The sequence below is a fragment of the Mytilus galloprovincialis genome, chromosome 11 (genome assembly GCF_965363235.1).
Source record: "Mytilus galloprovincialis chromosome 11, xbMytGall1.hap1.1, whole genome shotgun sequence".
In the NCBI taxonomy this organism is placed as follows: domain Eukaryota; kingdom Metazoa; phylum Mollusca; class Bivalvia; order Mytilida; family Mytilidae; genus Mytilus; species Mytilus galloprovincialis.
The window spans coordinates 50,935,829-51,007,917 of NC_134848.1; the positions used below are offsets into that span (position 1 = coordinate 50,935,829).

Consider the following 72,089-nt stretch of genomic DNA (forward strand, 5'->3'; position numbering starts at 1 on the left):
GCCTGATAAAAAGACACTGGAATTGAATACAACTACTCTTTATGATAACATTTGTATATTTTGTTGATCGTAGTCAGTTTTAAACCTTTTTATGTAAAACATATAAATGATATCAAAAACTAAAAATATAATATTTTAGGATTTTTATTTTACCAAATCATGATTGATCCTTAAACAACTACTATTCAAGCTTTTTTTTTTTCTTTTTTTTTTTTTTTTTAAATAAATCATGTTTTATTGATTGTTTTTCACATTTGTTAGTGGATACATCAAATACCAGTACCTTATCCCGGGCTCGTTAACCGTTAGTAGCAATAATACATTTTGTTAGTACTTTGTTAGTTTAATTTGTCTGTAATACATACATATTATGAATTATAATTTATCTAACTAATTGTTAGTTAATTACAAATAGAAATATATTACAATAGAAGCATATATAATTGCAAATCATTCACATTTACAATTACGTAAATTCCGTATTTGACTTTTACATCCTCATTATAGGATACAATCTACCTGACACATACTACTCGTTTAGAAAAATCGTGCGTGTGTCATGTGTGATCAAATAATCGTAACCTATGGAACGCCATGACTGCCTTATGTTAATGATCAGCATTATATGCAGTGCTCACACCATTATATTAAGTGCTCACAACATTATATTAAGTGCTCACAACATTATATGCAGTGCTCACACCATTATATTAAGTGCTCACAACATTATATTAAGGGCTCACAACATTATATTAAGTGCTCACAACATTATATGCAGTGCTCACACCATTATATTAAGTGCTCACAACATTATATTAAGGGCTCACAACATTATATTAAGTGCTCACACCATTATATGAAGTGCTCACAACATTATACGTTTTTTGTTGTATGATGAGATTGTTGTATGATGAGATTGATGTATGATGAGATCATTCGGTAAACATCGTTTTTTAGCGGAAATTACCGAATCCATAATTTGTAAATTACGGTAATGCCCAGCAAACAAATTTAAACAGTTATTAATGTTTGGTGCAAAAAAACTAGTTTGTGAATTTAAATTCTTTTAAGAATATAATTCGGACTACGCCGCATTTTTGCGCCTGTCCCAAGTCAGGAGCCTCTGGTCTTTGTTTTTCTTATATTATTTTAATTTTAGTTTCTTGTGTACAATTTGGAAATTAGTATGGCGTTCATTATCACTGAACTAATATATATTCGTTTATGGGCCAGCTGAAGGACGCCTCCGGGTTCGGGAATTTCTCGTTACATTGAAGAACTGTTGGTGACCTTCTGCCGTTGTTTTTTCTATGGAGTCGGGTTGTTGTCTCTTTGATACATTCCCCATTTCCATTCTCGATTTTATGCTAGTATACATAAAAGTCAAATTAGTTTCGACAATTTTCCATTTTTTTCCCCGTGAGTGATCCCTATCCATGAGAAAGAAGCCCCACAGAAACAATCAAGATCCGCCGTCAAAAGTAACTTTCCAGATAACGAAAAAAATATTCAGATATGAAATTTTCAACCTTTTAGATTGATCCTAACATGGGATATGGAAAAAAATTGGTAGCAAAAATAACAGAAATCCTCAGACTATAGACAAGCTTGTATGTGAGAAGAATTAGAACGCCAATCACAACAACGAGAAGAATTCACAGTAAAACAATACTAGAAGTTCTCCATTAATATAATTATATTACAATTATATATTGACATAATAATGAGTATCTTTTTTTTTGTGCTTCCGTTACAAAATAAATTGTGTGGACTTTAAATAAAATCAAAGAAGTGCTCAGCAACAAATAGCATTCCTCTTTTTTGTGTTGTTGCTATCATCTGGACCTAAACACAAATTTGAATCTTTTTTCGAGGTCCATTGTTATCAAAGAAGTGCGATCTAAAAGATATTATTCTTCTATGACTTATAGTTGATTATATTTTGTATCTTAATGTACCTTAACCAGAATTAATTTAGGTCAAGTAGTTATCAAAGGTACCAGGATTATAATTTAGTACGCCAAATACTTGTTTCGTCTACATAAGACTCATCAGTGACGCTCATATCAAAATATTTATACATCCAAACAAGTACAAAGTTGAAGAGCATTGAAAATGACTCCTTTTTCATGGACAATCGTTACTATCCAATAATAGTAAATCATTCTATTTTACTCACAGTTTGTTTCAATCTTTACCTAAATGCAAAACTTAGATGCATGTTTTTTTTATTAGTTGTTAGTGGCTTTGAACTAGCTGTCAGTAATTGCGAGTAATCTCAGATCAGTACTTATAGTGTCTTTTTGTTGTTGGGATATAGAAGTAGCCGCCCACGTCTACTCTATTTTCTGGTAGATTGATTTATATTTGTACCCATCTGATGAGTTAAGCCTTTTACAACTGATTTTCATAGTTCGTTCTTATGTTGTTCTGTTACGCCACTGTCCCAGGTTAGAGGGTTGGTATCCCGCTAACATGTTAAAACCCGCCGCACATTCTGTATAATTATGTGGCTGTCCCAAGTCAGGAGGTGCCTTTATTTCAGTGGTTGTCGTTTGTTAATGTGTTATATACATGTTAGTTTTTCGATCGTTTGTTTGTACATAAATTAGGAATGTTTTACGTTTATCATTTCGGGGCCTTCTATAGCTGCATGACTATGCAGTATGGGCTTTGCTCATTGTTGAAGGCCGTACTGTGGCCGTTTAGTTGTTAACTTCTGTGATGTCATTTTGTCTCTTGTGGAAAGTTGTTTCATTATCAAGCATACCACTTTTTTTATATATATTAACCGTGCAAAATGACGAACAAACGTAGTAAACGTTTTTCATCCCCACAAACTCAGTTTTCATAAGAGATGATAACTTTAAATGAAAATAATGTTAAACAGGGTTTTGAAAGGGTAAAATTTATGGATTTTTTTGAAAAAAATAATTTGTTTTTTGATTCTGAGAAAAAAAAAATTGGTTGATTCACCCCTAGCTGCCAATATATGTAATGCTAAAATTGAATTAAAAAAAATATTTTAGACTTGTCGAGAAAAAAATAAAAATCAATAGCCGAACCCTCCCCCCAAAAAAAATCAAATGGTTGCTGCCTAAAGTTATTTTAAACACCTACAATGAAATGCTTTAAACTGCATTTTCCATATCTGTTAGATACTTATTCATGTGAAATGACAAATTCTGAAAATGGATGCCAAAAATGACTCAATCATGACATATATAAGCTAGCGTAATATGACGCTTATGTGTTATAGAAAGCTGACTGTTTTATTTAAAAGGTAATTAAGCTTTTTTAAAACTGAGTACGGACTATAAAGTGGCACCTTGCTAAAGTTCTTCAGTAGGAAATGAACTCGAGGAATATGTCATACAAATTTCCCTTCGATATTTCATTAAATAAACTTTTTATTATTTCACTTACATTTTGCCATTCGTATTTCTTACGACGAACAGAACTACTTTAATCATTCACTTCTTAGTTTCATCTTTTCCTTACTTATTTCAATCAGTTTTAAATATTGTATACTGCCTTATGATCACATGACTTTAATAACTGTTTAAATTTGTTTGCTGGGCATTACCGTAATTTACAAATTATGGATTCGGTAATTTCCGCTAAAAAACGATGTTTACCGAATGATCTCATCATACATCAATCTCATCATACAACAATCTCATCATACAACAAAAAACGTATAATGTTGTGAGCACTTCATATAATATTGTGAGCACTTCATATAATGTTGTGATCACTTCATATAATGTTGTGATCACTTCATATAATGTTGTGACCACTGCATATAATGTTTTGAACACTTCATATAATGCTTTGACCACTGCATATAATGTTGGGAGCACTTAATATAATGTTGTGAGCACATAATATAATGTTGTGAGCACTTAATATAATGTTGTGAGCACTTAATATAATGATGTGAACACTTAATATAATGTTGTGAGCACTTAATATAATGTTGTGAGCACTTAATATAATGATGTGAGCACTGCATATAATGGTGTGAGCACTTACTATAATGTTGTGAGCCCTTAATATAATGTTGTGAGCACTTAATATAATGGTGTGAGCACTGCATATAATGGTGTGAGCACTTAATATAATGTTGTGAGCACTTCATATAATATTGTGAGCACTTCATATAATGTTGTGATCACTTCATATAATGTTGTGACCACTGCATATAATGTTTTGAACACTTCATATAATGCTTTGACCACTGCATATAATGTTGGGAGCACTTAATATAATGTTGTGAGCACATAATATAATGTTGTGAGCACTTAATATAATGTTGTGAGCACTTAATATAATGATGTGAACACTTAATATAATGTTGTGAGCACTTAATATAATGTTGTGAGCACTTAATATAATGATGTGAGCACTGCATATAATAATGGTGTGAGCACTTACTATAATGTTGTGAGCCCTTAATATAATGTTGTGAGCACTTAATATAATGGTGTGAGCACTGCATATAATGGTGTGAGCACTTAATATAATGTTGTGAGCACTTAATATAATGGTGTGAGCACTGCATATAATGCTGATCATTAACATAAGGCAGTCATGGCGTTCCATAGTAACCTGACATGATTGAAGGATGATATAGTTAATGTGTTAATCTTTTCGCTTTTGGATTATTATCAAAAGGTTAGATAGTATATGTTTACTATTATCGAAATATAAATTTATTGTCTTTCACAATAATATGTACGTTATTTTTGTAAATTGAGAAACCTATCAACGTTATAAGATTTATGTCATTATGATGTCAGTCTCCGATATCATACCTTGATCTTTTCCTCAATATTGACGTAGATGGACGACTTCACACGAAAATCTATGATAAACGGAACGATTTCAACTTCCCAATTATCAATTTCCCATTTCTCAGCAGTAACATACCCTCTGCCCCTTCGTATGGTGTTTACATATCACCATTGATACGTTATTCACGTGCTTGTTCACACTATACGGACTTCATATGCAGGAGTGTGCTCCTTACGCAGAAACTGCTCCAACAAAGTTATGAGGAGGATAGATTAAAATTGACACTCCGTAAATTTTATGGACACCATCACGAATTGGTGGATCCATATGATGTCTCTTTAACCAAACTAGCTAAGGACATTTTTACCACATGGTAGATTGTGGTTTGTCATTATGTCGTCTAATCTTTTAATTACCAAACGTGACTTATTCCCGATTGTGACTGTTTTGCTGAATGTGAATTCACATTACTATAAGACGTGTTTCTGTACTTGTTTATCCCAAATTCATGTATTTAGTTTACATGTTTAATGTTATATTTGTAATTCTCATCGGATTTTGTCAAATGTGTTGACGTCTTTTTATTATATTTAGGTGTTACGGGTAGAAAAATTAATCACCGCCTTTATTAATTATATTAAATTTTGTACGATTATTTACGTTTGAAGTTGGATTCATAACAAACTGGACATATATATATTACAGTTAAGTGCTATTAATAAGTATTGCAATATGCATTTTGTTTAAATTAATTATCAGTATTTAGTTCTGATATAATCTTATATCAATCCTAATTCTATCTCACTTTGATAGTTTTTCATATGTGACGTCATGCTGTTTCTAAATTTCATAAATTCAAATATGGCATAACGTTTGTACCTTTTCGCCATCGTATGTGACGTCACATTTTTGTAACTACGTTGACGCCTGGACTGATTCGGGTGTGTCTATTCTGTGTTAAACTTTAATAGCATTTAGTTTTCTGTAATTAGTTAATACTTCAGTTTCATTATGTATATCTCTTTCATATTCATTTGTTAAAATTTACTGTTTGCAATAGCATGAATTGTTCTATATAATAAGGATGTTCTTATCCCGGGCATAAATACAATGCCGTATTTGGCAAAACCTTTTCAACTTTTGATCTTCAGTGCTGTACAACTTTGTACTTTTTTCACTTTCGATCTTTTATATCTGGGCGTTATATATTCGGGTTTAGTTTTCTGTAATTAGTTAATACTTCAGTTTCTGTATGTATATCTCTTTCATATTCATTTGATAAAATTTACTGTTTGCAATAGCATGAATTGTTCTATATAATAAGAATGTTCTTATCCCGGGCATAAAAACAATGCCGTATTTGGCGAAACCTTTTCAACTTTTTATCTCCAGTGCTGTACAACTTTGTACTTTTTTCTCTTTCGATCTTTTATATCTGGGCGTCACTTGTAAGTCCTGTGTGGACAAGGCGCGTTTTTGGCGTATTGAATTTTAAACCTGATGCTTTTTGTTATCTATTAATCATGTTTTTCTTTGTCTAATATGTTCTATTTATTTGTATTGTAGTCCTGTAATATTATGTTGTCATTTCAATGTTATATTTAACTTTGCCATTAAAGTGCGAGGTTTGGCATGCCACAAAACCAGGTTCAACCCACCACTTTTATTCCCCTTTAAAAGTGTCCTGTACCAAGTCAGGAAGATGGCCATTGTTATATTACTGTTCGTTTCTGTGTGTGTTGCATTTTAACGTTGAGTCGTTTGTGTTTTCTCTTATTTTTGAGATATTGAGATCAGACGTGGCACGGTACTTGTCTATCCCTAATTCATGTATTTGGTTTTCATGTTATATTTGTTATTCTCGTGGTGTTTTGTCTGATGCTTGGTCCGTTTCTGTGTGTTTTACGTTTCGGTGTTATGTCGTTGTTCTCCTCTTATATTTAATGCGTTTCCCTCGGTTTTAGTTTGTTACCCCGATTTTTTTTTTGTCCCTGGATTTATGAGTTTTGAACAGCGGTATACTACTGTTGCCTTTATTTATATCCAAAGACTATAACTATTAAGTTTATTTTCTTACAGAAGTTTATGATACTCTGTTATTTTATTCCACAAGTCTTTTAAAAATTCATAAGCAATAAAAAAAAATGTTGAATAAATTCTAGCGATTCAGTTGTTATTGTAAGTGATTTTAAATTTTGTAAGTTCTAAATACATTTTGAAGATAAGGAAGTTTACTCCGTATTGTTCAAAAAAGAATTTCGGAATAATTGACCAATTTTCATGTTTTGACTCCATTAATCTTGAATCTCATTTAATTTTAAAAGTGTATTAAAGTAATTGTCGATATCAATCATATTGAGTCCTCCTGTACTGTAATCTGCTATGAAAGTTGACTTTTTTACTTTGTCTTGTTTACCGTTCCAAATGAAATTAAAACTATTTCTTTCTAGATTGTCACGTGCACTATACGTTTTATTTATGAATGTCATACTTGCTAAGTATGTGAATTGTGGAATAATAAGTGATTTGATTATAAGAATTTTACCGATGATAGAAAGATGTCTTTTTTCCCAAGATTTCATGAGTTTTTTTGGCTTTTTCAAACTAATTTTCCCTAATTTAGTTTCGCGCATTCTGCTTTATTTGTGTCGAAATACAATCCTTACACTTTAACGGGTTTAGTTGTAAATTTTATATTATCTACTTTATCTTTACAATTGTTTAGTTTTCCTATCCAAATGCCTTCCGTTTTGTTTTTATTTAATTGAATACCAGAAAATGTGCAAAATATTTCAATAACGTTTAATACTGCTATAATTTCATTTTTTGATTTAAGCAACAAAGTGGTATCATCTGCTGACTGGGAAATTTTCAAATCATGTTTTGAATGGTCAAGTTTGATTTCAAAACCCTTAATGGTAAATCATTCCTTAATTTACATGCCATGATTTCAAGTGCGATCACAAAGATCATAGAAGAAGAGGGGCATCCTTGACGCACCCCTTTTTAGACTAGGTGCAGAAATCCATCCATTATTGAACACTGACCTATTTACATCTGAATATTACGTCTTGATCCAGTTAATAAATGAACTATAAAAGTCGAAAAGTTCGAGAGTTTGGTACATGAAGGTCCATTTTAAAGTATCAAATGCTTTTGAAAAGTCTAGAAACAAAATTGCATCTTCAACATTAAATTTGTCGGGGTAATCTATGATGTCTTGTATTTTTCTGAGATTGAAGCCAACATATTGTTTTTTTATATATCCTGTTTGGTCTGCATTGATTATTAAATTTAGTACATATTTTATTCTTTGAGCTAATGTGTAAGATAGTAGTTTAAAGTCTGAGTTAAATGCGGAGATTGGCCTATAATATGAAAGATCTAGTGGATCATTCTTTTTGTATTTAAAATTGAGAATACTTTGTCTTTGGGAAAATGGTAGCTTTTGCCTGTCGTAGTTTGTATTACAGATGATAACAAGGATTGGTCCTAATAATTGCCAAAGTTTTTTTTATAGATATTTTTATCCATTTGGTTTATTTCATTATTTTTATTGTAAGCTTTTCTTTTGCAATAATTTATTGTAAACAGTTTAATAGCAAGTTTTATCGAGTCCTAAAGAAGATGCACATCCGTAGTGGTGTCTTGCATGATGGTTTTGTATTTTGCAATCATTATTTCTTTTTCTTTACAATATTAATTTTCTTCTAAAATAGAATTATTTAATTTCCAGTATCCTGGACCTCTACTTTTGGCTGTTACGCTTTGTAATTAAAGAGAAACGCCTTGGTGGTCTGTACTTTTTATTCATGCGGGTCTTTTGTCGCTTGATTTTGTATTCAGCACAAAATCTTAATTAATTACAAGTAATCAATTCGACTGAAGTATTGTCTTTTCCAGGTAAACTGTATTTTTTGGGGTATTTAAATATCGCCATATATCTATTCGATTGTGTGTTTTAATTAAGGATTTTAAACTATTTACTGGTTTTATATTTTTGTGTTTTCCATTAGTAAGTGTTCTATCTAAGTTTGACAGTGCATCGTTCATATCACCACCTATTATTATCATTCCAATTGCATTATTACTTATGAAATAAGACAGATTTTCAAGGAACTTGTTTTTTTCTGTTTCTATGTTTGTTGCATATATGTTAATGAGCGAATAAATTATATTTTCTATTTCTATATTTAACATTAGTATTCTTCCGTCTTTGTCTTTTTTTCATTGATTACTTTACATTCTAACTTATTATCAATTAGAATGGCTACCCCTTTACTTTGGGTTGTACCACTACTGGACGAAAAAACGTCTGTCCATACCAGTAACAGTCGTTCTAAGACTGATAAGGCCTGTTAAAGTTGTAACAGTTGTTAAATTTCACTGCTTCAGTTATTTTGTAACTGTCCCAACTTTAAAAGTGTTTGTCTACAACATAAATCGACTGCAACAACGCAAGAAATAACTGCCACAGACATTAAAGGACTGATACAACTATTTCAAAGTTGTAGCAGTTGATTTACAACTGTCCCAACTCGAAAAACGTTGCAACAGTCATAAATAAACTGATTAAACGCCTAAAGAGTTGTCACAGTCGTAATAAAACTGATGCAACTATTTGAAAGTTGTAACAGTTATTTTATTACTGTCCCAACACGGAAAACGTTGAAACAGTCATAAATAAACTGTTTAAACGCAGAAAAAGTTGTAACAGTTAAAATATAATAGCTTCAACCATTGTATAGGCCTAGCTAATTTATAAGCGTAGCAACTTCAAAACATTGATATTCGTGTACACTTAAAAGTCACGGATACAAATTGTCTGACAGCCAGGCCCGGGATAAAGGTTAAATTATTTGTAAAACAATTTTACCGTGTGAAATATAAGGTTGTGACAAAGAGAAACAACTTTCATTCCCATTTAATACAGTAATTTTAGATGTATATTGTTTTTAAAAAAAAGTTTTTTGAAATATTTGCCGCTGAACACATTTTTGTATTCCTCGGTTATTTAGTGAATGTGCTGAATTTATATATTTTTTTAACACTTCCTCGCCATTATCTCTTCGAACAAATAAAATCGGAACCAGCCATAGATACCTGCAATTTCACTAGATAAAATATAACTGCTAACAGAAAAAGCGAAACACGTTACCCAATGTATTTGTAAACCAAACGTATCTTTATAACTAAATTAACAGTTGACAATTTTTAATATTATTTTTTTTTTATTATTAAATTAGTTAGGTGTGAAATCATTCATGCATACACAATTGTTTTCAATACCCGTAGTTTTACGAATCACATTACTTCATAATAACGCTAATATACATGATATACTCTAAACCTAGCCGGGAACTCCTTATACACACACTTGTCAAACTTATCCCCATATAAAACTGCTTTATATTTTTTTAGGGCTTATTTCAGACACTTATTCTGAGCTTTTATTCGGGGCTACATTTTTTTTCTTTTAAAATTATAAATATTGCCGTATTAACCATATTGATTTCTATACATGTAAAACATATAATCAAAGCTATTACGGACATTTAAAACATCTTTAGCGGCTATGGAAAACAAATTTTAAATCTATCCAAATTTAATTTATTTTATTTTATCGTTTTTTATTTTAGAATAGTTCAATATTAACTCGACTTTGTACTGTATATTCTTCATATTGTACGGAATGGTCAATGAGTTCAATTGTAATTGATACACATGATACATATAAATAGCACGTCAGCATTCACGATTGAGGTGAACAAATATTATCACTCGCGAGAAAAAATCATATTTTCACCGGATTTTTCGCAAACAATTTACCATACATATTTTGTACATTTGTAAATACTAGTAGATGGACATACTGTTCATACAAGACCCGACAAAATAACTAGCGCAAGTGAAAGTTCAAATGTTCACAACAAGAAAACTCGCATTGCTTCAGACAGGAAAATCAAATCTACTTTTATGTTTTTTCACATCATGGTTTAGAACTTGATGTATTTGGTCAATTCTAAAGACTGACATCGGATTCTCTTACGTCAGTCAGGGGTACTACTTGTACAAGTGTATTTTATTTACTTGAAGAAGTAAAAAAAAATATACACATATAAGTAAATAAATAATGTTTGAATAATCTCCCCTTAATTTTCTAAAAAATTTACTTGTATAAGTAAATTTTTCTTACAATCCCACAAAAATCCTCAAGTTTTGAGATGTAAAATCATGCCTTTAATGATTTTTCCCAGGTTTGCTCAAATTTTTTTATTAAAGTTCAATGTTTCATCTCATTAATTCATCAAAGAAACTGATTGAGCAAAGATCTTGTATACCCGTACGAAAATTTAAACCGGAGTTCAACTGGACTTCAACTGGACTTGAGACGTATTCCAGTCTGACTTTGAAAAGTCCAGTCTGACATGAGCCGTACACGTACTTTTTCTTATACTTCGGTTATTTGCCAGCCGGTATTTTCTTAAAAGTCCAACCGCACTTTTTGTAATTCTGACAAGAAAATAAACACGGCTGGACTTTTGAGGAAAATTATTTTTTCTGTAGAATGATCAGCAGGATTTTTGTCTTAGAAAATTTTACAGTCAAGTATGAGCAGGAATTAAGACTTAGAAAATTTTCATCAGCCAAATCTGCCCTTACAGAAATAAAAAGTTTGTCACTAGGATTATGTTCTTTGAAAGGAACAATTTCTTTCAAAATGGAAAAGAGTTATAAATAAAAATTTGCAAGTTATATAATAATGATATCATATTTTTCACAATATACTTTTAAGATCAAACTATAAGATGTGATCTTTTCCGGGACCCGTAAAATTTTCAATTCCATTATAAAATATCTAAAATAGATTGTAAATGGAAAGTTAGAATTTAATATAGGTGATATAATTTTGATTGAATTCATAATATCTCAGAATTAATATGTTTTTCAACAATTATTTAACATTTTTACTTTTTCATGAAATAAAACCCCTAGCAAAATTACATCTATTAATTGGTTAATATTATACATTTTCTATTATATTTAGATTTAATAAGATGAATGCATAAAATAAATAATTATCATCATTCTTTAATATCAATTAGAAACTTGAGCCATAACAGTGATTTAATAGCAGTAGTCTTGTAGAGAGTACCATCTGTTTTCAATTAACCTCAGTCTGGACAGGTCACAGGAAGTAGCATCTACACAGAGGTTGATCATGAGGCCATTTGAAGGATAACACATTTCTAAATACATATTTTTGCAATTACTATCACTTTTATTAAACATTTCATAATTGAACAAATTAATAATTGATTTTCTTTTTTTTTAATATATCACATATTCAAAATTAAGACATATGCAAGAAGTCATAAGAAGAAAAATTTTCACAGCTCCTCAAACAACCTCATGTAATTGGCAATACAACAAAATTTGAATTTGGATTAAACCAGGAAGATGTGTCTTCTTTCTTGAACAAAATGAGAAATTTACATTGGATGTAAAGCAAATTTTTGGAAGTAGTTCTTTTCACATTATATTAGAGAAGATGGATCCTTCTGACTGGCATCAATTTCAATTTAGGAAGGTTACATGCTGTGTGCATGTATTTTGGATTGCATATATTCTGGTAAGTACAATCTGATATGCTCTTTTTTTCTTCAACATATTGATGAAATGAATACAAAATTATAAATAGCTTAATTTTTATTTTTGAAGAGTAAAAAGAATTAAAAAAACTAAATTAAATACCTAATTATGCAAAATATTTCAGTTTGAGTGATTTTCAAAGCTTTACTTTATTTTATGCACTTTAAATTTATTTAGTATAATCGTGATAATTATAACCACACATTTTTAGGAGTAAGGATTTAGCTTCAAAATTCTCTGTTTCTTGATTTTACCAGTAAGACAGTAGAAAAAAGAAAAAGAAATAAGCAGTATATGCATAATGCCATGAATGCCATCTGTTGTTTTTTTTTTTCAGATTACAACAAGGGATGTATATCAAATCAGAAGAATCCAACATCTGAAGAAAAACTAAGCAGCTGTGGATCAAGAGGGAGGGTTCTGCGGGGGTGGAACCCCCTCCCCCCTCATTTTTTGTGGATCAGCCCTGCTGAGATCATTTTTTAAGGTCAAACAGAACTTTTTGAAGTCCAGCTGAACTTTTATGAGTTCAGCTGGACTTCTTAAAGTTAAGCCGGACTTTGTAAAGTCCAGCTGAACTTTATAGAGGCTATATTTTTGCCAGAAATGCCGGCTGGATTTTTTTAGACGTACTTTTATGAAAGTCCAGCTGGACTTTCAGAACCGGACTCCTGCTAATTTAAATATTTCGAGCCGGTTTACGGCTAATTTCGCTGAAAGTCCAGCGGGGTTATCCATTATAAGACATTCAAAGAAAAGTCCAAATGATTTTTATAAGTACGGTTCTCAGTACGGCTACTGTCCAGCTGGAGTACGTGTCATGTTTTTCGTACGGGTATTTGCGCAAGGCAATCAAAAATTGCTCCTTTGGGGCTTGTAAATGAGCAGTGTTATGAAGATAACAGACAAATGGGATTTTCATTGTCCATGAAATTACATTTAAATGATAAGAAAAGACATCTGTAAAGGGTACACAATTTAAAATTCTATTAGAGCAAAGAAATCTTAAGAATTCAAGAAAAGAAGAAAGGATGATTTTTTTACTTATACAAGTAAAAAATTCTGAATGCCTAAGGGACATAACTAAGCTAATTTTTTTTTTTACCTATACAAGTAAATAAAATTCACTTGTATAAGTATCCTACAAATTTACTTATATGTGTATATTTTTTTTTACTTCTTCAAGTAAATAAAATACACTTGTACAAGTAGTACCCCTGACTGTACGTGGTTTCAGTTGATCAGATGTCGTACTAATTACGTTTATCCAAAATATTTTCCCATTTCAATTGTTCAACTTCAAATTATTTAATCTTGTAAATGCTTGTACAATAATGACATACTATTTAATTAGTAAAGAAAACTAATAATGTTACTAGATGTAGACAATATTCTGGGTCCCTTAATATTTTTTCTGTTCGGTGTGAGCCGAGGCTCCGTGTTGAAGGCCTTACATTGACCTATAATGGTTTACTATTATAAATTGTTATTTGAATAAAGAGTTGTCTCATTGGCACACACACCCAATCTTCCTTTATCTATGACAGTACAGTAATGGAAATTTTAAAAATGGTCACATTTATAAATTACGAAAATGGGTCCCATATTCTGAATTAATATATATACACCTTAGAAAAAACAAGTGAAACTGCGAGCTACTGCTCACTGATGATACCCCGCCGCAAGTGGATAATATAAATAGTGTAAAAATATGCAAGTGTTCGGTAAACAGGAAATTGTCGAGTGATGAATCTGAAAACGCATCGCAAGGTATAGCTGACTTATATAAATCCTGAAACCAAATTTCAGAAATCCTTATATTGTAGTTCCTGAGAAAAGTGTGACGAAAATTTTCAACTTGGCTTTCATGTGTAAAATCATACAAGTGTTCAGTTTACAGGAAGTTGTCAAGTGATGAATCTGAAAACGCATCACACTGTATAGCTGACTTAGATAAACCCTGAAACCAAATTTCAGAAATCCTTGTATTGTAGTTCCTAAGAAAATTGCAACGAAAAAATAAATAGTGTAAAATTATGCAAGTGTTCGGTAAACAGGAAGTTGTCGAGTGATGAATCTGAAAATGCATCACACGGTATAGCTGACTTCGTTAAACCCTGAAACCAAATTTCAGAAATCCTTGTATTGTAGTTCCTGAGAAAAGTGTGACGAAAATTTTCAACTTGGCTATCATGTGTAAAATCATACAAATGTTCGGTAAACAGAAAGTTGTCAAGTGATCAATCTGAAAACGCATCACACGATATAGCTGACTTAGATAAACCCTGAAACCAAACTTCAGAAATCCTTGTATTGTAGTTCCTGAGAAAAATGCGACGAAAAATATTCATGGGAGGGACTGACTGACGGACTGACGGACAGACAGAGGTAAAACAGTATACCTTCCTTTTTTTTAAAGTGGGGGTATACAAATACACAGATTCAGTGACTTGTGACTCGTTTCATCCCGGATGGCAACTATTAAAGAACCTACCAAGTGTATTCATTGTAAATTGTTTTTGTCATGAACATGCACGTAATATTTGCTACTGGACAATAGCAAATTAAAAACCCAAAAATATGCTTCCAAACATAAATATTATAATTAAATTACAACAAACAGCTCACTATTAGTGCATTATACATGTATGACTTTGTAATGCTTATTGTGTTTATGGAAAACAATGGGAAAATGTTGCTTAACATCTTGGGTCATATATTTAGAAGGCATTTATTCAAAAGCAGATAGAATGGATTTGTAGAAAAAAACATGAATAAGGGCAGACAATCACCTATTTAAAGTACAAGTCTTTGGTTAAACACAATATATTTGTCATCATTGGTGTATCAATGTTGCTTTTGTGTACATGGTATAAAAATCAAACTTGGGTTTCTCATCAAAACTTGTTTACATTGTGTTACATCATCCAATATGGCTAGGCCTGTTATAGGTTTTTCAATAAGACGACCATCAATCGTAAGCCAAGTGATGTAATTGTTAGTAATTGTACATCCTTCAACAATGAACATACTTTGAACTTTTTGAAAAACTAAGGATTTTCTTATCCCAGGCATAGATTACCTTAGCCGTATTTGGCACACTTTTGGGAATTTTGGATCCTCAATGCTCTTCAACTTTGTACTTGTTTGGGTTTAAAAATATTTTTGATTTGAGCGTCACTGATGAGTCTTGTGTAGACGAAACGCGCGTCTGGCGTACTAAATTATAATCCTGGTACCTTTGATAACTATTTCATTATCACACTTATGCAGAACTGATTTTGCTCATTGTTGAAGGATGTACAGTTACTAACAATTACATCACTTGGCTTACGATTGATGGTCGTCTTATTGAAATTCATACCACATCTCCCTATTCTGGTTATCATACAGTATTCATGTATACCTAGTATTATCAAATGAATTATAACAATTGTTAATAATGTAGATGTCAGACTTTTGTTATCAAAAAGCAGCTACATGTGTATAATCTTGCTTTTCCTACATGTATGAAGGTTTTAGTACATTGTACATGTACAGGTATCACACAAACTTTCCATTATAAATAACCTTTGAAAAAGAATTTAAGTCACAGTAAAATTAACCATGCCAGACAGATGATGTACACCCTACAAACTGACATTCCATACACAAAATTTAGTGATTTATACTGTCTGTGGATTAGACTTAACATTCTTAACATCCAAACCATGAAAATTAAGCATTGCCCAATGAAACATGAAATTAGGTCATGGTCAGATGTAAAGCCTGCCAATCAAACTTGTACACCTTAAGAATATATATCCAATAATATGCCAAAAATAGTGATCCTATACATGTCATGCATGTACGTGTAGTTTATACTGTAGCATCTGAGAAACATTTGCAAATAGATCAAACAACAAAAACTAAGCATTGTTCAATGAACCATGATATTTTCATTGAGGTCAAAGTCCGATGTAAGTCTTGCAATTAAGACATTTTTTCACCGCACTCATTTCATACACCAAATATATATAATTGACCTACTTTTCCTACTGCTTGTAGTATTTAACATGTGTGAGAAACAAACTTGACAAATTACATGTAACTGAAGTAACCTTAATCACTGATCCATGAAATGAAGTCAGGATCAGGCCAACCTTGCCTGACAGACAATGAGACATACAATGTAAACCTTTCAAGATACCTACATGCATATATATAAATGGGTTTACCTAAAATTAATCCATGTTATACATGTAAGACTTAGAGTGTATTCCACTGTGACTGTTCAAACAGTAATATTTTTTTCCAAACAGTTACATGTTCATGTAGCATGATGTAGTGTACCATGCAAACTAGGTTACGTGCAAGGGACAAGTCACTAACAGAAATGTCATAACATAAGGAAGTACCCAGGCCTTTCAGCTTCTAAAATGTATCTGCTGAAGCTCAAATACACAACGGTATACGTTGTAGTCAGATTGTAATACCAATTTCTTGCATGCATGTACTTCAACTTTTGTTGCAGGTGGAATAATAAAATTATACTTAAAAGTACATGCATGGTTTATTTGTTTCAAATACTTGGCCACTAATCATGCTAATTAAGATATTTATTTAATTCTAATTCAGACTTTAATAATTTAAGTACAGCAAGCAGTCATTTGACACTAAACAATTGACACAGACTGCACGAGACCCTCATAGTTGGTTAAGATCTTTTTACACACCCTGGACACGCTGGTGGTAGTTAACAATTGCAATGCCAACATAAACTTCAGATGTGATATACATGTACTGTTTTGTAAATTTCACTGAAGCTAGAAATTCACATTATCCATATTCATGATATTGTTATTATAATTAATCCACTAATTAAAAGTATTCATGAATTCAGATATGATGCACTATTATTAGTAGTATTCACTGAAACTATGAATTTTCATTATTCCAAATTGCTATTTCAAATGAATAATTATCCTGGGTATTCATTGAACTCAGAAACAATGTACATGTATGATTGCAGTATTAATATGCACTACAACTATGGAATTTTGTTATTCCAAATTCACAATTGATCATGATTGATGATAATCCCAGGTATTTAGTCCTCCAGTAATTTGGTCCTCCTTTTTATACAATATATTAAGTTTCCTATTTGTACAAGGCACAATTTTCTTCTTGTTCAATTTAATCAGAACATCACATCATCATCATTGAATAATGCTGCAAGCCCTATTCTTTATTTCAAAAACAATAGATAACTAGTATAAAATAATGAATTAATCCATTGTTTCACAATTTGCAGCTATTAGAGCGACTCAGTGACGTCTACATTTCCTATGCATCAAAGTGCACATGTTTCCTATGCATCAAAGTGCACATGTACTAGCAGGCATCATATTCTAAGTGGGAATCATGGTCAAACCAATACATTTTCAGTATGATTCTACAAAATAAAATATACATTAAGACTCAAGTACAGTAAATGTTTAACTAATAATAAATATATATAATACTACATGTACATGTATATACATTGTGCAATAATAAGAAAGTTAATTACAATAACTGTATTTACCTAAAACTATGGCACTCATTGACTGAAAAATTCTAGCACTAATACAATTCTATTTTCAAGTCACTATTAACAAGAAAAATAAATCTGTTAAGGGTGTCTAAATTCTTAATAGTGTTGTCTTTTTTTCCTGCATTAATGAATTTTTAAGTGTGATTGTGTACTTTCATTGAAGGGTTACTGTCTTATTGAGGCTCACACCATACTTTAATTCATCAATTCCTTAAAACACAACAGGTTATTTCTTTTGTTCATTTTAATTATGTTTATAATTTAATATGAAATATATTGATACTACAAACATGACAAAGAAAAGTTTAAGGAATGAAAAAATAAAATAAATAAACAACTTTGCACTGTTACTATATACATGCACTAGATAATATTGACTTTACCTTTGTCCAGTGCATATAATGAATAAACCTTTGTGATGTAAATATATTGTTCCAAGACTTAACCATCCCAGTTATAAATGTTTTAAATCCTTGAGTTTAATATTTTTTACATCTTTTGTGTTACCCTGAATACTTTTTACTTATTCATTTCTTATTACAGCTTGCATTAAATAATGCTTTGCAGCTCAGACAACACTTTTTGTTTATTTAATTTAGTAATTTACCCAATTTTATTTTAATAAATCAATATTGAAATTACTTTTAAAATTTGAATTTTTATATCCAAAATAATAGTATATCCTGCTGTTTCATATTATTTAAAATTATAATTTGTTTTGAAAAAGTTATCAAAATTTTAATCATGATAATTTGTGAAGATTATCATAAAATTATATCATTATACCAATGACAGATTAAATATCATCCCCAGGGCAATAAACTATTGTGTCTTAATTTGTATATTAGCTACATCATGTATATAATAATTTCTTATTAATACCTATCAGATATCCAGTGTTAACATCCTGATTATTACCTATTTTAATGTCACATTTGCATGGCCATATTCAGTAAATACAAATATTTTATTTGTTTATTTTTTTTAAAATATTTTGAGCTTCATAAAATACTTTAAAAAAGTTTATACCATGTTAACATAAAAAAAAATGCATACAGACATGACAGATAGATTGTTTTGTTATGTTTTCCTGACATATTGAATTTTAACATAAAATAATTATCATGATTATGTAGAAAATGCAAAAAATCAGCAATCGTTTTTGAATGCACATAATCAAAGGAGGTGTGGGATATATCAATGATGCATCAACCCAACAGTTAGGCAACAATAAAGTAACCAAAACACAATTGAATGCGTGTCAAAAAATATGACTCATGATTAGAAGGTCCTTAATAATTGTGGGAATAATAAAAAGACCATTGAATGTTACTACTTGTAAGTTACATAACATGTATTGCACAAATGAATTTTTAAAAACAATGCTAACAGGGCACAGTTTATATAAAAATTTCACATGAAAATATATAGTTTAGGTTCAAAGTATTAACAAATTATAGTGATTTAATATAAATTCTATGTTAAATCTAAAAAGAATAAAATTATGATGCTAGCTTTGCTCTTTTAATATTTGCTTTTTAAACAATGCAGTACATGATAAAACAATTACTAATTGAATTAGCACAATTTGTTTAATCAACAGTGTTTAAATGGCAACTGTTTATGACTCTGTGCCTTGTTTCAGGAACATTAATTTAATAATATTGTTTTATTTTGATGATTAATGCTATTTTAAACCATTTCTGAAATACCTATTCACTTTCAATGCCTGCTATCATGTACGTATTATCAAAAATATATATTAATGTTTTGTTGTCCATGATTTGAGAATTATTTAAAATCTAAATGAAAGTGGACGCTTGCTAAATAAGTCACTATTTAATCTTAAAGTTAATAGTTTTCATAACATTTTATGATCAAATCATATGTTTTTGTACTATGCATGTTTTTTTTATGGAAATTGTGACATCACAATGCATTCCTAATTGAACAAAAACTATCAGCTGATAAAGCAAAATCAGGGAAATACTAGTAATCCTGCATAAGCATGTTAAACATGTTCTCGGATTAATTTGCACTTCTCGTAAGTGCAAATTGGAACCACATTTTTTTTTAAGGTAGAACCATCAAACTTGGCAATAACATACCTGTACCCATAGGTAAAGCAATTAAAAAAAAAAAATGATATGTCTCGCCCCGTTCGGCAGTACGAGTGAAATTAGTGTCAATATCCCATAGGATTTTTTTTTTTCCCTTAGGATTTTTCAAAATCCTACAGGATATTTATAAATCCTATAGGATAAAGTCATAATCCCATAGGATATTTTTAATATCCTATAGGATTTTTATATCCTATGGGATTTATAATCCCTTAGGAATATAAATATATCCTATAGGATAATTTTTCTCCCTTAGGAGGAAAAAAATCCCTTAGGAAAAAAAAAAGCAAATCCTACAGGATATTTTTTTTCCTATAGGATATTCTGACTATAAAAGAATCCTGTAGGATAAAAAAAAATCCTACAGGATTAATAAAATCCTAAGGGAGAAAAAAAAGTCCTAAGGGAGAAAAAAAAGTCCTAAGGGAGAAAAAAAATCCTAAAGGAGAAAAAAATATATATTGGAGAATAAAAATCCTAAGGGAAAATAAAAAATCCTAAGGGAGAAAGAAAAATCCTAAGGGAGTAAAAAAATCCCATGGGAGTAAAAAAATTCCTAATAGAAGATCGAAAGGGAGAAAAAAGACTTAAGTCAGTTATGTTCTATAACTAACTAAAAGTATTTAGCTCGAAAACAAACTGAACAACACCATGGCTAAAAAATAAAAAGAACAGACAAACAAACAAAAGCACACAAAACACAAGATAAAAAACTAAAGATGAAGCTACATAATCCCACCAAAATCCAGGGTGATCTCCGGTGCATATAAAATAATGAAAGAACAATGCATATTAATTTAGAATGTCATCAAAAAGCAGTATTTCTTTACAAAGTTTCACCAAATACAATATTCAACTTGTTGAGCCAACTCTTAACTATAAGTATGCACATGTTGTTGAGGCTAAGCATTACAAATCAAATGGGCAAATTGACACTATGGGTTGTACAGATCTTGATTGTACATTTTGGTTATATCATCCCTTTCAGTCAGCAAACCAATTATTATGTCATTTTGTTAATCATGTTCTGGAATATATCTATTGGACTAACTTGACAGACAGACACACAAATAAACAAAGATTAGATAAATCTCATTCATAAAGTGCAGGTTTTTTAAACAACATAGCTGTTTGGTGACATACAAAAACACATAAGAAAGTAAAGTTTAATCATTTTAATAAATAAATAAATAAATAAATTATTTCTCTTTAAAAACAGATCAAAACATTTGTTGTCACTATGAACAATAACACATAATTCCTAATACAGTCTTTTGTCAAACTTCTTAAAATTGCATCAAGAACCATCCAGATAGCTGAATGATATAACAAAAACTCACATAAAAAGTTAAACTTAGAAATAAATAAATAAATTATTACTCCTAACACTTGTTTGTCACTATAAACAATAGCATATCATTTCAGAATAAGTTCTTATACACTTTTTCACATTTTCTTCAACAATGCAGTGTCCTTGATCACTTCTCTAAACCCATCTAACACATATTTGATGCGATAGCCTGTAAAATAATAAAAGAGCATATTTACATTTAAACAGATATCAACTTGTTCCAGGCTGTATGGTGACCTATAATTGTTAATGTTTGTGTCATTTTGGCCTTTTGTTGATAGTTGTCTCATTGGCAATCATACCACATCTTGTTTATATTAATATTATTAGCTGTATGCTTGTTCATCTTTTAGAAGTATTCATGTTTGAGTTTAAAGGACATATCTATATGAAAATCAAGGTTTCAAGGTGTAATTGAAAATGCTTTTGAAAAAGAATGTTATATGATAAGAGGAGTTATGATTTCATCCTTTTGTACTCTTCTTGGCAAATGGGGTATGTAAAAAACAAGGACTCCTCTGTCCTGCCCAGAACTGCTTCGCTTTCTGTTTTTCAGGTTATTTGTTAATACAATGTTTATTGTGAAAGTGCTTAGCACTTTTTTATCAAATGTAAACTTCTGTGATACATATACTAAAAAGACACTACTTCAGTTACACAAAAAAAAAATTAAAAAAATTGAAATTAATTACAATTTACATATTATTATTAATATTATTGTGAGAAGAAATGGTGACAAGTTCAAGCAGTTACGGTGTTTCATTTTAGTAAACTTCAATTTTATTCAATATGCCTGAAGTATTTGCAAATGGACATTAACATTTGTAATATACAAATATCAATCCATCAAAGGATTTTGACAATATCCCAAATTATTAACAAAAATATGATCTACTGACAGCATGCATTTCGTTATTTGTATTCCTACCACATTTTATTTGTAAATTTATATCAATGAAAAATAACTTACCCTCTTTTAAAACTGCAGTTATAACAGCATCATACCATTTCTTATCAATGGTATAATAGGCAGACACCTTTTCCCCTTTGGAATAAACCTAAAAAGAAGAAATTATTTTAAACATTTTCACAAACAAAAACTGTTAAAAAGAAAAGTTATGCAGTAACATTGAAGGTAAAATGCATATTAATAGTAAAGAATTTCTCATATTTGTGGAAGACATTGCAGAAGTTTTGTAGTGTCTCAATAGTGTATAAATTACACACAGCAGAACCCATACAAATGTGTATTTTAAACTGAGATCAGAGTTAGACAACTCTCTGCTAATCTGTCTAGATATGTAAGCAAGTGTAAATGCTGGACATTGTTAGATCAAAAATAGTTTTAGAAAAACAAAATTAATACTAAATTGACAAACAAAAAAATTTGCTGATTTTATGTTTAAGATTACAATAAATAGAAAGAAAAAAGAATCTCTGGTTGAAAAAATCAATACAAGCTATAAATTCTAGGTAATTTGGTCTCTGGTAGAATGTTGTCTCATGGGCATCCATACCACATATTCTGTTTTCATAAATCATGAGAAATTAATTAAAAATTATATTACCTGAATTTCTTCTGTCTGCTCATCTTCTTGTGTTTTTTCAGCTCGCTATTAAAATAAAATAAATACAAATGTAAAAATATGTCATAACATTTTCATATTAAGAGTCCAGTGATATTATTAAATAAGTTAAAGAGAAAGTCAATATGATTACTTGTTATTGTCATCTGACTATCTTGTACAAAATATGAGATGATTTTGCAAATTGATATAACCATATTTCCATATGTATGAGTATAAACAAACTAAATTGAATCACAGACTTATCTTTTTGTATCAGTAAATCTTTTTTAAATTAGTCAACAATCCACATTTGTTGAATTATGACTTTTCTTATACTAAAAAAGTTACTTATATTTAATAGATGCTTAATGGTTGATTTCTATTTAAATGTATGCATATAGGTTAATATTGGTAATCCTAAATGAAGTACTTTCTAATGGACGAAAATAATCAATGAACTCTTTAAATAAATATTGCAATTTTCAACTTGCATGAAATTATAAAAATTATGATCCAATTAGCTTAAATAACTAAAACCATGCATGACGTATATGTGAAGTTTTTATTGAAGATGAAGCGCATGTTTTATTAAGATGTCCTCTTTATGACGATTTAAGAAACCATTTATATCATGTTGCTAAAATTTTAAATGATAATTTTAATACTTTGGATGATAATCAAAAGTTCGTGTTTTTATTCTCAGATGTAAATATGATTCGTGTGTGTGCCAAAACCTGCCAATTAATTTTAAAAAGACGTAGAAATTTTATATATTGTACATAGAATTTTATTTCATATTATGTATTATTATTATCTATGCATTTTAATAGTCTCTTATAATTCTGTATAGAATGGCTCTCATTTTATATAGTGTTATTTTACAATGTATAAAGATTGATTGTACTTGTTGAGAGATGAGACTTAAATAAAACATTGAATTGAATTGAATTGCATTCATACCTCACGCAGTCTGTCAAGGATGTTTAGAAGCTCTCCTTCTTTGTTTCTTTTTCTGCTACTGGTTGCCTAAAATAAATTGTTCCATTTAACAATCAGTCATGTTAAGGATGTTAATTGACTTAATGTTGTCAAAAGTTTATAACTTCTGTCTAAAAGTGGATCCAGATTCAAATTGCCAGGTTGATCAAAATATTTTTCTTGCAATTAAAAGGTGCAAAATAATTATATATTGCATAAATAAACCAAATTCAGATATGTTTGACTAAAAATCTTACATTTATTGTACGGAATAAACTGCTTAAAAAACAATTATACAAATTTGAAGGTCTCAATTAAGGATATAAAACCGTATTTTCCTTGACTTTGAGGTGAAATTTACACAATGTCTTTTCTTTCAGTTGATTAGGTGGCTAAAACTGAAAACCAAATTAAAAAAAAAGCTTAATTGTTAAGTGATACAAGAAAAAAATTAAGGCACCATAGTGAACACATTTAAATGTTTCATTTACTTTTATCTACTGGCATCTCAACCAGATAATATACCTTAGAAGTGGATGGTGTTTCTGGAATAGTTCGAACTTCTGAACCTGTTGGTGTATCAGGAATGACATCCAACTCCAACTCTTCATTCTAAAAGACAAAAAACATTCTCATTAAAGGTCATGCAACAAAACTTCTTATCAGAAAAGTATTATATTGTCAGATCAGCTGTTAGTACAAACGAATGGATGAGGGTAATGATGTGAAATTTAAATTTCATTTATATTTATTTGTGAAATGTATAAAGTAAAACGTTGATTGAAAATATTATTTTAGGAACATCAAACTAGTCAGGGCTTTAGGGGTCATTATAATGGTTCAGCATAACACTGGTGTTGAGTTGTTTTCTTAAATCAAGATTATTAAATTGTCTTTTACACTTGTCAATAAGCACCTTAAATATTCAAAATCTGCTTGTTCATAAAAATGTGTACTGTAACGTCGAGACTTTCAGTTAATTATGTTTGTTATAAATGCATACTAAGTTCTTACAATTATCATGATTTAACAAATTTTAACTTTGACAAATGTAAAGCTTACCTGAATTGTATCCTCCACATCATGTTCTCTGAGTGAGAAGTCAGTGTCTTCAAATTCATACACATCCTACAAAGACATTTAACATGTTAAAAGAGTTTCAATATATATTATTTTGTGATGTTACTTCAGTGTATACATATGAGCAAAGAGCTATCTAGAAAAGCAACCTAAATTCATCAAGTGTCTATATCCATCAAATTGAAAACAGCTCAAACTGCTAAAGCCTATGAACCAGTTTCATATTGAGTTGGTACAAGTGTTTTTGAAAAGTAAGTGGTATTTATACATCTAAATTTGCAAACTGATGTATTTTATCTGGTAAAATAGTTAAATAACACACTTTGCTATGTTATCCTATAAATTAAAAAAAAAATACAATTTAAAGCTTGGCATATTACTTTGTTGATGACTGTCTGTAAGCCTCTACATGTTCGTTATTTTTTTTTTTGTTAGGTTTATGTCTAACAGAGAATTTATCTATAATAAAACACTACTGTGTTGTTTTTATTGAGCAAACATGAGTTTCTGTCCTTTATTTTGGTATGAACAGGTGTGAAAGACAATAGACTGACAATCGCACACAAAGTAAAAAAAAAAGTACCTGATCTGGTATTTGATTTCTTTCAACCAACTCTTCCAACTCTTCAACTCTGGACTTGAGCCGGAGAATCTCATTCTACAAAAAAAAACAAATTTAATGTATCTGTTGCATTTAGTCATGTATTGATTCGGATATTTCAAATATTTGTTGCAATTATAAATTTGTCTCCATCTCAAATAAATGTTAACAGGTATAGTATTAATTTGGATATGTGGTAACAAAAAAAAAAAGAGTTTATTAGACTTTTTACTCTAAACAATTCTAATTCGGTTTTTGCCTTTTGACTCGAGGTGTTGTCCTTGACCAATTAAGGAATTTTACACTGGTTTAATAGAATACAAAATTGGCTTTTGCCTTTTAATTCTGTGTTCTTGTCAATTCTTTATAAAATAACTATTGATTTAAAGTCTTTAACCTGATACATGATTAAATTTTACTAAATATTTCACATCTCTTTATATATATCATACCTGTAAACGCCTCACTGTTGGTCCATTTGATGTGGTGTTTTGACTCTGAGACTGAACCTGAAAGATGAAAAAAAAATCAATATTGACTGAAAAGAAATTTAAGCTATTTATAAATTAACCAACATCTTTACCACAGTCAACCATTTTCAAATGGACATTGAACCTTGTCTGTTATGGAGAGATTGTATAGAATTAAAGACATTTTTATAATTCAAAAAATTCACTCAATTCTTTAATTTAAAAATTGCTTCATCTATTGCAAACTTGAATAGGTTATAACAACCTTTCAGTGTTTTATTTGCATTGAATCAATTGTTTGTTAAATGATAAAAACTTTTCATACAACAAGACGTTAGTCAAATTCACAATTTTGAAAAAAAACATTAATCTGATCAGGGAAAAACATCTGATTGATTTTTTGTCATTAAATTTGATTTTTAGATATAAAACAATTTGCACTTTGCTTCACAAAAAGGGTAACTTGATGTTTATAACTTAAAAAAAAATGGTAAAAGAAAATATGCAACATTTTTTATCATTGTTATTATAACAGGGGCAATTAATGATCTTTGATATTTAAGTTATAAATCAAAATAAATACATCCTATTTAACAACAAGAGGCTCTCAAGAGCCTGAATCGCTCACCTGAATTTTTTTGGTTTAATCTCTCATCAATGATTATTTTGGCTTTTCAATTTATTTAAATGTTCTTTGAATCGTCCTATTTTCTTCAAAAGCAAAAAAAAATCATTTTCTCCTATGTTCTATTTTAGCCATAGGAGCTATGTTTCTTGACATACAAGGAAATGAAATATAAAATTTATACTAGATACTCTGAAACTCTGAAACTCATTTAGCCTAAGTTTGGCTGAAATTGATACAGCAGTTTCATAAGAGAAGATTTTTTAAAGTAAGTCAACATGATGAACAAATTGTGAAAAAAGTCTTTAAAGGGCAATAACTCCTAAAGAGGTCAATTGACAATTTTGGTCAAATTGACTTATTTGTAGATCTTACTTTGCTGATCATATTTGCTGTTTACAGTTTATCTTTATCTATAATAATATTCAAGATAATGACCAAAAACTGCAAAATTTCCTTAAAATTACCAATTAAGTGGCAGCAACCCAACAATTGGATGTTTGATTCATCTGAAAATTTCAGGGCTGATAGATATTGACCTAATGAACATTTTTACTCCATGTCAGATTTGCTCTTAATGCTTTCGTTTTTGAGATATAAGCCAAAAACTGCATTTGACCCCTATGTTCTATTTTAAGTAACGGCGGCCATGTTTTTTGACGGATCAAAAATCAAAGCACACACTTTGTGCAGGATAATCTAAGGAACAACCATGCTAAGTTTTAACCAAATCCATTCAGTAGTTTCAGAGGAGAAGATTTTTTAAAGTTAGCAAATATGATGAACAAATTGTGAAAAATTGTCATTAAAGGACAATAACCCCTTAAGGGGTCAATTGACAATTTTGGTCATATTAACTTATTTGTAGATCTTACTTTGCTGATCTTTTTTGCTGTTTACAGTTTATCTTTATCTATAATAATATTCAAGATAATGACCAAAAACTGCAAAATTTCCTTAAAATTACCAATTAAGTGGCAGCAACCCAACAATGGTTTGTTTGATTCATCTGAAAATTTCAGGGCTGATAGATCTTGACCTAATGAACATTTTTACCCCATGTCAGATTTGCTCTAAATGCTTTCGTTTTTGAGATATAAGCCAAAAACTGCATTTGACCCCTATGTTCTATTTTAAGTAACGGCGGCCATGTTTTTTGACGGATCAAAAATCAAAGCACACACTTTGTGCAGGATAATCTAAGGAATAATCATGCTAAGTTTTAACCAAATCCATTCAGTAGTTTCAGAGGAGAAGATTTTTTAAAGTTAGCAAATATGATGAACAAATTGTGAAAAATTGTCATTAAAGGACAATAACCCCTTAAGGGGTCAATTGACAATTTTGGTCATATTAACTTATTTGTAGATCTTACTTTGCTGATCTTTTTTGCTGTTTACAGTTTATCTTTATCTATAATAATATTCAAGATAATGACCAAAAAATGCAAAATTTCCTTAAAATTACCAATTAAGTGGCAGCAACCCAACAATGGTTTGTTTGATTCATCTGAAAATTTCAGGGCTGATAGATTTTGACCTAATTATCATTTGTACCTCATGTCAGATTTGCTCTAAATGCTTTCGTTTTTGAGATATAAGCCAAAAACTGCATTTGACCCCTATGTTCTATTTTAAGTAATGGCGGCCATGTTTTTTGACGGATCAAAAATCGAAGCGCACATTTTGTGCAGGATATACTAAGGAACAATCATGTTAAGTTTCATTCAAATCCATTCAGTAGTTTCAGAGGAGAAGATGTTTGAAAAATTGTTAACGACGACAGACGACGACGACGACGACGACGACGACGACGTCGACGACGACGGACGCCAAGTGATGAGAAAAGCTCACATGGCCTTTTAGGCCAGGTGAGCTAAAAAAAAGAATGCTGTTGTTTTTAAATCAGTTTTTCTTCTTCATTTTACTTATAAGTTACCTTTATATTTTTGGTCTGTTGACGAAACTCTGGCAGATTGACTAGTCCGCTATTCAGTTGACTTAGATGTCTGTGAACTACTACTTCGGATTTGACGCTGACAAGATGTCTGAAAAGTCCTGGTTTGATGGTAGTCTCTTTTCTATTGGATTGGTGCAGCAAACCAGCTTCATGGGAGTTGATTATATCTATAACCAGGTCAAAACAGCACTCTGGAAGGGTTGACAGGTAAATCTGTTCCTTGAAAGAACCACCAAACGTACCTTCCTAGAATTAAAATGGGTTTCATGTCAACAATAAATCATTACATTTAAAGGATCTACCGAGTTCTATAAGACATTCTATTTTTATTCAAAACAGTAAATAAGTCATGTTCTTATACACAACATTGCTGTTTATTCTACATGCTGCTGAAAAAGTTATCATTAACATGCGAACAATCAGTTCAATTTATTTCCTATTTCAATAAAACCACTATCCTACATTTCATTATATTGATTATTAAAAAGCATGTATTTGGACACATGGCATTCTGGTATGTTGTGAGCATGGTTGCTGATTTTATATAATAAAGTTTTTTAGTTGACCATGCTGTATAGGCTTTGCTCATTATTGAAGGCCTACAGTGGCTCATACTAAGATGTTAATATCTGTGTTGTTCGGTTTCTTGTGATGATTTGTGTCATTAGCAATCATCATCATCATACCACATCCTTTCAAGGTTTAAAGATCATGTTCATTTCATACAATTGAAATTGCAATGTCGAATTTTTTTTAACAAATCCAGATATCCAAATGGAAATTTTTATTGGTGTTGTATTTCAAACTTACATGCTTTGCTGGGTTGAAGCCTAAAAGAGGCATCACCTTCTTTCTCCACAGTCTGTTAGAGGTGTTTAAAAAAGTTTGTCTTGCTGCTGCACCTGATTCTGGATGAGCCTCTCTCATGATCTAAAATATAAATTCAGAAATTTGTACTACATTACTACACAAAGGCATTTAATACCTTCATATTCATGGCAAAAAACTCATTGTTTAATTGTGAACTATCACATCCAGGCTGGTATTATCATTTTTTTTACTCTGTAATTAAAAATGCTTGCCATGGACATAGTTTCAATAAATAAAGAAAAAAACCTTATTTTGCAATGTTCTCTTAAGTTATGTCAATCCTTATTGGAAATTGAACTAATAATTTACATTAACTATATCAAAATGCAAATTTAATATAAAAATCCTATAACAAACACAACTTTGCCATTACTTTTGTAGGATAAACTTATTAAAGATCTATTAAAGTTTGTTAATATCCTTTTCATTGACAAGTATTTTCAACTTCTACCTGATAAGAAAATCACAACTATCACACACAATTTGAAACCACCGTAGAGAAAAAGGGGGAGCAGACTATCAGTCAGGAATCTGATGTACAGTAGTTGTCGTTTGTTTATGTAATATATACGAGTTTCTCGTTTCTCGTTTTGTTTATATAGATTAGACCGTTGGTTTTCCCGTTTGAATGGTTTTTCACTAGTAATTTTGGGGCCCTTTATAGTTTGTTGTTCGGTGTGAGCCAAGGCTCTGTGTTGAAGGCTGTACTTTAACCTATAATGGTTTACTTTTTAAATTGTTACTTGGATGGAGAATTGTCTCATTGGCACTCACACCACATCTTCCTATATCTATGTACCAGGGCACACTTTACAAGGGCAATTACAATAACAGTTTTACTACTGTACAGAATGACTTTTAAAGTTCAATTTTAATCAATATTTTATTGACTTAATAGACCATTGTATTAGATTTAAAAAAAAAATCAATTTGGGCATAAATAACATTTAATATTTAATTAACATAATGTGCATCACTATCATGGGTGGTCAATAAAATAAGTAATTTAGTACTTACCCTAAGTTCTTCATGCAGACTCTTATGGACAAACTTTGTCTTTGTCTTTTGTGTAGGCTTACTATTGACTGCTGGTATGTCATCTAAAATTTTCAAAAATAATCAAATTCCAAATTTAAAATCAACAGGAAGGCTCAAACTCTACACATTTAAAATCCTGACATGAATAAAGACGAAGAAACATATAAGAAGCTATAAAACCATAAGAGATCATAATTATTTCATTTCTTAAAATAAATATATTTTAGATTTGCACAAGATGATATTTTTTAAATATTTACATAACAAATGCTTTCAGCAATTGCTCTGTGATCAATATTTTTCTTAAATTGTACAACACTTTTGGGAAAGTTGGTTCTCCTTGGTTTAAATGAGTCCTATGGTCTGATGAGTCAACATTGTTAATTTTTTTTCAACCAATTCTATAGTTAATAACTTTTTATGTCATTTCCACGCATTAGGGACGGATTCTGACATTATGTATGTGCCAGTCCCTAGTCAGGAGCATGTTATACATGTTATACATTGATTGCTGTTTCTGGTTGAAGATCGTGTTTGTTTTATTCCTAAATCTTTTCTTTAATTTTTTTACATTTTCTGGTTCCCAACTGATAAGTTTATGCTAAGGGATATCGGGATTACTCATCTTTGAGGGTGGTACAGTGACCTATAGTTGCTTACTTTACAACATTGGATCTCTTGGGTCTGATGAGGAAGATTGTCTCATTAATTCATATCAACTTATTTTTATATTTTAAATATAGCCTAATTAATTCACTTTGTTTAAAGAAATTAGAACAGTATCTCACCAGGACAAGACCAACTTTTTAAAAATCAAAATGCTGAATAATGCAAAAATTTGTTTCTTTTTATATATTTGTCACAAAGGTCAATGAAATGTGTATAATCCATTGTATAAGAGGACAATCTTATTCATTTAATCTATAAACTAAGTACCTTCTAATCTTGCAAACTGTAGGTGTAAACTGTCAAGTGTATCGTGAAGGTCTGTTAGAAAGTTGGATCTTGACTTCCTGTTTTCCAAACTTGAAAAGGTTTTATCTACAGCTTTGTATCTGTGTAAGGGGAGGCTTGCCAATATCTCTTCTTCTGCCTGAAGATAAAAATAAATAATCAAAAGATGTTCTCAACTTATAAGCATGTGACCATGCCCTCAATTTAAATGGAATCTCAACTGCCCAAATTAACATATTTGAATATCTGGGGAGGATGTTACTCATATCAATATAACCCAGTATGCAAGTAGAGGACTCAGACAAAATTGAAATAAAGTCATGTATAATATTGGTTGCATTTTAAAACTTTCAAAAAACCTTAATATTATCATGATTATGATCAAAACTTGCTCTTAAAGAAGACTTAAGGCTACAAAAAATCAAGCAAAACACTTTTTTATTTCTTAAATAACTTCATTTGTTACACTATTAGTTGTTACTTTATGATAAGGTAGAAAAATCATCCCATCTTTTTTGCATCAAACTTGACATTCTTTTTTTAACTCATTGGTAACTATATTTCTTCTTATCATTTTTAAATAAGCTGTACTAAAATTTAACTTTTGTATAATTTAAACCATTTATGTAATTTAAGGTGTTTTTTGTATTTTTCATGTTTTTTATTTTAACTTTTTTTCTCCTATTAGTTCAATAGAAAACAAGTACAGTAACAAAAATAAATTTGCATGCTTCTCTCAAAGGCAGATTTTCCATGTTCAAAGGAACGTGAAATTGGGTAAAAATCTAATTTGGCATTAAACTTAGAAAGATCATACCATAGGGAACATGTGTTCTAAGTTTTAATTTGAATGAACTTCAACCATTGTCAACTTCATCAAAAATTACCTTGACCAAAACTTTAACCTGAAACCCCAACTTTCATTTTTCTATGTAAAGCGGACTGTGAAATTGGGGTCAAAAGTCTACCTAGGCTTAAAATTAGAAAGATCATATCATAAACAAGAAGTGTACAAAGTGTCAAGTTGACTGGACTTCAGCTTCTTCAAAAACTACCTTGACCAAAAACTTTAAGCTGAAACCAGACAAAGACTGACAGACTATCAGACTGACAAAAGAACGGATGCACAAAACATTATGCCCCTCTACATGCTCTACTATTGTAGGAGGGGCATAATAAAAATAGCAAAACCCTATATTTAAAAAAAAAGATTAATATAAGCAATGCCCACTTAATAGATTTCACATAACATTAAGTATTGACATGTTTCAGAAAGTGTAGATCACTTTGTATTGGAAAACAGTATTGTTAATTAATAAAAAAAAATCGCAAATTAATATGAGATTAAAAAGAAATGATAATTTTTTTTTCACCACTTAATATGAGATAAAAAAAAAAGATCTAATATAAAACCATAGTAAACTAATGCATATTTTGAAAGTGACCAAACACTGGATTTTATATCTATATAAATATAAAAAACTTCGTAAATCTCAACGTTTGTTTAGAAGTTACTTAGGCCAGGGAAAAATAATTGTTGATTCCCCATACCTGCCCAGGTATTATATTCTAAATAGCAGAAAACAACAGTCATGACAGCTATGTCAAAGTACTGGAATGAAAATCTTAGCACTAAAGGTGTAAAAATATTCCAAAATCAACTATCACAAGTGGGTCTCATTGGGGCTAAGCAAGACCTGTGTTAATGGGTTTTGTGTAGGCGTGACACGTGAAATGCAAATTATTGTGCCGTGAAAAACAGGAAATGGAATCTTGCAGGACATGTAATTACAAAAAATGAAAGTTGCTTAACATACATAGTGTAAGTGGGATATGGGCATTTGACAAAACAGTGAGCTGGATCTGGGATCAGAACCCCCAATGAGACCCCCTCAAAGTACTTAGAGCTTTGATTTGAGAGAATCTCTACTGTGATAGACAAGTAGTCCAAAATATCATGACGTCTGAAAGGCTATTTTTCTTTTTTTCTGGCGACACCTTCTTAGATCCTACGACATAGGAAGGCCTCCCAGAAAAATATTAAAATAGCCTTGCCAGACGTCATTGTAGGATGGCATCACATAAAAAAATAAAAATTGCCTTGGCAGATGTCATAATTATTTTAACTACTGTAAAGTAGAGTTTTACATTTATACACATAGCCTCATAGGCACTTGTTCAAGTTGTTTCTATCCATGGGAAGGTTGACTATCCATATAAATAGAATTATAAATATATTGATAGTGGACCTTCCCATGGATAGACATAAGTGCTTGTTATTATATTATACATTTATTGCTAAGATTTCAACCCCTGTGTCAGTGATTGTGAACTTGTCACACTAGTCTACTAGTCCAATTTATTATGCTGTCGAGAAAGGCTATTTTTGATTTTGCTTTAGAAGGTGTCCAAATTTTTATTATCGAAAGACAGTACTAAAACGGCAGAACTATTTGGACTAACTAGTCTATATATTTATATAAACTCTTTATCATAGATCACAAATATTAATACCTGTATGTACAAATGATGTATGGGCTCTGCTTTAGTTTAAATGGCTATCAGTGGCGGATCCAGGAATTTTCATAAGTGGGGGCCCACTGACTGACCTAAGAGGGGGCCCGCTCCAGTCACGCTTCACTCTGATTATATAAGCAACCAATCCCCCCCCCCCCTTTCCCATAAACCCGCCGGCTATAAATCCGTGGCTCTTTAAAGTCCTTTTGATAATTTATTTCTGACTTACTGTTTTCTGTACTGACTTACGCAGCTAGAATTGGAAAACTTCGGCAGTTTTTTAATCTGGGCACCTAGATGTATAAGTAACGGATGTGGAATAAAATGACGAGAGAGAAACCAGTCAATGTCAATACATAGTTTTAGAATCTGTTGGGAAATGCCAAGGAGTTCCGGATTATCGAGGATTTGTATTGCAAGACCCTTGCAAGACTTACTTTACAAATCCTAGCGATTAATCAGATATTAGAATCTAATAGAAATATATATTTATAAATTTAGATCGTTCAGTGTTCTCTGTCGCTGGTGTTGTCTATTTGGTAATTTAAAATTTTTTATTGACGTAATCGTTCTTGTGCGTTCATATCGTACATTATCATAAATATTTAATACATAATTGAATTCTCTGTTGTAATAAGCCATATAACTTATGTAATGTATCACAAATTTTTACAATGGTGCAAGCGTCTTAACTGATTTTCGGTTTGACTTGAATAAATTTTAAGATTGTAATAGTTTAATCCTTGTTTAATCGGCTAAGAAGGCAACATTTATCATCAGAATCGGACTGAGGAAGGATATCTGTTATCCAAAATATTAATAAATAATTACATTTATAGTTACCTTTTTATGTATTTGGAGTTGTTTTCTACACTTTTCGGACCATATGAGTATTTGGATCGTATGCGTACTTTTTCTAAATACTCGTTCGTACGCGTACGGTTGGACTAATTTTAAAATTTACTGATTAAATTCCAATTATATATCAATCACAGATGAAATTAACTGAAATCCCCAACAGTTAAATTGTAGGTGGAATATTTATAATAAAAACTTCATTTTTCTACATTTTAAAAGGGACAATTTTTAGGCCTACAATACTTCAAATAAAACCGGAATTAAAACCGACAAAATACTGGACAGAATTATAAAATATGGAAATCAAACAAAGGTGCCTGTATGTACACATTTAAATTCTTAATTTCAATCGATTTTAAAATGTTCACCTATTCTTTTTATTCATCTAATATTGTAATAACTTTAATTTGTAACAGTCAATAAAAGATGTGTTCGCCAAAAATGAACAAATATTGATCCAAATACATTTATGATCCGGCTTGTACTAGATCGTACAAGTATAATCATACAGTGGAACCGTAAGCGTATGATCGGACCGTACGATTATATAAATACGCATACGATACAGACCGTACGCGTACGGTCTAAATACTCATATGGTCTGTAACTTACATATGTTTCTGTTACAATAAAACATTAAGGCACAGCGTAATTAAAAGGCTTAGATCTATAACATGAAAACTGAAACGAACTTTCATCCCACAAAAGAGAGGGACCTTTATCGGGACTTCGGGATTTCATGTTTTTAACCCTGGATTTCTGAATAATGACTGCACTTCCTCTCATATAAGAGCCCCCTCCATACAACGATTAGTCCAACCCAAAATTAAACTTTCCCGAAGACAGTTAGGGGTTTGAGTTAAAAAAAATCATTATAAAAGATTTGCGTAATTAAATCGTATATTTCATAAAGAGAATTAACTATGATTTATATGTAGAAAGTCCTTGATTTTATAGTACTGTAGAATCTATCATATACTTTTTTTTTTTTTCTAAGCAGTATTATGAGTATATAAGACATGTATAATGATTTCAATCTTTTTTAGACGTTAAAAGTTTATAACCCGTTTAACTGATCTTTACTTATACAAAATTACAACAAATGGAAGTTTTTAACGACCTTGACTGGCTATACAAAATTCTAGACCGACTGAAATATTTAAGTGACACTACACAGTATAACCCTTTAAAATATAAGACATGTATACCGCCCCTCCCCTCGGACTCTTACATAAATAACATGTAAAATGAAAAAGTACAAAAGGCTACAATTCGATCAGTTTTCGTGATTATTTCAATTAATTATAAAGAAAATATTTACATTGAACTATAGTACATGCAGTACATGCATCAACTATTTTGTAAGAAATAACTTAAAAAAATTATATGAAATGATCTAATAAAAATTAACGGTTTCATGGTGCTAAGAAATAATTAGTTTGCATGAATAATTATGAATAAAATATAAGGTAAATATTTCAAGATTATTCTCTAATATATATTTTGATGTCTATACTGCCTATTGTTCCTAACAAAATGATTCATATAATGGTGAGAAAAATTTGAACAATTCACTTACAATGTAACTGTCTATTACCGCGTTATGATTTTTCACGATGAATTGAATCAAATCAAATATTTTATTATAGATACACCGCTTTACCTGTTAGTGTACAATTCAAACATCAACACAATATGTTTTAATAAAATATAGAAATTACAAAACAATCTAAAAAAAATTCAAAACCACTATCAAAAGAGTTATAAGAGAGAGAGAAAGGGGGCGTGCAACTCAGTCAACCTTTTCTCCATGTGCTTTTTCTAACAAATATCTATACCTTTCTGATTTCTCGACTTTATCATATTTACAAGAATGTGTCCATAGTAAGCAGATGCCCCACTCACACTATCATTTTAGATGTTTAATGGACCGTAAAATTCGAATAAAATATCTAATTTGGCATTTAAATTAGAATGATCATATCATAGGAAACATGTAAACTAAGTTTCAAATTGATTTGACTTTAAAAACTACCTCGTCCAAAACTTTAACCTGACGAACGAACGAAGGGACGGACAGACAAACGGACTCACATACCAGAAAACATTATGCCCCTATACTATCGTAGGTGTGACCTAAAAAATACTGAAAAATGGGGCACACTCCTCCTTGTTTTAACGTTGTAAGTCTAACCATGAATAAATATAAATCTAACGTTGAAAAGTGATCGAGTCAGTCAGGGACTTTCTAGTGTAAAAAGTTCCTGTTTAAATTCAAACATAATTTCATTAATTGATTCAGTAATTCTTTTTTTTGTACATATTACATAAAAGAGAGACCTTCAAACTCATAAATCGAAAATAAAAAATACGGTGACCTAGGCTATAGTTGTAAATGTCTGTGTCATTTTGGTATCTTATGGAGAGTTGTCTCATTGGCAATTGGCAATCATACAACATTTTAAAGTTTCATAACTTCTTTTTTTTCAAATAAAAGCAAGCAGCTGAAATAAAGATATAAAAGGTGAACAAATACTTACATCTTCTTCATCAGTTGAAATCTTCACGTCTATTGTTGTCACTTCACCTAAGGAAACTTCAAGTACGGGAAACTGGCCAGGTCTGTTGGTGCAAGCAAACATAAGTGTGTTGTTGTCTGAATCACAAGTGAACCACCAAAAAAGGCCTTTGCTACTGCTCGAAGCCATTATTTGCGTTCTGATTAATTTACGATTAAGATTCGACGGAAAAGTGCTAAGTTATGAAATCTGATAGGGAAAACAAGTCATAAAAAGGGAAATTAATTAGCCAATCATATTATTGACCAATTAGGTAAAGATAATTAAACAGGTACTGTTATTCTAATTGGTAGACCAATCACTGACACATGAATAATATGAAATGGGAGGGGCTAAATTAAAAGAAAAAACGATCACTTTTTATTTCTCAATTTATAGTAATATTTATTTACGTTTGAAAAAAAATGAAACTTAACTTGAAAAAAAAGCTGATAACTTTTATAACATAAATACATAATTAAATACATAGAGCAAAATATGTACACTTTCTAGAATTAACCAAGAGCACACATGGGAATTAACCAAGAGCACACATGGGAATTTATATATCTTATGAAAATAATTAGCTCTCTTAATTTTGATTATTTTTGGGTAGATTCATAATTTTCTTACACATTAATATATTTGGACGTTTTATTTTTATTTTTATTTTATCAATACAAGTGTTTCTTTTTACATATATCTCTGTGCACTTCTTTATATAGTGGAACTCATCTCCAAAATCGGTTCAGTAACATAATTTACAAGTTCTTCTATCTACCTGAATATTTGTCCATCTTTTATATATCAATGAGTAGTTTATGGTTGGTGGTTCTAAATTGGCATATAGTGTAAAAATCACGAAATTTTAAAATATCAAAATAGTTCTGAAAGCCAAAAGTATCCTGTATTAAAAAAATGCTTGCACATTTAAAATCATGTTTGTTGAAATTGATCTTTGAGTTTCGTTCTGATTGTATTATTTTAACCAAATATCACTAATACAAGTTTGAATTAACAACACAAGAAATAATCCCGTTCCTATGAACATATAGTCAACATGGTTTAACAAACTAAAGAGTGATAGGAGGGCCCCTGGTCCAGAAATCCCGGGCTTAAAAACACAATTCCCGAAATTCTGATCTAAGAAACACCCGATCCCGGTGGGTCCTATTCCCCATCAACTCAAATATATCATTTTCATTTGCAACTCAACTGTGGTTTATAAATAGTGGCTGATAATTAACTATGTTTGCCATAGACTATTTTCACCCAAAATGATATCATACGGACTTTAATTACTAAATTGATGGGACGTGGTATGGTAAGTTCATAGTTTCACCGTGTATCATCGTACAGCGGACAAAGGTGAATTTGGGATAAAAGACTTTAAGTGCAGAAGAAGCTTACATAATTTTAATTGAAATCTCTCCAGAATGCCGGTATTCCCAAAAGCCCATATTTCACAACCGTAAATCATTCTTACTGACAAGTTTTAGATAAGCCATGGTTTTTCCCCTTTTCGATCACCTCATACATTGCCTTTGTAGCCTTTTCTGCTAGGCGTTTTCTACACATCTCTTGGTGTTATATTTTCTAGAAATGCATCTTTTTTTCGTATAGTGTTACCAAGAAGGGCAGATTGAATCACTTATCGATTAAATGCCAACTAGAAATGTTTGATAAAGCTGGTGTACCCGTTCTTCTATACGGGGCTGAAATTTGGGGATACAAAAATTTTGATATACTTGAGCGAGTTCATTTGAAATTTTGTAAGCACATTTTAAAACTAAAAAACTCGACTCCAAATTTTATGATTTATGGAGAGACTTGGGAGATACCCCATTTCTTTATATGCAAAATTACGAATGATCAATTTTTGGTGTCGCCTTCTTGATAATACAAATGAAGATAAATTATCTTGTATACTATATAAATTACTATACATTAATTATAACTATTATGATATTGGAAATAAATGGATTTTATGTATTAAGAAAATTTTTGATGAATGTGGCATGTCAAATGTATGGCATTGCCAAGATTATTTTAACAAAAAATGAATTAAGTTAAGTATTGAGCAAAAGCTTAAAGACCAATTTCAACAAGAGTGGGGTGTAGATTTACACCAATCTTCAAAAGGTTTATGTTATAGAATTTTCAAGACTGAATTTAAATTTGAAAAGTATTTGTCGACCTTGCCTTTTAATTTTTTATAGACTTTGTCTTCGTAAATTTAGATGCGGAAATCATCGTTTGTCAGTGGAGACAGAAATGTGGCAAACTATTCCGAGATCCGAAAGGTCTTGTAATCTCTGTAGCTCTAAAGATATTGGCGATGAATGTCACTACATTATGCCATGCAATTGTTTTAACATAGAAAGAGAAAAATATTTACCACACTATTGTAACAAAAATGCAAACATTATTAAATTTAAAAATGTTTTCTCATCTGAAAATGTTGTAGAAGTAGAAAAATTGTGTAGATTTATACGACATATATCATTGAAAGTCTCTCCTCCTGTTTAGAGGAACTATAATATTATTATAATGTTATTATTTTCACACATGCGAAACAAAGATATGTATTATATATGAACTGTTATTATCTCTGTAGCTATGTACTAGTTTATGAGAATAAAATCATTCATATTATTATCCGAACTGATTTGTTTTCTATGTCTTTTTGTATTGTTCTCTACTTTTTATAATTTGGTTATGTGTCATGTTGTAAAAGTTCGTTGCTTAAGCATAATGCTTTCTCAAACAAATAAAAAATATTTTGTAAAAATTCTTATTATTGGTGTATATATATAAACAATATTATTTTATTGTCAGTAGTATATGTAGGTAATTATTCACTATGCACTTTTTAAATTATTTGTACATACACTTTTTACAATTTATTATCATTATAAATATTTTCTCTCAATTATTTTTTAAATGACTTATGATGTTTAGTTTACTTTTCATAACTTAGCTGACACGTTTATGATTACACAAGTCTGTATAGAACACCTGCATGTGTATTATCAATCTAGAGAAGAAGAAAAAGCTACGCGACATTAAAGAAATTTTCCTTACTGTTCCTGTAATAAAAATGACACTTTTGTCTTACATCTATTTTATTTTCACACCTCTCAATGGTCCCGTTAATACACATGGTTGTAAAAGTACATCTGTGACGGGACAGAGGTGTGAAAATTTTAATCTGGTAATTGAGATTAAATATTGATAAAAATTAAACGGTTAGCAAAATATCTAAAACCTTTTTTGATAATATGTCAAATTGGTTTGTCAAAAAAAAATATAAAAAGAAACATTGTATATTTTTTTTCTTATTTTCCCGATAATTAAACTTGTTATTACCTTGCAAGAATTGAAAGGGGAAAACATTGTATACTTAACAACTTTATAATTTTCTCATTCTATAATCCTTATTAAATTTTGAGTGATTTGGTTTCTACTTTCTCCTTTTTACCCCAATAGATGATTTCTTTGATCACCCCTTGAGTAATTTATAGAAATTTTGCATACGTCTGAAGTTTCCTTTTGTTGTATTTAAAACAATTTCCTTGTTTTTAAAGACTGACTCTATCAACACTGATAATTAATTGTAAAGAATACATATTTGCTAATGCCAAGCGCAATCAAGTCCTCATTATACAATCAGATGGTATTTCTTGAATTTTGACAAAACAATGTTTGCTACTTTTTTCGTCTTCTGTACGTCTTTGTTTTTTTGTTCATTGTATACATACAATATTTCAAATATATTTATAATATCAATATTATGTTCTATAATTAAAATCGCCCCTTTAAAAAAAAGTGATGTAACCTTATGCACATAAATACCGATTTTTGTGTAGTAAATCTTTAAGTTTGTATTCAACTACACCCCCACCCACCCTATCCCCCGAAGGATTTGACTGTTTATATACACAATTTGTTGTCCTTTTTTTCTTGTAAATCTACTTTGTAGTTTCGAACCCGCATCTTGGGTAGGTCTCCTTGGGTATTGTACCGAAACTTTGAGCGACTTTGATATGTATATGCATGCATAAAAATCGAAATAAATCATGTAAACTTGTGTTGTATTCCGCTAATGTAAGGAATTAAGAATTGCATCTTCATTGCAGTAATGAGCAAACCTGTAGATCTGACAAAAAATTTAAATAGCAAGGACTCGTATTTTCTCTAAAGGGGGTTCGCGGGTCTAAATCATTTATATAAGATCTTCTATATTTTTCTATAAATGAACTTTATCTTAAAGTCAATAGAAAAATAAAATAAAAAAGTGGGGTCACCGTTCATTTGCGCTCACAATCTGCCTTCGAAAGAAGCATACATTTTTGTAAAAGTGTGTTTTTTTTCTGTTTAAGTAATAGGAGAAATAAAGTTAATATCGAAACAAAAAAAGAAATTTATTACAGAAATCGCTCAAAATTTACAATAATTTAGTTTAAGTACAGCTTATATGAAAGTTATATTAAAAAATATAGGTCACCGATGAGTTGAAAAAGATATTTCAATTTTAAAGCAAAAAAATGGCATTTTTCCACCAAAGGGAGATAATTTGGAACTTTTTCAATGATGTATACATTTTAAAAGTCTTCGGGGGCCAACACGAATTGATTGTTTTGAATGATTTTTGTACCATATGATAAAGTAACAACTACAAAAGGTAACAAATAAAATTTATAATGAAAAACAAATGTTTGATTTTTTTTCTGAAATTTTTATACCCTCGAGCCTCCTTAAATATAATATATTTTGCAATCAATGTATCATGGACTCTGATCTTATGTTTTTATACTCTTGTCTCTTTTTCATATTTCCCATTACATCCTCAATTTATAATACTAAATAAATAAAATTGAGAATGGAAATGGGGAATGTGTCAAAGAGACAACAACCCGACCAAATAAAAAAACAACAGCAGAAGGTCACCAACAGGTCTTCAATGTAGCGAGAAATTCCCGCACCCGGAGGCGTCATTCAGCTGGCCCCTAAACACATATATACTAGTTCAGTGATAATGAAGGCCATACTAATTTCCAAATTGTACACAAGAAACTAATATACATGTATTCAGGAACAATTAAAGTATATCGAGATAAAAAAAAACCTTTCTAGTATGTTAAATTTAAATGTGATTTGAGGAAAAAAATCAGTGGAAAAAATATTATACATTTGTACACCGACCGGAGCAAATTAAAACGGAAATAAAATGGATTCGTATAGACTGTATAATTTAAAAATGAAAAAAAAAATAATTATTGTGATGATTTTCCTATCAAAATCAGATGAGAAGCGCATCCTTGATATCATTATTTTTTTACCGGAAATAACCGAAAATAACGACCCCAAAAATAAGAATGAAAAAAAAGTTTTTAAAGTCTCTATCGTCTAACCTCGGTTGTCTCCGCTACTCTCGATGGAGGTACGTAATTGGCCGAGTTGTGCCGAACGATTTTGATCCTGGTTAGCGAGAATTCAACGAGATCACAACACCATTGCCGCCATATTTGAACGCCATATTTGAACAACTAATTACCAATGATAGCCAGGTAGGTTCATCACATCCATTTATACTTATTTATAGAGTTTTAATTAAACGTTCATTCAAACAGATTTCTAGTAGTTTAAAAATCGCATTCAGACCAACAGAAATTATCTTACCAGGGCGATTATTTTACAACATGTACAATACTCGTCAAGCCAGGGCCGAAAAGGTTTAACAATTTCAGGGTATGCTGTCGCAGTGACAGTGCAGGACACTTCATGAACTGTTCTCATACAGTTACAGACTAGAAAGGTAGAAAGCTTATTCTTATAAAACCATGCAAGTGCAAAGGTTAATACAGAGAGGTTGAAAAAAATATATTATTTATGGTTGTCAAGATAACAATATAGGACGTATTTACACTTGTATGCAAATTTATCCGCCATTACGTACAATCACACCACAGGCACTTGTTTCTATCCATACGAAGGTCGACTATCCATATAAATAGAAGAAGGTGGCTAACGAATTTTTTTTTAGGTCACGACAGTCTCCGCTTGGGACACTTTTTCTACCTTTCAACTTAATGCTAAAAATCCCTACCTTATATGAATCGATTCAGTGAATATTTTTCTTTAACACTAAACTTATTTCATAATCCCCACAGTGTTCCTCTTCACGGTAATCTACTCTCAATTCACTAAACCATTTTATCACGTTTAAATGAAGTAACAAACTTATTTCGCAGCCGAAAGTTAGGTTGATGTACGTTTTCGAGTAACAAGCACCGGAACTTGCGGAAGTGCATGAAGTGATGAAAAGTTGTATTTTTATTAAAAAACTTGCTACACACTGCAAAAACAATGCTTCAACCTCTTTTTATAAGATAATCAATCGTTTATGTCTGAATTTCTTTAATTATCAATAAAAAGTTGATGTTTCATCAACTTGGTTAAAATTGAAAATGTCCGATGACGGAAGCGACTGAAAGCGAGTATCGTAAACAACAGGGCTACTTGTATTCGCTTTTGGGGGTCTAGGAAAGCGAAGTGACGGTCGGGAAAGCGACTTCTTCGCCCAAGTCGCCTGGTAGCGTGAGCCCTGGTTTATACTGACAAACAATAACGAGTTATTAAGCTTGACAATGCATGGTTATAAAAAATGAAAGCTAAGTCTACAGAAAAAATAAGAAAAAATAGCCTTAGTATAACGACTTACCATTACACCTGGATATCCTAAATTCAGAAAGATTGAAGCAATCACTTTTACAAATTTAGCCAATACACATCCATACCCCTATTGACAAGTCAGGAGATGTTCCGAAAAATGTATATATATCACCTTTTTGCACTTGGCCTAATCACTCATAATTTCCATATCAAAATCAGTTAGAATACAACATCCAAAAATTTATTTGACCTCTCTTCTTTTATTTCAACCCAAAAAGATTTAAGGAATGAGTTAGGAAAGGAAAGAAAAAAAATTAAGGAAAAATACACCCTTATTAAAAGAAACTATATTCGTGGACAACGAAAAGCAGGGTCATTAATTTTGGTCTTGGGCCTATTAGGGGCCTAAAACTTGACCCAAAACCGATTGCAAATGTAACTGATAAATGTGTACGGAAAAAGGTCATGATCACTGACCCAAATGAAATTAAATATTTAAAGAGTTAGGAATGGGGTTCCTCCTAGAATTAACGTAGGAAGAGAGGTGATAAGATACAAAGTGAAATACCTTCTATCACTCTGAGTCTCAGTGACTGCTGTAGAAGGTAAACTTGGAATTGATAGTACAAAAATAAAACACAATAGGCCTAATTACATTGTTCATACACTTTAATCCAGGATTAATAATATGAAATATAAAATGAAAATAATATCCAGCTGCATGCTTTAATGTACATGCACATGTACATGTGTCAATGAAACAACGACAATCGTATCCATCAGAGCAATTTGCTCTTTGAATTCCATTTATTGTCTAAAAGAAATGCACTACAAGTCATGCAAGTAATTGTGTTCTCGGAACATGTTACTTTTATGACCGTAAATTTGGTGCTGCTAATATTAAGGCAAAAGTTTGGGTAAAAAAAATATCCCAATATACATTGTACATGATATAGTGGTTTGAGAGTACAATGTATTTTTTCTTTATTTTCAGCTTTTTAATGAATTTCTGCCATGAAGCGTGTTAAAGTTACTACATTTGAACAGTTAGAGTCTACTGATCATGTTGAAGGTATGATTATATTTCTTATATATATACCCTCCTTTTAGTCTTGAAGTAGGTACTATATAAGAATAACTGTCTATTCAGCTATACTTATGTAGAAACTACTGAACATTATGTCTTTATACATAGTATGAACTAGAAATTTTCTACACACTTTTCTTTTAAAGCTACAAATTAATTAGGCTCATTTAATTTTCATAAAATTTTTACGAAGTATTTGCTTTGAACCTTGACAAAAAATTAAAAAAAAATGACCATTTTATATAAAACAAATTACATGGGTTATGTCGCAGTTGACAAACACTTTTGATTATTGAGAAGCTTGATATTCCCTTCATAACACAACATAAACATTTAGCTGATTTCACAGAGTTAATTCCCTGTAGTGTTAGGTACCACCTTGAAAGTGGGGATATACTTCATTTTCTTTCATGGGTTTGTCAGTTGGACAATTTTTTACTTTGTAACAAATATCTATGTTTAGCCTTATTCTATTAGAAAAAAAATATTCTGTAACATACATGTATATGTGAAAGACTTATTTGTTAAAACAAGAAGTTAAAAGACCACACCAAATAAATAAACGGTTCTTTGGACTCCTACTAAGAATAAAAGGAGTGAAGAGGAATTATTTTATTTATCTTGCATGACATAATTATTGTTATTTTGTAGATAGTGATACAGAATTTGAAAATGACTTCATTGATGTTAGAAATGCAAAGCGCAAAACAGGTAAGAATAAATAAATATTATATATATATCACATAGACATGTATCATGTATATCATATGTAGAAGATATAAAACTTGGACAGAAGCTTGACAGTATTTCCTAAGTTAGAGGGATATATATGAAAAGTGAAAACTATTCATCTAGTTTTCCATGTTTCATTCATAATAGGACATTTTTTCTGTTTTTTAAAATTGATATACAGTATTATTTAAGTTTCTCTAATTCTATGGAAATTTATCCCTTTCCGAACCCATTTTATAAAAAAATTTAATCAACGTGTGGTTGCTGGTGATCTCAAAAGATCATTGGATGATTTTAAGGGTCGTGACTAACATTAGCTAACTGGATGAATCAAAATATGATAACAGGTGTTAATGAAATTGACAACTGCGTGCAATGTGAAAGGCACTCGAAAGGGGATTTTCAGTTAAAAAAAAAGAAAATGTCTTTTAATCATTAAAAAAACAGATTCTTACATATTTACTCGTTGATTATCGGATTTATCCAATCTCAATAGTTAAATTATAGATTTTAAAGTCCTCGCAGACGCGGCTCGGACTTTAAAATTGATAATTTAACTATCTCGATTGGATAAATTTGATAATCCACTGGTATCAATGTAAGAATCTATATTTATCAACACCAACAACCATTATGAGATTTTATGGAACTTTGACAGAAGCTTCCTTGTGATCATTAGACATGAATAGCTGGTATCAAGAACAATAAAACAAATTCACAGACCACTGAATAAAAATGAAAAGAATGACAAGTGTTTTTTTTTTATTTTAATGCAAGGCTCTGATATTTCTCCTGAAAACTTTTAATCTATTCTTTTTTTAGCCAGGAAACGTGAAAAAACATCAAATGTATTAAAAGACAAGGAGACAGACTTCAATGTTATCAACAACCTTGTGAATTCGCCATGCTGTGAGAAAAAATGTTTAAGCACCAGTAATGTCCAGACAATTCAGACCTGTAGAGCTATGTTCTATAAAAAGACACAAGAGGAACAGTCAGATTTCATTGAGAGAAACATAAGGTAAGTTTATTTATGAATTAAATTTTATTTACTACAAGAGTGCTTAACTGATCTTGACTGGCTGTATGTCAGTAAAAGAATGATTATATATAATATATGGCAATTATGTGTACATTTACATTTAATGAATGGCTATTATCTATTTTGAATTTATTGAACCATAAAACTAATTTTTGACTCTTCACATTGAATAATCCGTGAAGAGTCAAAAATTAGTTTTATGGTTCAATAAAATCAAAATAAATTATTGCCATTCATTACAAATAAATTTTTATAAAAAATAAGGCTCAAAGAACGTTGTATATTATTTTTATTAACAATAACAACGTACATACATGTTGGTGGATGAATACACAACATGAGAGTGGGCGGGTCGCCATCAACATTGACAACATTGAAAATAAAACTAATAATTTAAACCAACATGACCAATGAGAAGACAGTAAAAACACCAAATTTATTTATACTGATATACATGTGTACATGGTTTCTGTTGACTATAGCTGTCTTGAATTAATAACAAGGGCCTAATGATGATTATGATTAGTTGATTATCTAGGACTGAATTTTTCTTTATTTGATAATCTTGTTATATATATATAATATAATTTATTATGCAATTTTACTTGGACATCCCCATTTAGAGCTTCAATCTTATTGACCAATTTTATGAAACTTAATCTATAACCAATCGAACATGTGTTATGAAAATTCAATTCTCCTGAAAAGTTTTAAACATTCAATAGTGACAATACCATTTGTAAAAAAATATGTCATATTGTAGGTGTAGTACCTTTGACATTTTAACATAACACAAGTTCGTAAAACTAAAATGGAAAATCATGTGGACTTAAGATATACTTTTTCAACTGTTTTTTTTCATCATGTACACAGGTGCAATGATGCCAGTTTAGAAGACAAACAGTTGACTTTTGTGCTGACTGGTAGAAGAGTATGTGAATATGCATGGAGGATTGTGTACGGCATTAAAAGAAGGAGGTATGCTACCTTATAAGTGCAAATAAATTAGTTCATGGGATACACATTCTTATGATGGCAACCCAACATCAAAGTAGAGAGGGGGACTCCTTGTTCAAGTGGTATAAGTAGTAACTACTGTAAGCACTAGCCAGTCAACTCTCAGCTTGTGGGTTTGAACTCTTCTCATGTGGGTGCACTCCAACCTTAATTGTGCGCTGTTCCAAAGACAAATGTATGGGGGGGGAGTACTTTTTTATTTGACCCTCCTTCCCGTACAATTACTTCTGGAAAAGCTAGACTAGAATGGTAAGTTTTACTATCAAAGGAAGGTGTTTTTTCTGGTTACCCCTGCTTCCTCCACCAATAAAAACAGGCAGCTAAAAAGCATTGCCTTAAAGTAACACTGAAAACCAAGAAAACCAAATCTATTCAAATCAAAAAAAGTGATTCCACATTCTGTTGCAGTCTACAAATACCTGGTTAATTTTTATGGAATTGATAAACCGATTAAACAGCTATCCATGAGGAGGTTGTTAACAACTACTTTTCACTGTTAGGCCATTAACAATGAAAACCACATATTGTAGAGTTAATTATTAAGCTCACATAACAAGAAGCCTTTTAATTGAGAAATCAAATAGCCAGATTTAATGCTAAAGCAATCATAAAAAAAAAATGATAGACAGCAAGGAACAGCCATTAATTCAGAGGGTCAGGCCAATAAAGTATGTGGCAAGGTTAAACATATCCAAACAGATAACAGATGATCACTTTCCTTATATTATGTGTGTCGCTCAATTTTTTAAGACATAAACAAATTCTGAAGGTCTCTTTTACATGCTATTTATGAAACTTTGACAGGTCTCAAAAATGGCTTTGGGAAAATTATGTTTCTATCAAGTAGTCTAGGTGTTTTTTTTTATCAACGAATTACACATTTCCTTAAAAGAATTTCCAAATTGATGTCAAATAATCCTAGTAAATAAAACAACTTAAATTAGGAGTGGTATTAGCCTGTTGTATTTTTTACATTTTTAACTTTCAGGTATTACTACATGAAAAAGAAATGTAGGTCTACTCATGAAGATTTAGACAATTCTGACAAAAGATGTAGCCAACAATACAAGAGCAGGCAGTACCTTGAGGCAAAGAGTTTTGTGACGGGTCTATGCAAAAGATATGGTGATGATCAGCCTGACATTCTGGAAATACATTTGCCATCATGTCTCTCTATTCTACAAGTTTGGACCGATTACAAATCTTCCTGTGAGAATTTAGCCTCGCCCTACTTATCTTACCAGAGGTTCTATGGAATGTGGATAGAAGAGTTTCCTCATGTAAAGATTCCAAAGGTTTGTATGGAATAACATTTAGAACATAAATGTTGGTTTTTGAAAATGATAAGCAGATAAAATAATATACAGATTTTTAAATTATATCTGAATGCACACTCCACATATATATGCTATCATCTGTATTTCACAAAATTGCTTAATATGTACAAAATATATTTTTTTGTTAAGTAATGACAAGCACCAATTTCTTTCCAATAATAATGTGTCAAAATGTCAATTACGTCTGAGTCAACATGATTTTGAAATATAATTTTTATTCTCCACTTTATGTTAAATTAAGGTCGTGTTGTATGATGTGTTGTAAAACTAATCTTAAGACTAAGAGTCCATTGACATGGATTTAGGTAACTAAATGTCACCATGGACCTTCAAAATGAAACTAAACTATATTTCAATCTTTTAGTTATAAAAATAAATTAAATTATGTGGCAATTCTATAATAATTTATTGGTATGGCAGTGACTTTATATCATACCTCCAGCCTTATGTTATATAATTAACTCCTTCGTCATGATAACAAATATCCTTTCATGCTTAAATTGATACATTCATAGAATTAAATAGAGATATTATATATATACAATAAATATTGTTTTTCTTTATAGTATCAGAAGCTCAGCAAATGTAATGAGTGTGTAATCTTTAAAGAAACCATCAGCAAGAAACTGACAAAGATTGATTTGGGAGAGCTGAAAGACAAGAGAAGAGCACACTTGCTACTTCAAGAGTAAGAATTTTATTCACTCTTAAAAAAGATTTTTTTACTTTTCATGATTGATAAAAATACATCAACATTATTAGCCCAACTGACCTTAAGTGAACTTTTTCTTCTATAAAAAATCTCTGCAACAATCTCCTTGGGTTAATAGTATACTTAAAGGTGGTCAATGACCATGCCTTCAAACCGAAATTGCTAACATATTGTAAAAAAAAGATCATTGGGGGTTAATGCAATTTGTCAGATTATCCTGAAAGCTGCTATTATTGAGGAAAATATGATGAGAGATGTTATGTTGTGATCTGCCAATTAATACAAATCCTTCTTTTGACTTGTTATGGAATAATTGATCTTGGTGACATCTTCCGTTTTTATATAAAAAAAAGAAGATATGGTATGATTGCCAATGATACAACCCCCCACAAGAGACCAAATGACACCAAAATAACCAACTTTAGGACACCGACTTCATTTAACAATGAGGTCTTTAGTTAGTTTAGTCACTACTGTGCAAAGAAATGTATTTTTCCTAACATCACTACACCTTGATGTTGGGCAATTATTCCATTTAGGATAACTCACCACTTCTAAAAAATGTGTTGGGTATAGGTAAGCAAAGGTCATGGAATTAGCACAACTATTAGTTATTTGTGAGTGGTATGTTATATTTTGATTTTTTTTTCAGAATATGCAGGGAAAAATATTATAAACATATTAAGAAATCCAAAGAACATCCAAGCATGTATACATCAGTTATCATTGACAATATGGACCAGTCTAAAACCAATCTACCACGGTTTCCATTACATTTCAAGGTAAATTTATTTTATAAGGACCAAGGTTCAGATTGCATTTATTTCCCCAAAACATATTGTCTATAATACATGCAAAGCTTTTCAATATATATAGTTCATTTCATTGGATATTTTTCTAGGACATGACATACCTATTTATGTTTGAATAATCCTTTTCTTAATTGCTGATTTTATACCCTCTCCGCCTAATTTGTTAAGGCATATTGAATCTTATCATGCTTATTGTGACGTCAAGAAAAAACAAGAAACAGTAACTTTAAATAAAACGACCTCATATTTGATATTTATTCAACAGCTTGACAGTGATGACGTGTGATACAAAAAACATCATGAGATTTGTCGGATACCTAACTCTTGTTGGCATTTACTTTGATTTTTTTAATATTTGAAGGAACTCAACACATGTCATAATTTTATATCAATGACTTTATTTGGTCAGCAGCTCAACAAAGATAAGTAACATTTGCACCTTCAGTTAAGTCAGATAACTACTTCCTGTTTGCCAATATTTTGAATTATGATTGCATTCTTGTTATTAAATTATGAGCACATGTTTTTAAACCTCTTTTTTTTTCAGAATGAATCAACTCTTGAAAAAATGCACCACCATGTTACAGGTGTTTTATGTCATGGATTAAATAAGGCCTATACATTTACATGGACAGATCAGTTTTCATCTGATTGTAATATCACCTTGAATTGTTTGATGTCTGTGTTGGGTGATGTAGCAGCCGTAAGTATTAAATCTCAAGTTTAATGAGAAACAATTGACTTGAAGTTTTCATGCGAGAGAATAACACATTTTCATTATTTTTGCAATTCATGCAACAACTAAAGTGTAAAGAAGCCACTTTTAGTCCATTAATTTTAAATATCAAAGATATGAAAGTTACAGTTGTGATATGACTGCCAATTAGAAAATATAACCAATGATTTCAAATGACAGACATTGGGAAATATTACAGATAAATCTAAGTTAGCATTACTATTTAATAAGAAATAATTGGACAGGGTTGCTGTAAAACCCTTGATGTTGTATACATCACTAACGGTAATTACTTTTTTGTGCCAAGTGGCAAGAAGTATGTAATTCAGCTTAAATTTTGGTGGCTTCATTTTCATAACTATGATATCATAAAAGGATAGACATATGAAGGCTTTTCTCACTAATAATACTTAAAAAAGTAACTTTATTTTTGTAAAATTGAATATAAAAAAGGATAGTATAAAAAAAGAACATGCGGTATGATTGCCAATGAGACGACTATCCACAAAAGACCAAAATGACACAAACATAAACAACTATAGGTCAACGTACGGCCTTCAACAATGAGCAAAGCCCGTACTGCATAGTCAGCTATAGAAGGCCCCGATAAGACAATGTAAAACAATTCAAACGAGAAAACTAACGGCCTTATTTTTGTAAAAAAATGAACAAAAACAAATATGTAACACATAAACAAACGACAACCCCTGAATTACAGGCTCCTGACTTGGGACAGGCACATACTTAAATAATGTTGCAGGGTTAAACATGTTAGCAGGATGCCAACCCACCCCCCTAATCTGGGACAGTGGTATATCAGTACAACATAAGAACGAACTATTAAAATCAGTTGAAAAAGGCTTAACTCATCAGATAGACAAAAATACAAGTGAACGTGGCTGGTTACTTATACATCCTGACACAAGGAACAGATCTGAGAGTACTCGCAGTTATCTGACAGCTAGTTCAAAGCCACTAACAACTAATAAAAATATCATGCCTCTAAGACTAAACTAGAGTCTAGGTATGGTTGTTATTGAACTTATTATGCACAAAGACAATGTTGTAGACAATTATAGGTGAAAGTATGGGCTTCTACAGTGATCAAAACCCTACCCTATACTTTACTAAAACGCCAAGGGATGACAAAATGGAAAACAAATTTAAACCTGATTTTAAGAAAAATATTTCATGATAAAAGATGAAAATGAAACAAGTTATTCATGCAGTGTGACCAGTTAACAAACATATTTCTCAAACTAAGCCTGGACTTAAAATCTGTATAGCTAGAAAAAATATATTATGTTTGGTGTAATAGGATTAGATAACTTTTAACTGTGATTATATGATGTATAATATGTAAAGCTAATTCCTTTTTTTTTCTAGGAAAATGGTGGTTTACCTCCTACATTATATATTCAAGCTGACAATTCCCCAAAGGACAACAAAAATAAATATGTGATAATGTTCCTAGCAATGTTGGTGAAAATGGAAATTGTGAAAAAGGTATTTTTTTTATTTTTTTTGCATTTATTGTATTTTAAAATAAACAATAAAAACACTTTTTTGCTATATCATAGAATTGAGAATAGAAATGGGAAATGTGTCAAAGAGACAAAATTTCTACCAAAGAGTAGATATATATCAGTAATGAGTATATGCTTGTCATTTCATCAACAACAACAAAAAATCACTAACTTATAAAAAGAAAAGAGCAAAATTTTGATTAAAACAAAAATAAAAGTGCTTGTTGTAGTCACAGATTCTAAAAAATGAATGTAAGACAATTGCTCAAAGGGGTTAAATCAAGCTGTCAAATTTATTTTTGCTGATTTGTCACAATTTTTTTATGTTTATCACTTTTTCCAATACTGTATGCAATAGATCAACTGTATAAGATGTATTGAAATATTTCCAGCGTAGATAGCTAAGATACCTGTCCAGCAAGTTTTATTGGCCTCCATCCTTTTTTTATGATTCATTGATAATTTTTTGTGTTTTGGTCTCACTCTGTTATTTGGTTTAGGGACTGACTGTAAGATTTGTTTATAATATAAGAAGATGTGATATGAATACCAAATAAACATCTCTCCATCCAAGTCACAATTGGTAAAAGTAGACCATTATAGGTCAGAGTATGGTCTTCAACACAGACCCTACCGATTTTTTGACAGCTGTATAGCAAGTCAAGATTGTTGATACTTCCATAATCATAACAGAGCCTTGTTATTGGTGATACATTAAATAATGCTTCATATTTAGGGCTTTGGAAATAAAATCAATGGTCAGTAGAGCAGGCAATACATTTCAGTATGTGGTCTTTTGTTATTTTTAATGTGCTGCAAAAAGTATTGGCACTCACTAAATTTGGTTGAACTGTGTGAGATTTGAAATTAAAGCATAAATTAGTTATTACAAAGCTATATTTTTTTTGTTTTGTTTTGCAGATTAAGCTTACATTCCTCATGGTGGGTCACACCCATGAGGATGTTGATCAGCTATTCAGCAGGATATCTGTTAAGGCATCAAAAGAAAAAACAACAACCATCCCAAGCCTTTTGGATCTGATTAAAAGATCATTTACACCACAACCCATCACGAAACATATGGAATCCCTTTACGATTTCCGGGATCAGATGGCGTATCCATCCAGTCTAGCTGGGATTAAAAGTCAGCATGTCTTTAAACTGACGAAAGATGGAGAGAGAGTCTACTTAGCAATGAAAGAGTGGCCTTTGAAGTCATCGCCATACAAAACATTGGAGCTGACTGACATATTGCAGACGCTAGATATGCCAAAGAAGGTTGAACCAAACATGGAAAAGATTGGTGGGATTATTCAACTGATGAGAAGAGATCTTCCGAAATGGGTACAGAACGGGAAGCTAAACCGAGAAGAAGAACTTTGGTGGCTGAACTACCTGTCCACCCTGGAGAAAACAAGACGCCCTGTACCTAAGACTCCTTTGCCACAAAATATGGGACGATATAAGATACCTCAACATGAGCAACCAGCTGTGGAAGGTAATTTGTTGGCTGCCATCAACAATCACATACAAACTTTTGAAAGAAATACTGCTGTCCGGATTGTAACACACAGACCACGAGTTTAAGAACTCAAACTTATTCTCTTCTGTATACTTTGTATTTTTGTATATATTTAGCTCCTACATGTCCTAGGAACATTTGATAAATAATTTTCTTATGCCATATGAGCATCAAATTTTTAAATGAAATGTTTCTGTATGTTTGTTTAAAAGGTTTACTCAGAAACTTGTAGCTGCTGTCCTTTAGTGGAGACAGTTCAGCATTTTATATGCATGATAAATGACAACATATTTAATCAGATGTCTTTCTGTAAAAAAATCATTTGCATAAATGTACAGTACTGTATTTTGCCATTGTTGTATGGAATTCTGATTCATGATCATTTTGTAAACTAATTCTTTATGTATAGCAGTGTATATCTTTAATGTTCACAAATGTACATATGTTAATATAAAAAAATAATTTGTAGATAATATTTTAATTGCAATTGTATGTGTTTTGACAAGTGAAGTCAATATTAGTATCATTTATTTATTTTTCAATTGTGAGTAGTTATTTGTATTCTGAAGGTAGATGGGGTTAGTATCAACTTTCTGGATAAAAGCTGATTTAAGCTGATTTTTTCTCATGAAAATCAATACTGATACATATTTTCTTATTGATTCCACATTTAATTAGAATGCAGTGTATCAATAAGTCATTTAATGAGAATTGTAATAAGAATAAGTAATTGTGGCCTTACTCCTTTTCTTTTGTACAAGGTGAAAAATAGAAATCTTCAATCGAAATGTATCCATGTAACATTGTAGACAATAGAACATAACTTTTTTTACTGGTATTTCTTTTATAAGTCAGTGATTTTTGCATTGAATTATTGACAATTAATGAATATATAAATATATATATATCTGAGATAATTTACCTGTGTTACTTTCAAATAGAGAGAAATGTGTTTATATGTATATTTTCCATAGTTCTTTTGTAAATACAAAATAAATATGTTATGTCAAAAACAAAAGTCTTTTTTATTATTTGTCTGTCTTAGTATAATAGAACAGTTTTTAACTCTTTTAAGTTTGTGAAAGTTTCTAGGTTGGCCTTTCATCAACTTTATACTGGTACTTCATTTTCCATTTATGACCAATGCACCTCATTGTTCTATAGTTTGTGTATTAAAAGAAAAAAGAGAATGTGTGAAATATTTGTAGAGTTTTTAAATTTAATCATTTAAGGTGGTACCTAACACTACAGGGAGATAACTCTGTAAAATCAGTGAAACGTTTTAATGACGTTGTGTTGTAAAGGGAATATTAAGCTTCTCAATGATCAAAACTAGTGTTTGTCAAACTGCTATATAATCAGTGTAATTTTTCTGATAAAATGCTTGGTTCAAATTTTTTGAAATTTTTATATTATTGTCAAAGGGTCAAAGTTAAAACTTTGTCAAAATTTTATGAAAAATAAATGAGCCAAATTAATTTTAGTGAAAGTGTTGGGTACCACCTTAATGGTCTAAGTAACAAAATTTAAGACCAAGAATATATTGGCTTTTTTTTTATTATTCTAGCAAGTGAAATATGTAAGAAGACTTTTATGATCAATCTAAAATGAGAAATAGTTGGGGTTTGAAAATTTTATATGTTATTACAATTCTTTTCCTGAGAAAGGTAGTCCTTGCTATGAAAAGAATAGATGTCGGGTAGAAAAATTTTGATGAAATGTTAGTAAACTCAGACATACAGCTTTAGGTGTGGGATTTTTAGCTGTGTTGAAGACCAAATGGTGGACATCAGCTGTTTTTGCTCTTTGGTTGGGTTGTCTCTTTGAAACATTTCCCTATACTGTAAATTCAGAAATTATTGTGTGCATTTATTATTGCGACATAAATGTGATTTTAAGTTTTATGATTTTAAGAAAAATCCTGTTGCATTCATATGAAATATTTCAAAATGAGAGTTAAAATTATTGCGTTTACAACTCAGTCGCATTTTTCGCAATAATAAAAACCTCGCATTAATTTCTGAATTTACAGTATTTTACTTGTTTGTACTAAAGTCACATATATATGGCTTTTGGCTGTGAAAATTTTGCAGTCTACTTGTTAGAGTTTGTTTCTAATGTCATTTCTAATGAAAGGAAAAACTTCTGAAATTTGGTTTGCAATTGTATTTTAAGAAATTGTCATTTCTCATTTTAATGATGGTTATTAAGGCTCTGCACCTTTAGTTGTGGCTTATTGACTCAATGATTTGCCAAATTTTGATATCAAATAATCACACTACAATAAAAAAAATTATATATTGAGGATAAAGGTTTTCCCATCTTGACTACCTGTGAGCGTCTTGCATGGTTGTTTTTTAATCAAAATCAAAACACTCGTACACACAACACCATACATATATTTATGGAAAAAAGGCAAATCGGATAAAACTCTCTCATAGCACAAAATTTACATTTATCAAATTGAAAGACAAAAGATATCCTAAGGGACAAAATTAATCCTACGGGAAGGAAAAAAATCATAATGGAGAATAAATATCCTATAGGACAAATAATATCCCTTAGGAAAAATAAAATATTCTATAAGACAAATTATATCCCTTAGGAAAAATAAAATATCCTATAGGACAAATTATATCCCTTAGGAAAATTAAATATCTTAAGGGAGAAAAAATATCCCATAGGACATATTAAATCCCTGGGGAGAAATAATTAATCCTAAGGGACATTTTTTATTGAAAATAGTCTTCCATTATATTCCTATAGGATAAATTTTATCCTATAGGATTTAAGATATTTTTAAAAAATCCTATAGGAATTTTAATCCTGTAGGATATTAATTTTATCCCATAGGATATTTTATCTCCTATAGGATATTTTTATCCTAAGGGATTTAAATATCCCACAGGATATTAAAAATATCCTGTAGGATTATGACTTTATCCTACAGGATTTCTCAATATCCTGTAGGATTTTGAAAAATCCTAAGGGAAAAAAAAAAATCCTATGGGATATTGGCACTAATTTCACCCGTACTGCCGAACGGGGCGAGACATATAATTTTTTTTTTTAAATTGCTTTACCTATGGGGATAGGTATATTATTGCCAAGTTTGATAATTCTACCTTAAAAAAAAATGTGGTCCCAATTTGCACTTACGAGAAGTGCAAATTAATCCGAGAACATTGATAAGAAACACATTTATATGGATACGTACATGTAAAGATCGGTTGGTTGTTGGTTATAAAATGTCCAGTGACAAGTATTTCATGCAAATTTATGACCAGAGTTAGCAATACTTTAACATTCAATATGTACGATACATGATGTATAGGTCAGTGGCACATCCAGAACTTTTCATAAGGGACAGGGTTGCTGACTGCCCTTAGGGGCACAGATCCAGTCATGCTTGAGTGATTCCCTATATAATCAACCAAATTTTTCCCACAAAAAAGGGGAAGATATAGATTAACCTTTTCTGTATTCCACTCAGGGTGATGTATGCAAAATAATTAAGGTAATAAATGGCATACTGTTCACACATGATAATAGGGGGAGGGGAACGGTGTCCTTTATGACTTTCAATGATTTATTATGATGCTCAACTTTAACATTGAAGCTCAAAGCCTATATTTTCCCTGGAATATGCAACTTTGCACGAGTGTGTTAATATAGAACATTGATTCATAGCTATAGCCTATCGGAGTATCTAAATACATAGATTCCGTAGGATCAGTTGCGGATCCAGACATTTTAAAAAGGGGGGGGGGGTCCAACCCAGGACAAAATAGTGGGGGTCCAAATATATGCATTGAGCGGCCAAAAAAAAAGGAATGGGTTCGAACCCTCTCCCCCCCCCCCTTTTGATCCGCCAATGGGAACAAATTGTAAGGTCTGTAACAGTGTAAGCCGACAAATGTGCACATTTTCCCTTCAAAATTATGAATCCATGATTATTCGATAGACATGCTATAAAATATTGATAATTTCTACTCACCGATTGTAATTTCCAGCTAAGATTATTGAACATGTGGTCTAACATCTGTAGTTACCTGTGTAAAAATATAGTTTGCCGACCTGAGGTCCAAGGTTTTTTGCCGACAAAAAATTAAAGAGGGTAAATCGTTTACGGTGAAGAATTGTTTTCCGTTTTTAATGAAACTTGACAGATTTTGCTAATTATTTTTTTAATCATCGGAAATGTCCTTCTTGGTGAAATTCGAATTAAAACTGTTTTATTATGCTGTACAATATTGGTAACTGAGTCATAATCTTTAAATTTATTTCAAGTACACCCTTGTACATTTTTCTATTGCGCAGAATTTATCAAAACTTTTTTAAGTATAAATTTGAATGAATTCATTGTCATCTTCTTATTCTTCTGCAATAATATTAAAACTCTATTTTAAACGAAAGCTGCTGGTTTTTAAAACCAGTTATGAACGAAAATGTTATAAAACAGATATTATAAAATAAAAAGTAAGGATATCAGAAGGATTATTTAAAGTCAAACGCACATGACTGTCAAAAATGAACGGACAATGCTACGGCAATAAATAGAAAACGACAAAAGACAAACAACGATCGCAAAATAAATGAATAAACAGCAAAACAAGTTTACAATCGCACAAAAGACGACTAGTATAAGTAAAGACTATTTCACAACAAAATCAAATCTTGAGAGCCGGGTGAGACGTGATTTTTTTACACTGATGGCCGACTACCGTTACGCTAAAATATTTGTATTAAAACATTTACCGACTGTATCAACCTATGAAGTGTTTGTTTTCAACATTTAACGACTGTGTCAACCTTTTATAAGTTGTTATAAACATTTAATGACTGTGCCAACCCTTAGAAAGTTGTAACAAACATTTAACGACTGTCCAAACTCTAAAAACGTTGTGACAAACATTTTTTGACTGCATCAACGTTTGAATAGTTGACACAAACAAATTTTAACTGTCTCAACTATGAAAAGGTTGGGACGGACATTATGCAACTGCCACAACTATTAGAAAGACTGTAATAAATAGATTTTGACTGTGACAACACCGTAAACCACTGCAACAGTTCTGAAATGACTGATGGTAGCATTTTTTGACTTTCACAACCCGTAGAAAAGTTGGGACAGACATAAATAAACTGTTGCAACGAAATATGACAGATTTGACAGTCATTACTGGTCTTTTACAGACTAAAACAGTCGTACAATGACTGTTACTGGTATGGACAGTTGTTTTTTCGTCCAGTAGTGTCAGGAGCCTCTGGTCTTTGTTTTTCTTATATTATTTTAATTTTAGTTTCTTGTGTACAATTTGGAAATTAGTATGGCGTTCATTATCACTGAACTAATATATATTCGTTTATGGGCCAGCTGAAGGACGCCTCCGGGTTCGGGAATTTCTCGTTACATTGAAGAACTGTTGGTGACCTTCTGCCGTTGTTTTTTCTATGGAGTCGGGTTGTTGTCTCTTTGATACATTCCCCATTTCCATTCTCGATTTTATGCTAGTATACATAAAAGTCAAATTAGTTTCGACAATTTTCCATTTTTTTCCCCGTGAGTGATCCCTATCCATGAGAAAGAAGCCCCACAGAAACAATCAAGATCCGCCGTCAAAAGTAACTTTCCAGATAACGAAAAAAATATTCAGATATGAAATTTTCAACCTTTTAGATTGATCCTAACATGGGATATGGAAAAAAATTGGTAGCAAAAATAACAGAAATCCTCAGACTATAGACAAGCTTGTATGTGAGAAGAATTAGAACGCCAATCACAACAACGAGAAGAATTCACAGTAAAACAATACTAGAAGTTCTCCATTAATATAATTATATTACAATTATATATTGACATAATAATGAGTATCTTTTTTTTTGTGCTTCCGTTACAAAATAAATTGTGTGGACTTTAAATAAAATCAAAGAAGTGCTCAGCAACAAATAGCATTCCTCTTTTTTGTGTTGTTGCTATCATCTGGACCTAAACACAAATTTGAATCTTTTTTCGAGGTCCATTGTTATCAAAGAAGTGCGATCTAAAAGATATTATTCTTCTATGACTTATAGTTGATTATATTTTGTATCTTAATGTACCTTAACCAGAATTAATTTAGGTCAAGTAGTTATCAAAGGTACCAGGATTATAATTTAGTACGCCAAATACTTGTTTCGTCTACATAAGACTCATCAGTGACGCTCATATCAAAATATTTATACATCCAAACAAGTACAAAGTTGAAGAGCATTGAAAATGACTCCTTTTTCATGGACAATCGTTACTATCCAATAATAGTAAATCATTCTATTTTACTCACAGTTTGTTTCAATCTTTACCTAAATGCAAAACTTAGATGCATGTTTTTTTTATTAGTTGTTAGTGGCTTTGAACTAGCTGTCAGTAATTGCGAGTAATCTCAGATCAGTACTTATAGTGTCTTTTTGTTGTTGGGATATAGAAGTAGCCGCCCACGTCTACTCTATTTTCTGGTAGATTGATTTATATTTGTACCCATCTGATGAGTTAAGCCTTTTACAACTGATTTTCATAGTTCGTTCTTATGTTGTTCTGTTACGCCACTGTCCCAGGTTAGAGGGTTGGTATCCCGCTAACATGTTAAAACCCGCCGCACATTCTGTATAATTATGTGGCTGTCCCAAGTCAGGAGGTGCCTTTATTTCAGTGGTTGTCGTTTGTTAATGTGTTATATACATGTTAGTTTTTCGATCGTTTGTTTGTACATAAATTAGGAATGTTTTACGTTTATCATTTCGGGGCCTTCTATAGCTGCATGACTATGCAGTATGGGCTTTGCTCATTGTTGAAGGCCGTACTGTGGCCGTTTAGTTGTTAACTTCTGTGATGTCATTTTGTCTCTTGTGGAAAGTTGTTTCATTATCAAGCATACCACTTTTTTTATATATATTAACCGTGCAAAATGACGAACAAACGTAGTAAACGTTTTTCATCCCCACAAACTCAGTTTTCATAAGAGATGATAACTTTAAATGAAAATAATGTTAAACAGGGTTTTGAAAGGGTAAAATTTATGGATTTTTTTGAAAAAAATAATTTGTTTTTTGATTCTGAGAAAAAAAAATTGGTTGATTCACCCCTAGCTGCCAATATATGTAATGCTAAAATTGAATTAAAAAAAATATTTTAGACTTGTCGAGAAAAAAATAAAAATCAATAGCCGAACCCTCCCCCCAAAAAAAATCAAATGGTTGCTGCCTAAAGTTATTTTAAACACCTACAATGAAATGCTTTAAACTGCATTTTCCATATCTGTTAGATACTTATTCATGTGAAATGACAAATTCTGAAAATGGATGCCAAAAATGACTCAATCATGACATATATAAGCTAGCGTAATATGACGCTTATGTGTTATAGAAAGCTGACTGTTTTATTTAAAAGGTAATTAAGCTTTTTTAAAACTGAGTACGGACTATAAAGTGGCACCTTGCTAAAGTTCTTCAGTAGGAAATGAACTCGAGGAATATGTCATACAAATTTCCCTTCGATATTTCATTAAATAAACTTTTTATTATTTCACTTACATTTTGCCATTCGTATTTCTTACGACGAACAGAACTACTTTAATCATTCACTTCTTAGTTTCATCTTTTCCTTACTTATTTCAATCAGTTTTAAATATTGTATACTGCCTTATGATCACATGACTTTAATAACTGTTTAAATTTGTTTGCTGGGCATTACCGTAATTTACAAATTATGGATTCGGTAATTTCCGCTAAAAAACGATGTTTACCGAATGATCTCATCATACATCAATCTCATCATACAACAATCTCATCATACAACAAAAAACGTATAATGTTGTGAGCACTTCATATAATATTGTGAGCACTTCATATAATGTTGTGATCACTTCATATAATGTTGTGACCACTGCATATAATGTTTTGAACACTTCATATAATGCTTTGACCACTGCATATAATGTTGGGAGCACTTAATATAATGTTGTGAGCACATAATATAATGTTGTGAGCACTTAATATAATGTTGTGAGCACTTAATATAATGATGTGAACACTTAATATAATGTTGTGAGCACTTAATATAATGTTGTGAGCACTTAATATAATGATGTGAGCACTGCATATAATGGTGTGAGCACTTACTATAATGTTGTGAGCCCTTAATATAATGTTGTGAGCACTTAATATAATGGTGTGAGCACTGCATATAATGGTGTGAGCACTTAATATAATGTTGTGAGCACTTCATATAATATTGTGAGCACTTCATATAATGTTGTGATCACTTCATATAATGTTGTGACCACTGCATATAATGTTTTGAACACTTCATATAATGCTTTGACCACTGCATATAATGTTGGGAGCACTTAATATAATGTTGTGAGCACATAATATAATGTTGTGAGCACTTAATATAATGTTGTGAGCACTTAATATAATGATGTGAACACTTAATATAATGTTGTGAGCACTTAATATAATGTTGTGAGCACTTAATATAATGATGTGAGCACTGCATATAATAATGGTGTGAGCACTTACTATAATGTTGTGAGCCCTTAATATAATGTTGTGAGCACTTAATATAATGGTGTGAGCACTGCATATAATGGTGTGAGCACTTAATATAATGTTGTGAGCACTTAATATAATGGTGTGAGCACTGCATATAATGCTGATCATTAACATAAGGCAGTCATGGCGTTCCATAGTAACCTGACATGATTGAAGGATGATATAGTTAATGTGTTAATCTTTTCGCTTTTGGATTATTATCAAAAGGTTAGATAGTATATGTTTACTATTATCGAAATATAAATTTATTGTCTTTCACAATAATATGTACGTTATTTTTGTAAATTGAGAAACCTATCAACGTTATAAGATTTATGTCATTATGATGTCAGTCTCCGATATCATACCTTGATCTTTTCCTCAATATTGACGTAGATGGACGACTTCACACGAAAATCTATGATAAACGGAACGATTTCAACTTCCCAATTATCAATTTCCCATTTCTCAGCAGTAACATACCCTCTGCCCCTTCGTATGGTGTTTACATATCACCATTGATACGTTATTCACGTGCTTGTTCACACTATACGGACTTCATATGCAGGAGTGTGCTCCTTACGCAGAAACTGCTCCAACAAAGTTATGAGGAGGATAGATTAAAATTGACACTCCGTAAATTTTATGGACACCATCACGAATTGGTGGATCCATATGATGTCTCTTTAACCAAACTAGCTAAGGACATTTTTACCACATGGTAGATTGTGGTTTGTCATTATGTCGTCTAATCTTTTAATTACCAAACGTGACTTATTCCCGATTGTGACTGTTTTGCTGAATGTGAATTCACATTACTATAAGACGTGTTTCTGTACTTGTTTATCCCAAATTCATGTATTTAGTTTACATGTTTAATGTTATATTTGTAATTCTCATCGGATTTTGTCAAATGTGTTGACGTCTTTTTATTATATTTAGGTGTTACGGGTAGAAAAATTAATCACCGCCTTTATTAATTATATTAAATTTTGTACGATTATTTACGTTTGAAGTTGGATTCATAACAAACTGGACATATATATATTACAGTTAAGTGCTATTAATAAGTATTGCAATATGCATTTTGTTTAAATTAATTATCAGTATTTAGTTCTGATATAATCTTATATCAATCCTAATTCTATCTCACTTTGATAGTTTTTCATATGTGACGTCATGCTGTTTCTAAATTTCATAAATTCAAATATGGCATAACGTTTGTACCTTTTCGCCATCGTATGTGACGTCACATTTTTGTAACTACGTTGACGCCTGGACTGATTCGGGTGTGTCTATTCTGTGTTAAACTTTAATAGCATTTAGTTTTCTGTAATTAGTTAATACTTCAGTTTCATTATGTATATCTCTTTCATATTCATTTGTTAAAATTTACTGTTTGCAATAGCATGAATTGTTCTATATAATAAGGATGTTCTTATCCCGGGCATAAATACAATGCCGTATTTGGCAAAACCTTTTCAACTTTTGATCTTCAGTGCTGTACAACTTTGTACTTTTTTCACTTTCGATCTTTTATATCTGGGCGTTATATATTCGGGTTTAGTTTTCTGTAATTAGTTAATACTTCAGTTTCTGTATGTATATCTCTTTCATATTCATTTGATAAAATTTACTGTTTGCAATAGCATGAATTGTTCTATATAATAAGAATGTTCTTATCCCGGGCATAAAAACAATGCCGTATTTGGCGAAACCTTTTCAACTTTTTATCTCCAGTGCTGTACAACTTTGTACTTTTTTCTCTTTCGATCTTTTATATCTGGGCGTCACTTGTAAGTCCTGTGTGGACAAGGCGCGTTTTTGGCGTATTGAATTTTAAACCTGATGCTTTTTGTTATCTATTAATCATGTTTTTCTTTGTCTAATATGTTCTATTTATTTGTATTGTAGTCCTGTAATATTATGTTGTCATTTCAATGTTATATTTAACTTTGCCATTAAAGTGCGAGGTTTGGCATGCCACAAAACCAGGTTCAACCCACCACTTTTATTCCCCTTTAAAAGTGTCCTGTACCAAGTCAGGAAGATGGCCATTGTTATATTACTGTTCGTTTCTGTGTGTGTTGCATTTTAACGTTGAGTCGTTTGTGTTTTCTCTTATTTTTGAGATATTGAGATCAGACGTGGCACGGTACTTGTCTATCCCTAATTCATGTATTTGGTTTTCATGTTATATTTGTTATTCTCGTGGTGTTTTGTCTGATGCTTGGTCCGTTTCTGTGTGTTTTACGTTTCGGTGTTATGTCGTTGTTCTCCTCTTATATTTAATGCGTTTCCCTCGGTTTTAGTTTGTTACCCCGATTTTTTTTTGTCCCTGGATTTATGAGTTTTGAACAGCGGTATACTACTGTTGCCTTTATTTATATCCAAAGACTATAACTATTAAGTTTATTTTCTTACAGAAGTTTATGATACTCTGTTATTTTATTCCACAAGTCTTTTAAAAATTCATAAGCAATAAAAAAAAATGTTGAATAAATTCTAGCGATTCAGTTGTTATTGTAAGTGATTTTAAATTTTGTAAGTTCTAAATACATTTTGAAGATAAGGAAGTTTACTCCGTATTGTTCAAAAAAGAATTTCGGAATAATTGACCAATTTTCATGTTTTGACTCCATTAATCTTGAATCTCATTTAATTTTAAAAGTGTATTAAAGTAATTGTCGATATCAATCATATTGAGTCCTCCTGTACTGTAATCTGCTATGAAAGTTGACTTTTTTACTTTGTCTTGTTTACCGTTCCAAATGAAATTAAAACTATTTCTTTCTAGATTGTCACGTGCACTATACGTTTTATTTATGAATGTCATACTTGCTAAGTATGTGAATTGTGGAATAATAAGTGATTTGATTATAAGAATTTTACCGATGATAGAAAGATGTCTTTTTTCCCAAGATTTCATGAGTTTTTTTGGCTTTTTCAAACTAATTTTCCCTAATTTAGTTTCGCGCATTCTGCTTTATTTGTGTCGAAATACAATCCTTACACTTTAACGGGTTTAGTTGTAAATTTTATATTATCTACTTTATCTTTTCAATTGTTTAGTTTTCCTATCCAAATGCCTTCCGTTTTGTTTTTATTTAATTGAATACCAGAAAATGTGCAAAATATTTCAATAACGTTTGATACTGCTATAATTTCATTTTTTGATTTAAGCAACAAAGTGGTATCATCTGCTGACTGGGAAATTTTCAAATCATGTTTTGAATGGTCAAGTTTGATTTCAAAACCCTTAATGGTAAATCATTCCTTAATTTACATGCCATGATTTCAAGTGCGATCACAAAGATCATAGAAGAAGAGGGGCATCCTTGACGCACCCCTTTTTAGACTAGGTGCAGAAATCCATCCATTATTGAACACTGACCTATTTACATCTGAATATTACGTCTTGATCCAGTTAATAAATGAACTATAAAAGTCGAAAAGTTCGAGAGTTTGGTACATGAAGGTCCATTTTAAAGTATCAAATGCTTTTGAAAAGTCTAGAAACAAAATTGCATCTTCAACATTAAATTTGTCGGGGTAATCTATGATGTCTTGTATTTTTCTGAGATTGAAGCCAACATATTGTTTTTTTATATATCCTGTTTGGTCTGCATTGATTATTAAATTTAGTACATATTTTATTCTTTGAGCTAATGTGTAAGATAGTAGTTTAAAGTCTGAGTTAAATGCGGAGATTGGCCTATAATATGAAAGATCTAGTGGATCATTCTTTTTGTATTTAAAATTGAGAATACTTTGTCTTTGGGAAAATGGTAGCTTTTGCCTGTCGTAGTTTGTATTACAGATGATAACAAGGATTGGTCCTAATAATTGCCAAAGTTTTTTTTATAGATATTTTTATCCATTTGGTTTATTTCATTATTTTTATTGTAAGCTTTTCTTTTGCAATAATTTATTGTAAACAGTTTAATAGCAAGTTTTATCGAGTCCTAAAGAAGATGCACATCCGTAGTGGTGTCTTGCATGATGGTTTTGTATTTTGCAATCATTATTTCTTTTTCTTTACAATATTAATTTTCTTCTAAAATAGAATTATTTAATTTCCAGTATCCTGGACCTCTACTTTTGGCTGTTACGCTTTGTAATTAAAGAGAAACGCCTTGGTGGTCTGTACTTTTTATTCATGCGGGTCTTTTGTCGCTTGATTTTGTATTCAGCACAAAATCTTAATTAATTACAAGTAATCAATTCGACTGAAGTATTGTCTTTTCCAGGTAAACTGTATTTTTTGGGGTATTTAAATATCGCCATATATCTATTCGATTGTGTGTTTTAATTAAGGATTTTAAACTATTTACTGGTTTTATATTTTTGTGTTTTCCATTAGTAAGTGTTCTATCTAAGTTTGACAGTGCATCGTTCATATCACCACCTATTATTATCATTCCAATTGCATTATTACTTATGAAATAAGACAGATTTTCAAGGAACTTGTTTTTTTCTGTTTCTATGTTTGTTGCATATATGTTAATGAGCGAATAAATTATATTTTCTATTTCTATATTTAACATTAGTATTCTTCCGTCTTTGTCTTTTTTTCATTGATTACTTTACATTCTAACTTATTATCAATTAGAATGGCTACCCCTTTACTTTGGGTTGTACCATGACTAAAATAGATAACGTTACTAGTTTCAGTATATAATTTTGGTCAAGATTGTCATCAAAGTGACTTTCTTGTATAAAAGTTATAAGACTTTTCTTATTTTTTATTCATTGATAATTAATCTTGTTCTTTTCTCTTTATCTCTGAGTCCTTCAAAATTAAGCGTACAAATATGGATGTCGGGATTTGTGATAATTTTAAAATTTCCAAGATGGATTTTAAAGTAAACAAATACAAAATAATCTGGCTTTTAATAAATATATTTTTGGGTAAGTTGATACTAGCATACGAGGTCATATCAAATCTAAAACTTTTATAGATTAATAATGATTAACCACCATATTTTATCAATGTAAACATGTTAATTTTGAGCTATGGAAATCAAGAAGTTAGTGCATTTTTCCCAGTAGGTTTTAAAAATTTCAAACAAATGTATTTCACTGTGGGTTAGCATTCACTAGATGTCACTATTCTATAGATTTACAACTGTTGGTCATAATGATAGTTTAGAATCGTCAGTGAAGGTGGCGCACGAATTCGTGTTTAATAATTCTTTTGATGTATCATTTGTATGCAAGAGTTGCATTCCTTTGTACTATGTGCAATTCCACAATAGTCAATGTTGATTGTCTACCTTGAACTGGTCATAATTCAATCTTTACGTGTAGTTATTTTATTGAGCAGCTTTAAATTGCTCCAAAATTAATGTACTAGATCTTAGTATTCTTTATTGGTTTATTCAATTTTTTAATGAATATATTATATAATTTATGTGTTTTTTAATGTTCAACATTAATCTATGCCAACATAAAGATTTTTTTTTAAAGACTATAAATAAACTAACTGGCTGTACGAGGAATGTGTATCCAGTCAAGATTTATGTTGCCTTCGAAGCGAATGAAAATAATATTAATGAGATACCATTATTTTTCAACACTAGTGTTACAAAAGAAGGTAAATTACTAAATTATAAACCTTTCATTTTTTTTTAGGTATAACAAAAGTTAAACATTTAACGTATGAAAGAATGCATGGTTTTCTGAAATTGCAATCCATTAAATTTTATCTGAGAAAATTAACTCATCAAAGATGCTGATCTAAAATATGATGATGTCTGCAAGTTTTATAAAAAATGTACTTGTCAGTCTGCATCCTGAATGGGTACATTTTATCAATGAAAATATTAATCCAGTTTTTGAAATAACTGCAGATTGTTTTTCTTTGTCCGTTGAAGATAAAGAAGTTCCTTTATCACAAAGTAGTCGAACTTTTTATAATCTCTTAATACAACTTGTTGAAAAATCGCCTGTATCAGAATCTCTTATTGGATCGAAAAGTATCCAGAATTAGAATTTTCAAAATGTTATATTTTTTTTAATTTATATATCTTGCCTGGTGAATTCGGGGAACTTAATTTTCAAGTACTTCATAGAACTTTTTTTTACTAAAGTTAAACTTTTAAAATGTAGCATGACTGATAATGACACTTGTCCAGTGTCTGCACAATCTAGAGAAGATTTAGAACACATGTGTATTAATTGTGTAAAAGTAACAGATAATCATGCAGAAATATTATATTGATTATACACATACTAGTATCTGAACTTACATTGCATTAATATATGTTTGTAACTGACTATATCTAACTGTCTGTTTGTGACACCAGGTACTGTCTGGTGAATGTTTCATTGTACATATTTGAATAAAATTTAATCAAGAAAAAAAAAGGTCGTTAAAAACTTCCATCATCGAAATATATTATCACTCCCTAATGAAAGAATGATTTGAAAAAATGACCAGAGTTATCTTACATTAATCACAGAGAGGTTTTAGCAAACAATTTTTCATTTTAGTTTAATTAACGATAAAACAATTGTCCACTAAAAATGAATGTTACTTTATTCAAATATAAGGAATTCGTTAGCTCAATCTACTAGTTTTATTAGATATTATGATTTTTTAAGACAATAGATAAACATGCTAAGTGATTGTTTTAAATAAGTTATTTATTTTATTTAAAGTTCGCTTGACTGGCTTGTAATAACTTTCTTTGTTGATAAATTCTATAGGTGTAACACGTGACAACCTGATGGGAAAGTTGTTTAAAGCTTTTGGGTTACTTTTAGTGCTATTCATTAAAATTTTAAAGTTGTTTATTATTTTGAATCTTATCTTAGGTGGTTTATGTTTTTTTTCCTTTCTTAGCGTACTTTTGATTTTAAAAAATGAAGAAAAAAAATAGGCATTGTTTTGTCTATAAACATACAGTTGTCATTCATATAGATATATTTTTTCTTGGACTTTAAATATACTTTTTTTTATTTATTAGCTTTTTTCCCTAAATGTGCTAAGTTTAGTTAAAGTTTTCACTAGCCGTATATAGTCGTTTGGGCTGTTTGTTCTAACTTTAAATTTAAACTTTAAGATTTTTTCTGATCTTATACATGTTATAAGATGTTTACATATTATATATACAATGTATACAGTATATAAATACGAGTACATAACAGTAGCGCAAGCATGCAAACCATGCGCGTACAATGATGGTAACACACATGTATGATAAGAACAGAGAGTTCCTATACGATGTTAGAAAGTCTTTTGGTATCTCAGTTGTAATCTTGCAACGAAGAGTATACAACAAATTACATATTAACCAATGTTTATATAGCTGTAAATGTTCACATTGCGTTATTTCAATGTAACAAGTTTTAGAACACAGTCATTCGTTTATTACACGATAATATTACCGTGTTACATAACTCGTGTTTACGTACCCGAAAACATTTATCTACAAGCAGTATCATCATGTTCAGATAATATGAAATGTTATGCATATAAATATGTAATACTTTAGTTAATTTTATTGATTTATTTTTAGGTTTATTAGACCAGATTTGACGGTCGGTAATTGTCAGATAATGTAAGTATTACCATTGATTTCTTTTCTTTAAATACTTTTTGTTGCGATTTTGTTGCATTATATCTGTTGTTATTAAAGTTTAATTTGTTACTAAAAATAGATATGGGAAAACCCATTTTTGAAAATGTATTGACTTATTACATTTCTTACAAGTAAGTATGTTGAAAAAATACAAATGTACCTGTATCATCATCAATGTTGAATACCTTAGATAACTGAATGTATGACATATTGAATTCGTTTGTGTTATTATACTTTTGTTATAAATTATAAATAAGTATCGAAAAGACTATATACATTATATACAATGACCTTATTTTTTTTATATTTTTGTACGTTAAGATACATTATTTGTTTTCTCTGTCCTAGTCTGGTGGAGTTGGTGGTGTTCTTCCTTTTAGCGTTCCTTGTTTTCTGTTTGGAGTAGTAAATCTGTTAATGTCCAATCGTTTTTGACATGATTTTGCTTTGGTTGTTTACCTGTATTGTTGGTTTATAAGACTACACTATGTGATAGGCTTTAATTTTTTTCTGGTATGTTTTTCCTTTTTCTATCTTTTTCTTCTCTGGGGATAGATCTTTTTGTCATTTGTGGTAACTGTTCTGTTTTGTTCATAAATATCAATTGATTGTGTTGATGTGTGATATCTTCTATGTTTTCATTTTTTTCTGTATTTTGCATTGTAGTTACGTTCAGCTATTTGGTTTTCCTTCTCTTGTTTGTCTTTTGTCTCTTTTTGCTTCATGCTTTCAAAAAATGTTGGACATTCTATTAATTTGTGACCTGACTTGTTGCATCCTCTACACATCCATTCATTGGGACAGTCACTTGTAAAGTGGCCATGCTGGAGCCATTTACTGCAAATGAAATGAGTGTTCATATCTATATGGCCAAAGTGTGAGACTCTAGCAAGATATTTTCCAAACTGCATTGTTTTTCGTATTTGTTTCTTAAGTTTCTCACAGAAATCCACTCTGTCTCCTGTTTGGCACTTTGTCATTTGATTATCTCAATCTATCTCTGTTTATGGATATAAATTTGATGTTTCTCTTCTCCAATTCTCTTTGTATCTGTCCATCATCTGCAGATAATGGCACATTCTTTACCCTGAATTTTCTTAGATAACTTTTATAGTTGAAGTTGTTTGGGTTATGTAGAAGGAGGGGGATGATCTTTCCTCTG

General features: G+C 30.7%; 2 protein-coding genes and 1 long non-coding RNA gene across 4 annotated transcripts; 1 reads left to right on the forward strand and 2 right to left on the reverse strand.

Moving 5' to 3' along the window:
- Positions 1-17,039: 17,039 nt before the first annotated feature.
- Positions 17,040-59,213, reverse strand: LOC143052342 (uncharacterized). Its single transcript, XR_012971091.1, has 2 exons — positions 58,768-59,213; positions 17,040-17,884 (listed from the first exon to the last, which is right to left on the reverse strand). It is a non-coding gene; the product is annotated as an uncharacterized LOC143052342 (long non-coding RNA).
- Positions 21,306-37,919, reverse strand: LOC143052341 (uncharacterized). The gene is made up of 13 exons (XM_076225347.1): positions 37,555-37,919; positions 31,622-31,778; positions 30,665-30,747; positions 29,588-29,707; positions 28,757-29,023; positions 26,176-26,232; positions 25,706-25,780; positions 25,105-25,170; positions 24,568-24,654; positions 24,025-24,090; positions 23,065-23,109; positions 22,467-22,554; positions 21,306-21,665 (listed from the first exon to the last, which is right to left on the reverse strand). Exons 1-13 carry the CDS (start codon positions 37,720-37,722, stop codon positions 21,592-21,594), a joined length of 1,353 nt encoding a protein of 450 aa, XP_076081462.1. The 5' UTR covers positions 37,723-37,919; the 3' UTR covers positions 21,306-21,591.
- LOC143052340 (uncharacterized) lies at positions 42,916-55,788 on the forward strand. 2 transcript variants are annotated; one of them, XM_076225345.1, is made up of 11 exons: positions 42,916-43,142; positions 45,242-45,319; positions 45,986-46,045; positions 46,889-47,087; positions 47,982-48,086; positions 49,114-49,420; positions 50,029-50,150; positions 50,827-50,956; positions 51,534-51,689; positions 53,109-53,228; positions 54,170-55,788. In XM_076225345.1, exons 2-11 carry the CDS (start codon positions 45,262-45,264, stop codon positions 54,833-54,835), a joined length of 1,923 nt encoding a protein of 640 aa, XP_076081460.1. In that variant the 5' UTR covers positions 42,916-43,142; positions 45,242-45,261; the 3' UTR covers positions 54,836-55,788. The 2 variants fall into 2 exon arrangements, with proteins under 2 accessions (XP_076081460.1, XP_076081461.1); XM_076225346.1 differs by lacking the exon at positions 42,916-43,142 and adding an exon at positions 43,196-43,390.
- Positions 59,214-72,089: the final 12,876 nt, after the last annotated feature.

Coding starts and splice junctions, on each gene's coding strand:
- LOC143052340 (XM_076225345.1), top strand. CDS start 45,262: ATGAAGCGTGTTAAAGTTACTACATTTGAACAGTTAGAGTCTACTGAT. Junction 45,320..45,985: donor GTCTACTGATCATGTTGAAG/GTATGATTATAT, acceptor GTTATTTTGTAG/ATAGTGATACAGAATTTGAA. Junction 46,046..46,888: donor AAATGCAAAGCGCAAAACAG/GTAAGAATAAAT, acceptor TTCTTTTTTTAG/CCAGGAAACGTGAAAAAACA.
- LOC143052341 (XM_076225347.1), bottom strand. CDS start 37,722: ATGGCTTCGAGCAGTAGCAAAGGCCTTTTTTGGTGGTTCACTTGTGAT. Junction 30,748..31,621: donor ACAGTTTGCAAGATTAGAAG/GTACTTAGTTTA, acceptor TGAAAATTTTAG/ATGACATACCAGCAGTCAAT. Junction 21,666..22,466: donor AACTGCAGTTTTAAAAGAGG/GTAAGTTATTTT, acceptor ATTATTTTACAG/GCTATCGCATCAAATATGTG.